Source organism: Lycium barbarum, chromosome 8 (assembly GCF_019175385.1).
Source record: "Lycium barbarum isolate Lr01 chromosome 8, ASM1917538v2, whole genome shotgun sequence".
Taxonomy (NCBI): domain Eukaryota; kingdom Viridiplantae; phylum Streptophyta; class Magnoliopsida; order Solanales; family Solanaceae; genus Lycium; species Lycium barbarum.
In genome coordinates, this window is record NC_083344.1 from 113,699,503 (window position 1) to 113,771,591 (window position 72,089).

General features: G+C 36.2%; 3 protein-coding genes, 1 non-coding gene and 1 pseudogene across 4 annotated transcripts; 2 read left to right on the forward strand and 3 right to left on the reverse strand.

The window, feature by feature from the left end:
* The first annotated feature begins 4,210 nt into the window (after positions 1-4,210).
* LOC132608399 (U6 spliceosomal RNA) lies at positions 4,211-4,313 on the forward strand. The gene has a single exon (XR_009570325.1). It is a non-coding gene; the product is annotated as a U6 spliceosomal RNA (small nuclear RNA).
* A 14,702-nt stretch (positions 4,314-19,015) lies between these two features.
* Positions 19,016-20,440, reverse strand: LOC132608153 (receptor like protein 22-like). The gene has a single exon (XM_060322232.1). The coding sequence runs from the start codon at positions 20,438-20,440 to the stop codon at positions 19,016-19,018; it is 1,425 nt and encodes a 474-aa protein (XP_060178215.1).
* Positions 20,441-20,553: 113 nt separating this feature from the next.
* Positions 20,554-21,144, reverse strand: LOC132608154 (receptor-like protein 7). Its single transcript, XM_060322233.1, has one exon. It carries the CDS (start codon positions 21,142-21,144, stop codon positions 20,554-20,556), a length of 591 nt encoding a protein of 196 aa, XP_060178216.1.
* A 12,099-nt stretch (positions 21,145-33,243) lies between these two features.
* LOC132608155 (pyruvate decarboxylase 1-like) lies at positions 33,244-37,035 on the reverse strand (annotated as a pseudogene).
* Positions 37,036-62,796: 25,761 nt separating this feature from the next.
* Positions 62,797-67,342, forward strand: LOC132606777 (disease resistance protein RUN1-like). Its single transcript, XM_060320412.1, has 5 exons — positions 62,797-63,524; positions 63,670-64,771; positions 65,392-65,667; positions 65,766-66,617; positions 66,720-67,342. Exons 1-5 carry the CDS (start codon positions 63,010-63,012, stop codon positions 67,164-67,166), a joined length of 3,192 nt encoding a protein of 1,063 aa, XP_060176395.1. The 5' UTR covers positions 62,797-63,009; the 3' UTR covers positions 67,167-67,342.
* Positions 67,343-72,089: the final 4,747 nt, after the last annotated feature.

Genomic DNA, 72,089 nt, shown 5'->3' on the forward strand with positions numbered 1-72,089 from the left:
TTTACCATTATTATAAAAGTTAGAAAATATTTATATTATTTTGGTGCTATTTTACCATTTCATTTGACAAAATACCTTAAAACATATTATGTATATATTTTATATAATTTAAGTATCAATTTTGATTATGTAAATTAATTACATGTTAATTCCTAAAGTACAAAATGCATTTGATGTTTTGAAAATTACAAATCATTTCAAAATATAGAATTGTTAATTACAAACATATTTAAAATTACTACTAACTTATAACTATTTACGGCTTATTACTATATATTTATTCTATTTATGGTATTTATTTATCTTTGTTTAGTCGAGAAGTTTGATTAATTTGATACGTAACTCAATCTCAAGTTTACTCCAATCTAGTCATTTTTAAAAATTATACTTGAATTTAGTTTAATTGTGCAAGAAATGGATTTTAATTTCAAACGAATTGACTATTATGGCAACTAATGGCTATGATCGAAATAATTTTGACTACTAGTTAAATAGATCTTGATTACAATTGCAAGGTTTACATAAACGAAATCGAAAATGATTGAGATAAATTATGTCTTGCAGTTATTCTTACTGATATAGTGACAAAATCATGGCCAAATTATTTGAAAAATAATAATGATGCAAAATTATGTGATAGAGCTACAACAAAAAACCTATCGTAGAAACTTTTCATATATTAAAATATACCGTAATGGATTAGCGATAGATTTACTATCCCAATTTTAATATAACTGGTCATTAGAGATATGCAGTACGCCAATCATTACAAAAATTTTGTGTGTGTGTGTGTATAAAAATCTACGACGTAAATTATTTTCAAAATATTTTATTGAACATAAAATTAATTATGCATATCCCTGTTGACATCCAATTTTAGCTCTCCACATTTTAAGCTAGTTTATTAAGCTTCATGAATTTTAAACAGAGTAGACATATCTATTTATTATTATAAAAGTCAAAAAAAAAAATTCATACTATTTTGGTGTTATTTAACCATTTCATTTGACAAAGTGCCTTAACATATACTCTTATGTATATATTTTATATAAGTTGAGTATTAATTATGTTTATGTAAATTAATTACCTATTATTTACTAAAGTACAAAATGTAATTGATGTTTTGAGAATTACAAATCATTTCAAAATAAGAATTTTCTAAATACATATATATTTGAAATTACGAACTTATAACTATTTATGGCTTATTACTGCATATTTAGTCTATTTACGGTATTTATTTTTATACTTGTTTAGTCCAAGAAGTTTGATTAATTAATTTGATACATTAATGAATCTCAATTTTACTCCAATTTGGTGAATTTTTAAATCTATATTCGAATTTTTTGTGTAAGAAATTGATATCTTAAAACAAATTGACTATTTTGGCAACTAATGGCTATGATTGAAATAATTTTTGCTACGAGTCAAATAGAATTTGCTACAATTGCAAGGTTCAAATAAATGAAATAAAAAATGGTTGAGATAAATTGTTTCTCGCAATAATTCTTACCAATACATTGGCAAAATCATGGCCAAATAATTTGAAAAATAATAATAATGCAAAATTATGTGATAGAGCTACAACACATAAAAAAAATTATCGTAAAACTTTTCATATAATAAATATATTATCTATTGTAATTCATTAGCGATAGATTTACTATCACGATTTTAATATAACTTGTAATTAGAGATGTGCAGTGCACTAATCATTACAATATATATATATATATATATATATATATATATATATATATATATTGTAAAAATCATTCTATATATATATTAGAATGATTTTTTGAGATATGAAGTAGAAATTAGAACATATAAAACATCTATGTAACGTAAGAAAAATTCAAAATATTTTTATTGAACAAAAACTTAATTATGCATATATGTTTTGACATCCAATTTTGGCGCTCCACATTTTAAGTTAATTTATTAAGTTTCGTGAATTTTAAACGGAGTTGAAATATCTATTTATTATTAGTAGTATAAAAGTCCAAAATATTTTTTCATATTATTTTGTGCTATTTTTCCATTTCACACTGCAAAATACCCTAGTATATATTATGTATATAATTTAAGTACTAATTTTATTTATGTAAATTAATTACATATCGTTTCCTCAAGTACAAAATGTATTTGATGTTTTAGAAATTACAAATCAGTTCAAAAAATAGTTGTCTAATTACATACATATTTAAAATTACTCACTTATAACTATTTACGGTTTATTACTATAGATTTAGTCTATTTACAGTACTTATTTTTATCTTTGTTTAGTCCAAAAGGTTTAATGAACTAATTAATTTAATACATGATTTTATCCCAATTTTACTCCAATTTGGTCAATTTTCAAAATTATATTTGAATTATGTTTAATTGTGCAAGAAATTGATTTTAATTTAAAACAAATTAACAATTCTGGCAACTAATTGCTATGATTGAAATAATTTTGGTTTGTGAGTTAAATAGACTTTGGCTACAATTGCAAGTTTCAAAATTCGGCCTAAGTGTCCAACATTTGGCAATATAGACCCTATCCAGTGGATCAATCCGCTTGTGTGTTGCATGTTTATTAACAGATAAAACTCTAATTTTTATTATATCAGATCAAAGATATGTCTATCATTGATGTCTTTTAATTTATAACTACGAATGTTTTCGTAGCCAATAATTTCACTATTTAACTAAGAAATTTAAGTCGTAGCCGTTTGAAGATTGTATTTTCTGTGAGAAAAATTAGTTGTGACTAAATTATAGATTAAATAGAGACAATAACACAATCGTCACTAATTGTTTCAACTATTAGTGACAAAAATGTAGGTCACAATTAAATATAAAATTTTGTGGCTAAAGTTTACAATGATTAACTACAAATACTATTTCGTCACTATTGTATCAATATATATTTTGTGACGAAAGTTTTTCGTGTCCAAAATTTAACTAATTTTAGGACAAAAAATGATTTGTCATGAATTAGGTACATCATCAGTGACAAAATAATGTGCCATTGATAAATTTAAATTTGTGGCTAATAGTACTCAATAAATGGCGCCAACTCATTATTTAATAGGAAATTTTAATGGATAAAACTTTGCTACGACTTTTTGTATTTCGTCACTAAAAGTATGTGCCTCATGTATTTAAAGACGAAATATAATTTTCGTCACGAAAAATGGACAATTGGTGACGAATTTCATGTCGTAGCTAGTAATTTCGTAGCTAAAAATCACATTTGTTGTAGTGAGTCTTTGTACCGCTTTGAATGATAAGTAAATCGGATATAACATGGCGTTAGTGTGTAAATTGATCATTCAAAAAAAAAAAAAAAATACTCCCTCGATCCGTCCCATAATAAGTGTCACCTTCGGAAAAAAAACACGCATGTTAAAATTAATAATGCAACGTGAAGTTTACTAAATTACCCCTACATAGTAAAAATTAATTATTTTTTCCTCTTGATTAGAGCATGCACAAGTAGTAAACCTTTTGACATTGAGAATCCAACAATACCAAGTTACTATGTAGCTTTCCAATCATCATTTAGATGTTACTTTAACTTGTCACTTTTTATCTAAGGGTAGAGTTGGAAAAACAAACTAATTTATGCTTTGGTTTCCTATGGTGACACTTATTATGAAATAAATTTTTTCTCTAAGGTATCACTTATTATGGGACGAAGGGAGTAGTATGTGAATAGAGTATCGTGCGTTATTAATAGTCCCCCACAGTCAGCATACTCTCTTTATACTTTAAATCGTGTTTTTATTAGATATTAGTTACCTTTTCAATCATTATTATTTTATTTTTTTGTTTATTATAGTATGATTTTTTTTCTCCTTTAAATGTCTTTTGCATTAGCATTTTTATGTTTTTTTCCTTTGGAAAAATGATTACTTCAAAACAACATACCATTGTATTAGTTTTGATCTAACATAATGTTAATTTAATTTTTATTGATAGCTTAATTTACATTTAGATTTAAAAAAATTTATCAGCCCGTTTGACGAAATGTTTTATCATTAACTTCTGTAAAATGTTAAATCCCGTTGGTAAAAATTTTGGATCGCCCAATGCAGGCGAACTGAGTTAGTGCTGGCAATGAGTGTCGTATCTTATTCTGCAATTGATTTATGCTATATTTTTAGTGACAAGAAGAGGGTTAGTACACACAAGGTCTATTTTCTGCTACCTTTTTTGGGTCCCTTTGGGGACATCCGATAAAATTGGTACTACACTGAGAAGATTAGTATGACTCTTGCGCAAAGATGACACACACAAAACGAGAACGCTCTACGTTTTTTGGAACTAAAATGGAAAAATGCGCAACCCTCTCATACTAGTTATGGAGTTATGCTCCTACATTCATTGTACGACAATGAAATGATATACTGAAAGTTCATCTAAAATTAGGATGATTTTAATGGATTTCTTTATGTTACAGTCATTTCAGAGTTTACCTATAAATTTATTTTAATAAGATCATTATTATTTATAAAATCATGTATTACATGATTTGGCATACACGTGCAATGCACATGCCACGAGGCTAGTGTATATATATATATTATACTAAAAGTAAGAAACTACTACCTTCAAAGTTAGTTTACCATTTTGCCCATTCACTAAATAAAAATCTAATTAAATATCTAATGAAATGGTAATATTTTAATCACATAAATGTGGGATTAGAAGTTCCTATCATTAATTCAAATCAATTTTTGTTTAGTCTAATAAATTAGCTGAAATGTCACTGATTTATCAATTTTTATTCTATAGATTATGTGGAAAATTTGAGGAGTTGCATTGGAGAATTTAATGTAGACTTGATTAGTTCCATCAATAACCATGTGAATGAAAGCCCAAGGAACAACAACGGAAAAGAACCATACTCTGTATATCCCTTCAACCTTAATGTACAAAAACATAAAAGCATTTCATAATAAATACTGTAAAAATTAATAACCATGATACTGTTTGAGCAAATGAAGAGCCTGTTGTTACAATTTTGTCATTTATATTTTAGAATCAGTAGAAATTTGTTGAATCAATAGCAATTATGAGTCTGAACAATTTATTTTTTTTTACCACGCACATATTTCATCAAGAAACAGCAGCCCTTTGATTCCTATGAGAAATGAGAAACGAGATACTTATTTGCAAGTACCCATATTCTTGATATCAAATTCCACGTAATCTCTCACCAAATCATATGTAGAATTCCAATTTTTGAGGTAAAACAATGGCTTCTTTCTATTCTTGATGATAGTTATCTGTAAGTTCGATAATTCTTTTTTGTATTCTTGTAATTACGTACAAGTGCAGACGGTACTTTGGATTAAACAGGGGGAAGGATGGGGTGGGGTGAGAGAATGGAACAGATTTGTCCATGGAATTAAGTGGCGTACCCCATCTAAATATTCATCTTATAACATTTGATTCCAACTGTTATTAAATTCTAAGCATATATTTTTGTTCCTTGATCAGTATATAGTTATCTAACCTATTTTGCTTTCTAATTTTTCTATTTGAAGATGCAATTTATGCACTAAAGGTTGATGTGATTCATGACATAATTGACGCTAACAAGTTAAGAGTGGTGCTCACATAATTCTGAGAACTGGTTAACATTGGCGGAGGAAGATCAAAAAATTCAAGAGGAGCAAAATGAATTGAGATTAATAGAGCTTCACTCCCTATTCGGGTAAGTATCTTTTTGATATCTTGTAAATTATCTTTCCTAAATTGTTCATGGTTTTCAATTCCTACTGAGATTTGGAATTTTTATTATATATCCATCATGAATTCAACGATCTTGATTTATTGTCATCAAAGTCACTATTTTTTCTTGTAGGTTGAAATTTATGTGCATTCACAACATATGCAATAACCATGATAATTGTTCTTCCTATAACTATAACAAACTCACTCCAACAAAAGAAGCTAGCCTATGACTTCAGTATCTTCTCACAGAGAGAGCAGGAGAATTATATATCCCTCAAAATGTAATGCACAATTAGCATCAAGGACTTCTATGGGATAACACATACTCATTTATTAAGTAAGCTACAACATTCTCAATTTCTGGAACTTACAGTTCTTTCTTTAATTTTTGTTTATAATTCAAACACATCGTGCTCATTTATGGGGGCACGCGCAACGCGCGTTCTCAGACTATATATATATATATATATATATATATATATATATATATATATATATATATATATATATATAATGCATTGGAGCCAATGAACTAACATCAGGCCTTTTGGAGTGATGTAAGGTCGGTAACCTCTGAATGAATTATGAAATTCGTATCGAAGTCAAAGAAATAACTTAATGATGATAAACATAACAATATTTCACGAATCATTCAGATAATTAAGGCATTAAAATTTGAAATACAAAGCACAGGAATGGAGTGAATTGTTATGGAACGCTCGGGTTCATGTTCTAGTTGGATTCGTTCCAAAGAAAGAGGAAAACGAACACCTGACATACCTTACTTGTTGAGCCGTCACCTTGGACGAATCCTTATCCAGATGCTCGCTCCTCGCTCCTTCCCTGAAGGTATATTGAAAGATATGTCCTTAGTTATAACCTATCATGTTTGTACATCAACGTATGTGAGTTGCATATCGAAGGGTGATTCGGGTTACGGAAATTTGGACAGCATATCCTCTGTTTCTACTACGTTCCCAAGGTTATAAGAACAACCAACTCAACACATGCAACATCAAGCTCAATCCCATATCTATATTACCCAATCAATAACATTCAATTTAGGGTTGATCCGTCTTTTACTCAATTCGACCATATAGGTCATAATTCAGAAGATATAACCTTGAATCAACTTAATTTCATAGGCGTAAAGTGTCACGCCCCGAACCATGGCCTGGACGTAACACGACACTCGGTGCCTGACTGCATGTGACCGAGCGAACCACATGACTTGCTGAATCATCATGATGCATAACATAAGCGGAATATAACGTGAATGCATGATGAGCCTTTATAAAACATGGTAAGTCATAATACTTAATAAAATACTTGTTTAAACATAAGTGAGCCAAAATGGCTATACGACTCCAAATGTCTGACATGACATAACTGACTTGTCTAGTCTATGAAACCTCTATCATGAGTCTGACTGGAAAACATACTTACTGGGACAAGGCCCCCAGCATACCTTTAGATGCATAATTAATCATAAAATAAAAGTTGACTAAACCCCGAATGAGATGGGGCTCACCAATAAGCCGATACGAATGTTGTCCTACTGAGCAGATGTGTCGTCCTGTATATCAGTACCTGCATCGTGAAATGCAGGCCCCCGGGCAATAAAAAGGGGACGTCAGCACATTGAATGTACTGGTATGTAAAGCAACCGAGAGAAACAACATGGGACATAGAACAACATGATAAGAACTGAAACTGAAAACTTGGACATGAACATGTGCATGATCATGAGTATATATATATATTTATAACATGAGTAAAACATGATAAGTAGGGAGAGCATTTCATAAACCGACACATGATATCACCACGTGGATACATGGAGTCTGGTACCTCGCCGGACCAGCAGAGCCCCTATACCTTGCCAGGGTATAAGGTAGTAATTTACCACGTGGGTACGTGGAGTCAGGTACCTCGCCGGACCAACAGAGCCCTCATACCTTGCCTGAGTATAAGGTAGTAAGGTACCTGATGGATCCATTCAGTGTAAAATTAAGGTATCGTCCTATCTGGGCGGAGCGATCCTTGTCCTACGGTGGCTCCGTAGTTTCAGGCTATCTGAGCCTTCTCGGTAATTTGTGCAACTCCCAAAAACATTAACATAATATATTTGGCTAAGAAGCCCATGACTTTCGTGAATTTACTTGTACTTGTCTTGAAATCATGATTTCACGAAATAACTTGTAAACATGGTTTCATGAAATAGCTTGTAAACATGGTTTCATGAAATAATCTTGTAAACATGGTTTCATGAAATAATCTTGTAAACATGGTTTCATGAAATAACTTGTAAAATAGTTTCATAAGATGACTTGTCATAGTCTTGCAAACATGTTCTTGATTCATGAGTAATACAATAGTTCATAATCATATATTTGTAGTTGACTTGAAAACATGTTTATAAGTTGCAAAATAACTCATGCAGTTTCATATGAACATAATGAGAACACATGAGGAAGAATTAATGATTCATGGATTAAGCTAGGATCCCTAATGTCCGTAATGGAAGATTAGGAATACAATAACGAACATAGATACGGAATTCATGTACATACATACATAATTACGGGCTACCAATATGTTGTGTTTAATGCCCTAGGATTTGAACTTCATAGATTTTACGAAACGGATCATGGGGAAGAACGTAGAGATTCCCACATGTGGATGGAAGTTCTACACACCTTAACTTCCCGCTTTTGAGCGTATCATAATGTCCTTCAATCCCTTCAACTTCAATCTATAGCAATACAAGCCATAGGGATTCTATATTAGCAACAATATCCATGTTTTGTTCATCTAAGCATTTTATCAAACACGTTTATCAAACACGTAGTGGGCATGAAGCTCTATAACCCTCATTAATGGTGTTTTCTTCACCCAATCCCCATTCTATTACTTCTAGCTAATTCTACAATCTCAATTAGATGTAATTAACATCATTCTTCATCAACCATATGAATACAACAATCCCAAGTCAACAATCCGACAACTCTAGCATAGTTCATATAATTCTCTTCTTCAAACCCAATTATTATTCTCCCAAGAATTCATCAATTCACAACCATAAATGATTAGGGAGTATAAACATTACCTTTCAAGAGTAGTCACCACGAAATCAACACCCCCAAGTTCGATCCTTAGCTTAGAATGACGGCAACAACATGTACTACACTTTATCCTTCACGAGCTTCGGGATTCGGGGCCTTAAACTTGGTTGATTTTCTACTTTCTCTCTCTAATTTCCTTTCTCTCTCACTTCCTCTCTCTAAAATCTAAAGTTGTGAGAAAAAATGGGGCTGCTAGGGTTACATTTCCCTTATATACTAAGGGGAAATGGGTTGACCCAACTTGAAAATGGGTTGGGACCTTTCTGTATTAAAACGTCCATATCTCCCTATCCCGATGTCTCCTGTGAACCCACAAACTATGGTTGGAAAGGTATTTCAATTATCTACAACTTTCGTTATTTGAGTTTTCCCAAATTCCCAAGTTATGATAAGGTTATGGCCTCCCGAATTCAGGTGACCCGAAACGTACATACGGACCAAGATACGATCACTGTTACGGTCCCGTAACACGAGGTACGGACCGTAACTTGGTACCGTACCTTGGTGAAAATTTCCAGTGAGGTTCTGGAAATTTTCGGGATGTTATGGTCCACTGTTACAGCCCGTAACACGTGTTACGGTTCGTAACGTCACCGTTACGCTGGCAGAATTTCCAGCGAACAGGCTTCAGTAAAATGAGCATAACTCTTTGCACATATGTCCGTTTGACCCCCGTAAGATACCGTTGGAAATATATTTCAAAGGGATAAAACTTTCATCAAGGAAGTTTTCTCAAATTCCCAACGGATTTTCATGAAATTTGACTGGAAGGCAGACGTATCAAAAACTTAGCCGATTCTATAGGATTTCAAGTGTCTTACTATTAGCCATATTGAGACGATCATATCTCCTTGCTCCGACCTCTGATTGGCTTGGTCCTTATATCGTTAGAAAGGTATTTCTATGTACTAAAACTTCATTGATAGTACCTTCCAAAATTCCAAACCAATCAAGGAGTTATTGCTGCCCGAACTAGGCCTATCAACCATTTTCGCAAAACGTTCAAACCTTCAATGTTTCCACTAGAACTCTAATAATATGAGCTTAAACTCAGTTCCAAGATGCGGGGTGTTACAATATCTCCCCCTTGGGATCATTCGACCTCGAATGATGGGTCATGGTTAAGAATACTCAATTGGTAAGAGGCGTCTCCTTAGGGAGGACAAAAGTGACTGCAAGGTCGCGGGTTCGAAGCTCTGCAGAGTGTGCGAACTGGCTAAGCACCCTTTCACATACAATGGCTGAGTGTTACATGCAAGTCATGGAGGGCAACCCGCAGCATGCATGGGTAACACCTGCGGATCCTCAAACATAAGTCGCATTTTTTGTGAGGACCCACAGCTGGGTGCTGACCATGCTGTGAACCTCGGGCCTTGGCCCCATGCATGACATGACATACTCAGGTATTGTGCGTGAGAGGGTGCTTAGCCAGTTCGATATACGCTGCAGCGGCTGGTATCGAACCCGCGACCTTGCAGTCACCTTTACATTCCCCTGAGGGAATCGACTCTTACCAATTGAGCGCATGGTCAGCGCCCAGCTGTGGGTCCTCACATAAAGGGAAGATCTTACCTTACTAAGCTTGGATTGATCCTTTCTAGCTTCGAACTCGTGATCTGGCCTCCCTTGTTTCATTCCAAAACTAATTACAATACTTACAATGTTGCCAGAGGCTTCCCGAGTTAATTGTTGTATAAATTTGGAGTGACTAATAACCAAGTGAGTAAAATATCTTGAAAGAAGTATATGAAGGTATACAGAGGTGTTGGAAGGTTGGAGAATGATGGAGAAGGGGCGAAGTGGGGTTTTTATACCCCCCCCCCCCAAAGGTCAGTTCCACCACCTCAACTCGACGTGCATGTTGATGGTTCGTCCATGTGCAATTGTCGAGTTGCATTGGAGAAATCGTACAATTTTGAATGAGCCGCATATTCCACCGTACATCTCACATTTGTAATCTTTCAGTTGCATTGGAAATAAAACTCTCTGAACCTCAATTTACATAGGTTGTGCGTTCCATTACTCCTCAGATTCTAAGAGATACACCTCCCTAAAGTTGACCAAAAATCCTATCTAGAATTCTGCCAAGTTTTCCCAAAGTTTCGATAAACTTAATTCCTTCGACTCGCTTGATCGCAGAACCTTAAACACTTGCTTAGCACTTGTTAAAAGTCTTCCTTAACTTTGTAAGGGTTCCATGACCTCTCCGGCTTACATTACTTTACTTACGACTCAAACAACGCGAAAATTTTCGAGGTGTAATAGTGAGATACTGACCATATCGTGGATTTCTTGATTAAAAGAGAATAGGTGAACTTTTTCACTGACTAGAAAGAAAAATTACCAAGATAAATTTTTCAGCCATGCTTAAATGCCATATTCATGGCCTAGACCAGAAAAATGGGGAACACTGGAAAACATACACGGTGTATAATTGGAATAATTTCGGAAACCTCCCTTTAAATTTGTCTTCGTAACACACATCTCTATTGTGGTTTGAAATATTACGTTTACCTCCATTGTTTTTTGTAACGAAAGTTGAATTAAATGGTAAAATTATGTAATGTTCCAAAATTACTCCTTGGTGACATTAATTGTTAAATACTACTTCCTACGTCTCGATTATATGACACTCTTTTCTTTTTAGTAATTTCCTTAAAGAATGACACCATTCGATAATTAAAAACAACTTAACTTTAAAATATTCCTTTTACCCTTAATGAAATGGTTTCTAGTCACAAATTTTTGTTTGGCTTGTTTTAGACCACAAGATTAAAAATCTTCCTTTTTTCCTTAAACTTCGTGCCAAATCAAACACCCTCATATAAATTGGGACGGACGGAGTAGTAAGTTCTATAACACATAATTCTTTCTGCTACAAAATGGAACTAATATCTATGAGCTACACATCTTGGTTATAAGAAATGGAACTATTTTCAGTTTTAAAGTTAAACAAAAAGTTGGGGTTTTCAACCTCAGATTTTCTTGGATTTTTTGGTTTTCTCGGGTCTTTCGGTAAAGTCTTCATACAAGACATATAACTTTTGCTTCAAATATTTCTTTAGTGCTAGTAAGATACAATTATCTAATTAAGGTAAAAAAAAATTAAAGAGAATAACAAAAAATGTGAGATGAATAATGACATTGTACTAAAATTTTCAACAACAAAAAATAATGAAATCGCATAAAACAGATATTGCTAATTAGTAAGTCATAATGAAAATGATCATAATCTAAAAGTGCTACGTCATGATAAAATAAGTACGACTAATAAGTATTAATTACATGACTGACTAAATATTAAAGAAAAAATAAAACTAAGTTTTGTATTTTTATTGTTAAACCAATGAAAAACTAAAGAATAGATATCCAAGATTACTATCATTCCTAATGTTAGAATTGAATTTATTTTGTTACCATTAATATTGATTTGGTTTTGATGTTGGACTTTATTTGAGTTACAAATATATATGAGCTATAAACTTATTGGACCATTCAGAATTGCAAGTTCAAGCTTGAAATAATATGTTTGTCACATCCCTACCAGGAGTATGACGGGCTCCGACCCGTAGGCCGGAAACCATCTGACTCATCCGTGACTTTGAACATTATAAACCGTAACTCAAAGAATATCTACACGCAGAAAAGGCCCAACATAGGAATATCTGCTCATTCAGCACATATGTACATATGCAGACCGACAAGGTCGCCACAACATAATGTATTTCATAAAGCCGGCAAAGCTAACAGTAAAGTATCAAGAGCTCAAAATAAGGCCGACAAGGCCACCAAAATATTATACAACAATATGAACCGGTGGAGCTATAAAACATCTAACTGTACACACACGTCTACGAGCCTCTACATGGAATACAAATTATCATAAGGACAATACCAAATAGACTGCAGCTCCGAAAAAAGTGGAGCACTCCTGAGAATCCGCTGATAGAAGACCTATGGGTCTGATCCGTCTCCCTGCCTACCTGCGGACATGAGCGCAACGTCCACAAGAAGGGACGTCAGTACGAATAATGTAAGGCATGAATAACAACATAATATAGATATGAAATGGTAACATGGAATATGAGAGATAACCTGTACATCTGGATGCCTCATAAGGCGGACGCTATGCATGCTTAGCCTTAAAAAAACATTTTATGCATATACATAGTACCATGCCCGGCCATTAAGGCTCGGTGTCATATATAGTATCATGCCCGACCATTAAGGCTCGGTGTCATATATATAGTATCATGCCCGGCCATTGAGGCTCGGTGTTATCATCATTAGCCCGCGTCCGGGGCAATATCATAACATGCCCACTGCAATGGTGTGCACATCTACGTGCCATGCCCGGCCGACTATAGCGCGGCGCGGTGTGAAAGAATACATACATATATATATATATATATAGCATGCATGAGAGCCAAATAAAAGCTATAAATACATCAGAGTGACGTAAGGTCGGTAACCTCCGATTATATTATGGAATAATCATCATCGCTCTATCTCACCTTGAAGGAACAATTATTATAAGGTGAGATCAACAACAATGAATAAAAATCAAGAAAATCACGAAAATAACTCAACATTCTCATATTCACATTGAAATCATAAGCTTGGGACTTTTAAACATGAAATCATCATCATCGTCCTAATCATCATAGAAACATTCTCATCTTTAGCATCATCATTAACATTATAAAAACATGTCCGTTGTTATTGTCATAAAAGCTTATAGAATCATAAATCTTTAACTCAGAAAATAGGGACATTTTGGAAAACATTTATGGATTATCAAGAAAGAAGTCATACCTTTGAATCATGAACTCTTAACTTTTGGAAGCAAGAAGGTTATAAAACATATGTAGGGAATTATAACATAGGAGTTTCTAGAAATAGGACCATCGTCATCACAAAACATGTTTATCTTTAGCATCATAAGAACTCCATGAATCATGAATCTGTAGCTTTGAGAATAAAAATATTCTTAGAAAACATTTATGGATTCACATAGAGGGATCATGAAACATTCGGAAAACACCTATTGGATTCATAAGAAAGGAATCATGCCTTTAGAAGAAACAAGAATAGCCTTAACATACCTGTTCAGCCTCCAATTATCTACACTTATTCGTCTGAGCTCACAAGTCTACATTTAAGAGGATTCACACAATCGTTAGACTTATCGTTATACGCTTGTCTTAGTCCTTCAAATATATCCATTTATAATTTGCCGAAATTTGGGCAGCACCTCCCCTGTTTATATGCCTAGCCCGAAATCACAATACCAACAAAACAACAACTACAACAGCACCAACATCATCATCAATACCAAAACATCCCACGCGATGTTTTTCCAATTTCTCAACCAACAACTTTATTATACAACCATTTTATCACTCTATCTTCGTAAATAAACCAAAAGTAATATAAATAAGGAGAGATTCATACCTTATTTTTTTCTAGAGCAGCAATATCTTCAATATTTACTTTGAATCCAAGCCAATTCCAATAGCAAGACAAACTATAATCGTGACTACACGTTATCCGGACCTCGATTAATACTCCAAAACTTGAAATCTCTCAAAATCCTTGCTTTTATGTGATATATAAGCTCTCTTGCTTGGCTGAATTTTCTGGAATGTTTTGGGACATTTTTGTGCTGAAAAATGAGGTTTTTGCCCCATATATAGGTGCTAAAGCCGGTTCACTGTAGCAGCACTGTAGCAGCGCTGTTTCTGCTCTGTCAGCTGAATTTGTGATGTCTATAATTCTCTACTCCGACGTCGTATCGATGAGCGGTTTATTGCGTTGGAAACTAGACTCAACGAACTTCATTTTAAGATTTTGAAACACATTAAAACTCCTAATATAGTATGAGATATGCCCCTCCAAAGTTGACTAAAAATCTACCCAACATTTCTCAAATTTTCGTCAAACTTATTTTCTTCAATTTGCTTGATCTCGAAATCTTCCGAAACTCTCCATACATGATATTTATCATTTATTATACTTGATAATGTCCATGTTCTTGTGTTTCAAAATAGTCTTTCCCGATTACGACTTACGAGAACGTAATTCATCCTTTACTTCATTGTTACATACTTCCCATGGCTTGTACCTTCCAAAACATCATGGGACGTCTCCGATACTCCATTACTACGGTGATGTATGTGGCATGCTCATGCTCTGAAAGTGCGGGGTGTAACAATGTTAATAGACAAAAACTATAAACAAGTTTGAGAAATATTTTATAAATTACATTACAAATAAATATATACCTTTATGTATAATTTTTTTTATAAATTGTATACATGTAATGTCGGATTGGTTTGGTTCGATTTGACTTTGACTTTTTTTAGTTTAAATCAAACCAAACCAATTATGGTCGGGTTTGTTTTCAAACATCAAACTAAATCACTAGTCGGGTTCTCTTTTGGTCTGACTCGGATTGTCGGTTTGGTGCGGTTTGTCGGTTTTCTTTATACACACCAACTTTAGGGATCATTTGGTTGGGGAACAAGTTATCCAAGATTAATTTATTCGGGGATTAGTTATCCCGGAATTAGTATCCCATCCCCCACAGGGATAAACATAACACTACAATCTCATGATAACTAATTCAAGAATTAATAATACCGGATTTTATGCCAACCAAACGTGGAATAAACTCATTTCAAATTTAATTCCGAAGTTATTTATCTCTTATCCGTCGTGCAAGACAAGGATTTATAATTCATCTTGAATATTGCGTTTCCAATTCCTAATCCAGCAAGTGGAGAAAAAAAGAAAAAAAATACTACTCCACTAAGAGCACAAGCAAATCCCACACGTAACAAGCTACAGTGAATTCGGACAAAGTAAATTTTTGAGAAAGATAGTATCATTTGGATTCAAGAAAACTATCAGTCCAACTTGCTCAGCCCCACCAAAGAGAAAAATGAAAAGTAGAAAAACTAAGTGTCCTGCATGACCCTAGGCACTTTAGGTTGCTTTGCACAATATGCAGGACTCAAGTCAACAGAAAACTAGTACAGAGAGAATATTTAACCAAGAAATTAATGCAGTCCTTTTAACCAAGAAATTAATGCAGTCCTTATAACCCACCTCACACGTAAAAGATTAATCTTGGACTGAAATGTCTGAAGTAGGACCTCACTAAAAAACATTGGTGGTGCTGTCTCGATCTTTTTAAAAATCAAGTGGATCACGATATAGTCCTTGGTGGGTTCCAATTCCTAACCACCATTGTTTATCACGATAGTCCTCTGCACGCATCCTAGCATCGTTGATATATCCTGAGCAGTCACCTGCGAGTATTTTGCCATACAGAATGATTACACCACGATGGAATTGATAAGCACAACCAATTCATTGTGTTGAATTCAGTTCACAGCACAATCCTTTTTGGGATCTTTTCATTTTGGCCCATCGGCCCAAATAATTTACGGCTCGTTAGCTAGATATATAAAACATATACATTGATTATGTATGTTATATATATGGCGGATGCAGGATTTTATGCAAGCTGGTTCATTTTGAGACTAAGACTGAACCACAACGATGACCATTCGTAAGAGCGCTAGTCAGAGACGAATCTAGGATTTGGAGGTTCCGGTGCCACGTACTAGGGTAAACGGGCCAGGATGTTGAATTTGTGGTCTAAAATAAACCTTAAATATTTGTGTGACTATAAATTATTTTATTAAGGGTAAAAAGGGAATTAAAGTTAAGTTGTTTCTAATTATAAAAACGTGACATATTTTTGGAACAAACTAAAAAGAAAAGTGTGTAACATCAATTGGGACAGAGAGTAATTGCTAATGAAAAAGGGGAGGCAAATGTTCAAGAAAAAAAGATGTAAACAGTGAAGACAAAAGTCCACCAAGAAATGGAATTATGAAACTATGCCTGAGTAATGTAGAAGCCTTTTTTTTTTTTCTATAACTCGTACAAAGAGTTATAGAAAGCAAAATGATGGAATCCGGTTTCGAACCCCAAACGTCAACTAAATTGAACCCGCTTGAACCACTGTGCCACAATCCTCAGTTTGGCGAGAGGGTTCAATCTTTATTTAGTTATGTATTTTTTGTTTTCCAGAGGTATTCACACATACAAAAATGTAAAATATTTCGATAAAGCGGGTTCAATTGAATCTGCTTGCAATCACGTAGGTCCACCCCTGTTATATGTATACAACAAAGAGTCCAATGAAAGGCACCACAAAGAAATGGAATAAGCAACTAATAAAATTCATGGCAGCTCCACTTTTGATTTTTCAAAAGAACAAGACAGCACCACCAACTTTTTCTTGTGAGGTCCTACTTAAGACATTTCAGTCCAAAAAATTGATTAATCTTTTACGCGAGGGGTGGGTTAGGAGTAAGGACAGGATATTAATTTCTTGGTTAAATTTCCCCTGTGTACTAGTTCCTCCACCTCAAATTATTTGTCGTGTTTTTTAAAAATAGTTATATCAAATTATTTATCGTTATAAACATTCTCGATTATCACAATTTGAAGAAGCTGATCTGTTGAGACAATTCAGCCCATCCTATGCACTCAAGGTAGAGGGTCAGGGTGAACTTAGGCTGAATAATGATTTGATCAATTAAATTACCTGAATTTAGCACGTAGACGTCTCCACAAAATTGTGAAAGTGCTTAAAGACTAAACAGATTCAACAAAGAAATATTTAAATTTTCAATTCTCGGCGAAAGAAATAGTGATAACTATCTGAGGTATACAAGGGATATGTTTATAAACACTAACTGGAAATAGATGAAGTGGTATGAAAGTGTCTTTTTCATCAAAATTATTAAATAAACATCCAAAAGGCTTCTGAATTGCAGATTGAGTACAAATTTAAGTGTTCTTCTTCTCTGAAATGTTGGTCGTAATTCCTAACTCCAAATTCTGGAAATCCGAGTTAAAAGCATTCAATAACATACTGACACCGATGCCAGCATGCTTCCCTTGCTGGATTGCAGTAACAAGTGCAAAGACGAGCAATCTTTCATCAAAATAACAATCGCACAAAATAATTTTTCTCAACAATAATTCAGGTATTTTGGATTAAGTTCTAAGTTATAATGAATAACCAGAGGTTCTATGACGGGATCCGGTTACTGCAATCTGTTTACCTTAAGGAAAATCCACAACTGAAATAACATGTGAGCTGGATCTGCTGGAATATAAAACTAGATACAAAAGACATCACCAAATGTGAAAAATATATATAGTGTTTGTTGCAAAGGCACTAGGCATTTTCACTTCATGTTTGGGTACAATGATTGTGCTTTAAAATATTTGCAGTTGCTCTGTTCTTTGCTTAATACTCTGTTATCTATCACGTGCCAATAGTAATAATTTTATCCTATATAAATATGTTCATTGTCGTAACTAGTCCAAAGTTCTACATAATTGTGGCTTATGTCTAATAAATGCATCATAAGATATTGGACAACTCGCCATGCACCAACGAACTTGATTGCTTGAAACAGAATTTGTTGAGAAAACATAGAATTTGTTGTAAGATCACATAAATTCTCAGTGATACTGATTAGATGAGCTGATAGCGCATAGATATCTGATATTTTGATCTGAGTATAGCTTTGCTACTGCATTTCCTCAATAACAAAAGTTTCAGCAAGTATTAGTATTTGTTAATCATTCTTTCTGAACAAAATCAGAATAAAGGAAAAGAGCTAGCTTGTCTAGAAGAAGCCTTTCTTCTTCTTTTTAGAAAGAGCCGCATAAAAACTGGACAAGAAATTAAGCTTTGGCAGCTGCTAGAACAATAAAGACAAGTGATGTGGGATAATGGTAGAAATCGCTTGTATATTATTCCACACCGAGAAGAGGGATGTGTACCTCCCGCAACAACTTTACTTATTTTCTTTATTGAAGGATTGACTCAATCGCTTTCTTCCTTCAATTAAAAAGGGGCTAATGGAAACTCAGGAGTTTCACTCAGAGCTATTAAGCTCTTTGGGGTGACAGCTAAAAAAACATGATAAACATATCATTTTCAATAGGCACTAAGTCCATGTAGAGGAACATACATAAAGCAAAGAAAAAACAAAGTGAACAGAATATTATGAACTCCTTCAAACAGAATGTAAAAGATCAAACATCAAAGTTTCTGGCCATACTTATCTTGACCTCCTTGGGATTTTATTCCGGCCACTCTTTTGGTGCTGACCCAAAATTCTGAAAAGAAGTCTATCAACGAGCTCATTGTATCTTCGGCAATGCAAAAACAGCCAGATCACGATGCCAAAACCCACAGAAGATCCCAAGGCAAAACCTATATATTTCCCGTCAATTTCATCGTGTTCGGAATGGCTGTTAGGTTGTGACGATCCAGTCAATTTGGTTTCACTGCATGTTTTCTTTAAAGGAAAATCGCACAACCCTATGTTCCCTTCAAAGGAATCTGCTGAGAATGTCTGAAGTTGGTTGCCACTTGGAATCCTACCAGAAAGTTGATTAAAAGATAGGTTCAAGACAGAAAGGAATGTGAGACTCGCAAGCTCGTCTGGAATTCTCCCACTTAACTGGTTTACTGAGAAATCTAAGGATTCAAGCTGAGTCAACTTTCCAAGGGCCTTTGGTATGTTTCCTGTCAAAGCATTGTGTGAGAAGTTAAGAAGGTAAAGCAATTTGAGATCTCCCAATACCTCTGGTATCTCTCCTTGGAAGTTGTTGCACGAGAAATCAATGGATGTAAAAGCTTCAACAATATTCACAATCTCCACTAGCTGACCTTTGAGATTTAAAGTCACTGTATTATGATTGTAAAATGTCATGATGAAATCAACTTGCAAATGTTGGTGCCCCCACTTTGAATTGCTGCTCAAGATCATTCCTTTCCAGTTGGAGAAGTATTGTGGTAGCAGATCTCCACTAAAATTGTTGGAAGAAAGATCCACAATTTGAAGCTTTGACCATGTTTGATTATTAACTATAGGACACTGAAGATTCCCATGGAACCTGTTCAACCTCAAGACTATGACATGCAAACTGGATATTTTCTTCAACGTGCATGGGAATGTATCTCTAATCTTGTTGTTTCCAATATCAAAAACCTCCAGAAATGCACATCTTTCCAAGGATGTTGGAACTTTTCCTTCTAAGTCATTGTTGCTGACGTCTAAAGTTTTCAAATTGCAATTCAGAGCAAATGTATCAGCAAGGAAGCCACTTAGTTTGTTTCTCCCTAATTTCAACACTACGAGAAGGTCAGTCTTTTGGAGTAGACATGGAGGTATTTTGTTGTTCAAGGAGTTGTTTGACATATCAAGAAATTGAAGCTGATCTAGATTGCATATGGAAGATGGTATTGATCCCGTAAACATATTATTGCCAAGTGATAAGTAGATGAGAGAAGTAGGTAGGATGGGAAGATTGTCGTTGATCATGTTGGAATTCAAGTCCATAAACTGAAGAGTGGTAGACACGTTAGGATTTTCTAGAGACTCCAGGAGATTGCAAGAAAGATTCAGATAATAAACACTCCAAACCCAGCTGGGTATTTGTCCTTTAATGTTGTTAAGTGAAAGGTCTAAGTCCAACATACTAGAGTGGTTTGTAAGATCTGGAAACTTTTGCAACTCACATGAGGCCAACCTTATTACAGACAACTGGGGAAAGGGAAATGAGGTCGAATTACTACCTTGTACATCAATTCTCAAGTTGTTGTAAGAAAGGTCAAGCCAGTATAGTATGCATCAAATTCATGGACTTCTCCACTGAAGTGATTTTTCCGAAGATAAAGGATCTGCAATGAAGGGAGGGAAAGGAGAACTGACGGAACTGTCCCAGTGATGGAATTTTCGCATAAGTATAGAGACACAAGGTCTGAAAGGCTTCCAAAATGAGCAGAAGTAAGTGGACCTGTTAGATTATTAGTACAGAGGTCAATGCTATAGAGTTTCTTTGCCTTGTGAAAGAGTGGGATTGAGCCACTAAAGCTGTTGGATGACAAGTCAAGACCAACTAGGTCCGTGAGATTTCCCAGAGTCAATGGAATGGGCCCACTGAAATTGCATGAACTTAGAGCAAGCCGGGTCAAATTACTAAGATTACCAATTGAATCTGGAAGCCAACTGGTGAAACCCGTGAGGCTAAGAACTACTTCCCTTAATGCACTTCCCTGTGGAAATTCAGGTAAAGTGCCAGTAAGGTTTTCATTGTGTGATAAATCAAGCTCCTGTAGAGTTGGTAATTGAATGAGTTTACTGGGAAATGAACCGCGCAAGTTGCAACTCCGGAGACTCATGGTAGTTAATTTTGTAAAATTTACTAGAGATTCTGGAATATGGGACATATCACATATCCACCTAGAAATTTGAGGGAATTGAAAGAGTCCAATGAAGGCACCACAAAGACATGGAATACGTAACTAATTAAATTCATGGCTGCTCTACTTTTGATTTTTCAAAAGATCAAGACAGCACCACCAATTTTTTTCTAGTCATGTGGTCCTATTTCAGACGTTTCAGTCCAAAATTTGATTAATCTTTTGTGAGGCGGGTTATCAGGACTGGATATTTAATTTCTTGGTTAAATATCCTCTCTGTACTAGTTTTCAGTTGACTTGAGTCCTGCATATTGCGCTAAGTCAACCTAAAGTAGTGTCATGCAGGACACTTAGTTTTCTTACTTTTCCTTTTTCTCCTTGGTGGGGCGGCATGAGCAAGTTGAACTGATGGTTTTCTTGAATCCAAATGACACTAATTACAACTATCTTTCTCATAATTTATTTTCTCTGGGATTTGAGCTTGTAATTCACAACGATACGAAGGGATTTACTAACTGTTTGAATGGTAAATTGAATTAAAATTCGAAACAGAGAAACTAATGAACTGAATTTCCTTTTTCATCTATTGAATTGAATCCCTAAACAAAACGAAACCCAGCGATGGCATAACGCCAAACTTGATATAGAGGGACACTAGCATGGAAAAAACTAAGATGCCCGATGTTTAAGACAAACTAAAGTTTGGTATGATTAACAATTGTTCTAGACGAGAATGTGGATTAATTTAACTGTGGTTACGTTATGTTGTACTTACTCAGTTGATGTAAACATTGGATGTAGATAAGATTTGGGGAAAGATCACGGATGCCCCCTCAAACCAAAATAATTACCCGCTCATACTCTCATGACTTTCGTACCCTCATAAAAAATTAAAAATATTTACCCGAAATGCACCCCTAGTTATGATATGGTATATAAATATACTGAGATGGTATCATGAAAGATGCTTCAGTCCTTCTCTTAGTCCTCCATGATATCATCATGGTATATAAATATATTGAGATGGTATCATGGAAGATGCTTCAGTCTTTTTCTTAGTCCTCCATGATACTATCATGGTATATAAATATACTGAGATGGTATTATGGATGATTATGTTCATTTATTCAAAAAGACACACTTTTCTCGGGAAAAACCTCTATGATACCATCATCTTATATACATATACCATGATGGTATCATGAAGGATTGCTTTAGTCCTTCAATGAAACACTCCTCAAGACCATGGTACCACCATGATATACAAATATATTGACATGGTATCATGGAGGATTGTTTCAGTCCTTCTCTTAGTCCTCCATGATACCATCGTGATATATAAATATACTGTGATGGTATCGCAAAGGAAGGGATTTGGCTGAGGGGTATGTCGAGTAAATATTTCCAGTCGATGGGGGTAGAAGCGAAAATAGTTTAGGAGGGGGTATGAACGGGCAAATATTTAATTTTTCAGGGGTGTTTAGTGATGTTTTCCCGTAAGTTTTTCTGACTGCATAGGTTAAGGAGCAGGCAGAAGCGCAGAGGTAGCCTGAGCCTAAGTGGGTATTTCCCCGATAATTTTGTTGTCTGAAAGGCCTAATTCCGATATCCAACAACAACGTACCCAATGTAATCTCCCGAAGTGAGATCTTGGAAGGGTAAGATATATGCCTTACCCCTACCTTTGTGGGGTAGAGAGCTTATTTTCGGTAGACCCTCCGCTTGAAAGAAAATAAAAGAATTTGAAGTAAAATATTGATAACACAAAAATATGACAGCACAAATGGAAACTTTTGCAAATTGCATGAAACCAACTTCAGGCTTTCCAACTGGGAAGTTGGGGTGTTCACGGAAAACCGAAAAATCAAATCAAATCGAAAATTGAATCAAAATGAAGAAAAAAATCAACACTTTTCGGTTTGATTTAAATTTTGTTGTCATTTGATAAACCGACAAAATTTGATTTGAAGTAATAGATTTGAAGTAATCAAATTTGAAGTAATCAAATCAATTTTTGTATTTACTTTATAGTTTGATCTGTTATTTTTATTTTGATAATTCTAAGAATATATTTCTTGTTCAAAATAATTTGTTTTTGAGTCCTTTAATTATTCATCAAGATATCTTGGTATATCACAACTAGATCTTTAATTTATTGCACAAAAATAAATTCATTGTAAGAACTTAATATGTTCCTTGAAAATGACTAAATTTTTAGATGATGCATACAAAATTTTGGAGAAAGTACTTATATAATTTGATTAGGAGTAATCGATTTAGTGGTGTTGTGCTAAAAAATAGTCCATGTAATATGCGCTTCGACGTATATTGTCATATATTTAAATAAAAACCGTCAAAACCCGAAAAAACTAAAAAACCCGACAAAACCGACAAAAATCGAAGCAATGAAAAACCTATTTAATTGATTTGATTTGATTCTAACATTTGAAAAACCGACTAAGTTGATTTGATCATCTTTTTGAAGATAACCGACTCAAATCAAACCATGAGCACCCCTATTGGGAAGGAAATAAGGTCGAATTACTACCCTGTACATCAATTCTCAACTTGTTGTAAGGAAGGTCAAGGGTGATTAGCTTAGGAAGTCCCTTGATTGCTTCGACATTAATGGTCCCACTGAAGGAGTTGGAAGAAAGTACTATTTCCGAAAGCCTATTGAGTTCAAAGACAGACTGCGAGATCTGCTCAAATCAAGTGTTTCCAGAACGGAGGAGGATGCATTCAGAATTTCATGGACTACTCCACTTAAATGACTATTCTGAAGATAAAGGAACTGCGATGACCGGAGGGAAAGGAGAACTGCTAATTGAGTTTGGCAGAAGAAAGTGAATTGTTGTTATTAGAAATGTCAATGTAATTGAGCTTTCTTAGCCTCATGGAATAAAATATGGGGCATCTTTAATCTTGGGATTCTCACAATTCTCAATTTGATGTTCACTTTATAAAGTGTTTTTTCAAGAATCAAAATCATTCAATATATAGATGGCGTCTTTGGTTATAAACATGTCCAACATGTTAGCATAATGGACAGATTGTAGAATATCTACATTAAGATATTCTCGATATGGTGAATATGAAGAGATACTATGAATATATGAAATATTATTAAGAATATTCTACATTTAGTGTAAAATATTATATAACATTAGTGGTAGAATATTATGAAGAATATTTTGTAGGATTTACATTTAGTGTAGGATATTTTGCTTCCTTTCCTCTCTTGTTTCTCTTGTATATAAATACCAATATATTCTGATGTATGAGAATCAAGTAATTGAGATAGTCATTCTTCAATTTCTCTCGTGTTTTCTCTGTTCTTGACATGGTATTAGAGCTTTTTTTTTTTTTTTTTGAAAGTTTAGTTCTCTTGACTGTTCGTCAACAAGCAGTCCTAAGAATCTAGGGCTTTTGGTTTTGGTTTTGGTTTCGGTTTCGGTTATTCTAACTATTTTTTTCGTGTCATTGTGTTTTTTATTTTCTCTATTCATAAACATGACTTCACATCAATTTGAGTCTTTCAGTATTCGTTTCACTGGAAAAAATTATTCAGCTTGGGAATTTCAGTTTCAACTTTTTGTCACGGGAAAAGAATTATGGGGCCATATAGATGTAAGTGATCCTGCTCCTACTGATCGTACAAAGTTAGGTCAGTGGAAGGTCAAGGATGCTCGGGTGATGACATAGATTTTAGGGTCAGCCCTCTTATTATTCTTAATCTCAGGTCGTACAAGACTGCAAAGGCCATGTGAGATTATTTACAAAAGGTTTACAATCAAGACAATAGCGCTAGAAGATTTAGCTAGAGCATGAAATTGCTAATTACTCTCAAGGAGGTCTCTCTGTTTAGGATTATTATTCTGGATTTCAGAATTTATGGGCTGAATTTACTGATATTGTTTATGCTAAAATACCTGCTGAATCTCTCTCTATAATTCAAGCAGTTCATGAGCAAAGCAAGTGAGACCAATTTTTGATGAAATTGCAATACGATTTTGAGGATGTTCGCTCTAACTTGATGAATCGTGACCCGTCTCCCTCTTTGGATGTTTGTTTTAGGGAATTACTCCGTGAAGAGCAGCGTCTTGTCATACAAAATGCTTTCAAGCAAGCAAATGATGTCACTATTACATTTGCTGCTCAAGGAAAAGGAAAGGGCAGGGATATGACTAGAACTCAATGCTATAGCTGCGAGCAATATGGTCATATTGCTAGCAATTGTGGCAAGAAGTTTTGTAACTATTGTAAACAACATGGACATATTATCAAAGAGTGTCCCACACGCCCTCAAAATCGTAGGGTCAATGCTTTTCAAGCTGAGGTAAATGGTTCCACTACTGATAACTCATCTTCTGCAGGACAAATTCTTACTCCTGAAATGGTCCAACAAATGATCGTGTCAGCCTTTTCGACTTTGGGATTACAAGGTAATGATGCTGCATCTAATCTTTGGCTTGTTGATTCTTGTGCTTCCAATCATATGACCAACTCAACAAGTATACTAAAAAATGTTCGTAAGTATCATGGTCCATCATAAATTCAGGTTGCCAATGGTAGTAATTTACCCATTACCAAGGTTGGGGACATTACTCCAACTTTCAAGAATGTTTTTGTTTCACCAAAACTCTCAACTACTCTTGTTTCAGTTGGACAATTGGTAGAAAATAATTGTGATGTGAATTCTTCGCGTAATGGTTGTCTTGTGCAGGATCAGGTGTCGGGGACAGTAATCGCGAAGGGGCCTAAACTTGGAAGATTGTTTCTTATACTTTTTTCCATTCCTCCTATTCTATCTTTTGCTTGTACTTCTACTGCTAGTAAGGTTGAGGTTTGGCATAAGCGTCTAGGACATCCAAATTCTATTGTGTTGTCTCATTTATCGAATCCTGGTTCATTGGGAAATAAAAATCAATTTTCAGCTGCTTCTTTTGATTGTTCAACTTGTAAATTAGACAAAAGTAAAACTCTTCCTTTTCCTAATTTTGGTAGAGTCGTGCTACAAATTGTTTTGATGTCATTCATAGTGATGTTTGGGGCATTGCACCAATTACTTCTCATGCTCATTTCAAATACTTTATGACATTTATAGATGATTATAGTCGGTTTACATGGGTATATTTTCTCCGTTTCAAATCTGAGGTATTTTCATACTCAAGACATTTTTGGCTTACATTGAGAATTAATTTTCTACATGCATCAAAATATTAAGATCTGATTCTGGTGGAGAATATATTTCTCATGAATTCAATAATTTCTTGTTTGAGAAAGGAATTTTCTCACAACACTCTTGCCCATATACGCCACAGCAAAATGGGGTTGCTGAGCGTAAAAATCGTCATCTCTTAGATGTCACTCGTACTTTATTGATTGAGTCCTCTGTCCCATCCAAATACTGGGTGGAAGCTTTGTCTACTGCTGTCTATTTAATTAATAGGCTGCCATCTAAAGTGTTAAATCTTAAGTCTCCATATTATCGCCTTTATCATTATAATCCTAGCTATCATAATTTTCATACATTTGGTTGTGTTTGTTTTGTACATCTGCCTCTTTCTCAATGTTGACACCCAATTTTGTCTCTCCTTTATTTGAATTTTATTTACTCAGGTTTCTAAATTTATTGACGAGCTAAATACTTTATTTTCACTATTTTTTTTATTTTTTACTGCTACTACTATTAATATCGCTACTTTTATTTTCAACATTACGAGTATTACTTTATCACAAATTTCAAAAGGGTTCGTCATCACTTTATTTTCATTAAATTAATTATACTTTATCAAGTCCTTTATTTTTTACATATAAATCACTAATTATCATAGTATACATTGTACTTGTTATTTAATTAAAAGCCCAAGAACAATTAAAATAAAGATGGAAGGACACATATTTTCGGACCAATCTTTAAGCCCAAATCAGTTCATTACCCATTAACTCAGCCAACCCAACGACCAGACCAGACCAGCCCATACCCATTACCCGACCCGGCCCACTACCTAAATTAAAACCCTAAACTCTTTAATCCCTAACCCTTTTCAGCCGCCTCTCTCACTCTCTCTCTCTCTCTCTTCTCCACCGCCGCACCCCCTACCCTTCCTCTCTCCCACACTCCTTCCACTTCCCTCTGTCCCCCACACGCCTCTGTCTCCTCCACTTCCCTCTGTCCCCCACTCTTTCTCTCATACGCTCCTCTCTTTCTTCAATATAAATGAAACCCTATAAATACAAAAAAGGGGGAATCGTTTTGAGGGGACGAATCATTGTTTTAAAAGGGATTATTCAGTGTCTGAGGGGGGGTGAAAAATTCAAAACCTTATTTCTGTTTGCTCTTTTTACGATTTCGAAGTCGAGTATGTAAAAAATTGGGGGGATCGATTTTCATTTTTTTGGGGGAGGATTCAGTGTTTTTGAAGAACACAAACAATCTTAAAAACTTGATTTCTCCTTTCCGGTGAACTTTGGCCGGAGATTACTCAACGTTTTCAGAGATCTTTTGGGAAATCAGTAGCTTACCTTAAAGTTTCGTACCATTTGACAATTGTTTATATGTTCTTAAACATTTCTCACACGAAAACTTTCGGGTCTATTTCGATATGGGGTTTGAATCTGTTCGGGTGTAGATTTGACGACTTCGACACCCCAATTCATTGCACACACAAAAGGATATCTCGCATACGAGTCCAAGGGACTCGTCATTTCCCGCATTTGGTGTTGGGCTAAAAAGCCTAACGTGAGCTACTCTCCCTCGAGTCAGTTGCAGCAGCCTATATAAAGAAATTACTAGGCTAAAAGCCCGACAGCAGCAGATGATAGCAGCCTTAAAATGGGTCGAATCCATTCAAACATATGTGTTTTCCGTTACTTTATTTTTGCACATCTATCTGCTTGCTTTCACTTTACTTGCATTGGAATGATTTTATCTTTAATTATGTGTGTTATGTTGGAAGAAACTAGCAATACAAGGAAGAATAAGAATCCCTTTGTTCTTTGTTATATCTGAAAATGTAGGATCAACAACAGCAATAACAGCCACGGTTTTTAAACACTTATGCAAAAAGGGACAAATATCCGGAGCTTGAATTATAAAGGAACATAGGTAAAGAAAATGATGGCATATCAAACAAACGCTGTCCAGTTTTAAAAAAATAAAGAAGAGAGTTTAGAAAAGAAACTGGGAGTTAAATTCGGTTAGGACACATTAAAGAAGCAACTTTATGTTTAGCTACCATTTATGAAGAATCAGAAGGATTATTAGGTCCAAGGAAGAAATAGGTCATGTTAACAAGGGATTAAATTCCGTAACACATTTTTTAGTTTAAATCAACCATCTTATAGATTAATTTCTACAACTTACACTTAGCCTAATTAAATTTTAGTCCGGTCGGTTAACCATTGTTAATGGGTCTTAAAGGATGCCTAATACCTTCCCTTTAGACTAATTGAACCCTTACCTAGAATAATTTGGTTTCGCAGAACTTTAAAACAGAGTTAACTTTAAAATAACTTTAATAAACTTTAGGTGTCCTAATTCACCATAAATAATTAGGTGGCGACTCCTTAACATAAACAAAAAATAGGAATCACCAATATGTCGTACTTCTAATTTAACCCGGTTAAAATGGGGTATGACACTCAACGCAATAAACTTTCTGCTCAGTCTACTAAATGTGTTTTTATGGGTTATAGTACTTCTCAGAAAGGGTTTATTTGCTATGATCTAAGTTCTAACAAATGTCGTATTTCTAGAAATGTTGTTTTCTTTGAGAATCAGTATTTCTTTCCTACTCATGTTGAGTCATCTTCTGTTTCTCCTATTCTTCTCACTTTTGAGGATTTATCATCTTCTTCTGAGAGGTTCAAACCTGGATTTGTGTATGAACGACGTCGACCAGCTTTACCCCCTCCCGAAAGTGATCCGCCACCTGAGACTGCTCCACAACCAGAATCTTAGATTTCTTCAAGGCCTGCTTCTCTTGAGCCTACTCGACGGTCTACTAGACTGCGAAGTACTCCTAATTGGTATGATTTTTCCTCTACTTTATCCACCATTTCTGTTCCAACTGGTTACTCACAAGCTTCCAAGCATGAATGTTGGCAGAAAGCAATGGAGGAAGAACTTTTGGCTCTTAAAGAAAATGACACATGGGACATTGTTTCATGTCCTTCAAATGTCTGGCCAATTGGATGTAAATGGGTTTATTCAATTAAACTTCATTCTGATGGAACTCTTGATAGGTACAAAGCTCGCTTGGTTGTCCTTAGTAACAAACAAGAGTATGGTGTGGATTATGAGAAGACTTTTGCACCAGTAGCAAAAATGACTACGGTGCGAACTATTATTGCCATTGCTGTATCACAGAACTGGCCTCTTCATCAAATGGACGTAAAAAATGCTTTTCTCCATGGTGATCTGAAAGAAGATATTTATATGAAACCTCCACCTGGTTTGTTTTCATCACCCACATCAGATGTTTGCAAGTTGAAGCGATCTTTGTATGGATTAAAACAAGCTCCCAGAGCTTGGTTTGACAAGTTTCAATCTACTTTGCTTCAATTCTCTTTTGAACAAAGTAATTATGACTCATCTTTGTTTCTTCGGAAAACATCTACAGGTTGTGTCCTTCTTTTGGTATATGTAGATGACATCATTATCACAGGAACTGATTCTTCATTAATCACTAGTCTCCAGCAGCAACTTAAGGATTTTTTTCATATGAAAGATCTTGGTACTCTTACATATTTCTTGGGGTTGGAAGTTCATTATAATTCTTTAGGTGTTTTCTTAAACCAGCACAAATATACTCAGGATTTGATTGCTTTGGTTGGTCTTCAAGAATCACCCTCTGTTGATATTCCATTGGAATTGAATGTAAAGTATCGTCGTGATGAAGGAGATCTTATTCCTGATCCAACTTTGTTTCGACAATTAGTTGGGAGCCTAAATTATCTTATTATTACTAGGCCTGATATCTCTTTTGCAGTTCAACAAGTCAGTCAATTTATGCAGACTCCACGTCATCTACACTTAGTGGCTGTTCGTCACATCATTCGATATCTCTCAGGAACATCTACTCGTGGATTATTTTTTCCTAATGGCTCTCCAATTCAGCTTAAAGCGTTTAGTGATTCTGATTGGGCTGGATGCATAGATACTCGTCGCTCCGTCACGGGATGGTGCATGTTTCTCGGAGATTCTTTGATATCTTGGAAGAGCAAGAAGCAAGATCGCGTTTCAAAATCTTCAACGGAAGCTGAATATCGAGAAATGTCTACTGCTTGTTCCGAGATTATTTGGCTTCGTGGTTTACTTGCAGAAATAGGATTTCCTCAATCTAGTCCTACTCCTCTCCATGCTAACAACAAAAGTGTCATTCAGATTGCAACCAATCTAGTTTATCACGAAAGAACCAAGCATATTGAAGTGGACTGTCATTTTATCAGAGAAGCTGTAGATCATGTATCAAGTGATCTTCAAATAGCTGATGTGTTTACAAAATCAATGGCACGACAACGTCATCGGTTTCTAGTAGGCAAATTGATGCTTGTTCATCCACCGGCATCAATTTGAGGGGGGATGTTAGCATAATGGACAGATTGTAGAATATCTACATTAAGATATTCTCGATATGGTGAATATGAAGAGATACTATGAATATATGAAATATTATTAAGGATATTCTACATTTAGTGTAAAATATTATATAACATTAGTGGTAGAATATTATGAAGAATATTTTGTAGGATTTACATTTAGTGTAGGATATTTTACTTCCTTTCCTCTCTTATTTCTCTTGTATATAAATACCAATGTATTCTGATGTATGAGAATCAAGTAATTGAGATAGTCATTCTTTAATTTCTCTCGTGTTTTCTCTGTTCTTGACACAGCAATTATAAATTTACTTCTGGATATATATCTAATGGTTACATCAACAGTTTATGTAAAACTAAAAGCATCGGAACCAAGGCGAACTATATAACTAAACTAGCATTGTTAGCGATTGGAAAATATTTGTGTCAAACGATAAACAATTAGGAGTAGTAACTTCAATAGTTAAGGTTGATTACAGTTTGGTTTGAGTTCTGCAAATGATTAAATTATGATCTCGGTTTGTTTCAGGTCATAATAAATGAACTAAATGATGTTTAATTGAATATAATTTAACATATCAACATAATAAGATAGGATTTTTTTTTTTATTAAAGAAGTGTCAATCCGTTGGCAGGAACAGTCGATCATGCAAAAATTGATGACTGATGATCCATACAAAGATCAAGGAACAGGCTCTCAGACTATCCAAGTTGCATTATCAATGAAAACAATGTCTTAGACAGTGTCAAAAGATTGACCATATAATGAAATATTAATCCTACTTCCTGTGGGAACACTCCCACAAAATAGAGCTCATATAGTCAATAGTCATATTGTTGTGTTTACTGTTTACCCATATTATTATCACATAACAAGGTCGCAAAGCTTCACAGAAGGCATCATGTCAAACAAGAACTTTGTTAAAAGAAAGAGACAACGTTACAAAATTGACAATCCTATGAACAAGCAACACTAGCAGAATAGCCTCATGTGATACAAAACTAGAAACTAAAAATGAGAAATAACGTGGGAACTTGCCAACTTGCAGATTAGTAACGCAGTGATCTGAAATTTCCTATGAACATTCAGGAATTTTACTGAGGATTTGGTGGACGACTATTTTCTTTATTGGTTAATACTTTTTATTTTTCGAAATAAATAAATGAATTTTCTCTTTTGGTATCACTTTATGGAACCTTGGAAAATGGAAGGAAGGAGAAATAGAGAGAAAGTACACCAAATTGGAACAATTGGGAAAATGAAAAAGGAGATCAAATATTGCAATTGATTGTTTTAAATAGAGGCAATTTAGTAAATTATATTTTGTATTTATTATTTTTCTTAAATAAGTGAAAAGTGCTAAAAGTGACAGTTAAAGTAGGATGGACGGAGTAGTTACTTTAGTTTATATAAATTGTTGGATCCTCTTGATAGCCAAATTTACATATTCACTTTACTGTATGTATTCGTTCTTTGAGCAATTTTATATTTCTCGAATTTTCTTATTAAAATTACTGATTTCGTCACTGATTGCATCAAGAGGCTTCCATATGCACGACTTTACATTAGAGGTAATGAATGCCCCCGCTATGATGTATTCTCATAAGCTTTTTCTGTGGGGTTTCTTTAAACTGAGATTCTCTCAATTCTCAATTTGTCATCCATCCATTTGATGTACATGCAATTTTGAAGTGAAATCATTCAATATATACATGGCCTCTTTGGTTATAAAACATGTCCAGCAATTATAAATTTGCTTCTGGATATATATATTTGGTTACATGTTCAGTTTACGTGAAACCAAAGCAATCGGAAGCAAGGTGAAATATAATTAAACTAACATCGTTAGGGATAGGAAAATATAGTTTCAAACCATAAACAAATGCGAGTAGTAACTTTAATACTCCCTCTGTCCTACTAATTTATGTAGCGTTTTTCGTTCTTGAGATTCAAAACCTGATCAACATATTAATAATCTAATCAATTTTAGCTTTAAGTCTCAATCGTTTTACTCTCGAGAAACGTAAAACGTCATATAAACTGGAACAAAGGAGCAATTAAGATCGATTACAATTTGGTTTGAATTCTGCATGAGATTAAAAATATGATTTCGGTTCGTTTCAAATCCTAATAAATCAATGAAATGTAGTTTAATTGAATATATGGTAACACAGCAACATAACAAAGTAGAACTCATATAGTCATACTTTGTGTTCACCCAGATGGCCAGATCATTATCACATAACAAGGTCGCAAAGCTTCATAGAAGGCATCATGTTAAACAAAAACTTTGTTAAAAGAAAAGAGACAGCATTCCCAAAATTGGCAATCTTATGAACAAGCAACACTAGCAGAATACCCTCTCATGTGATGCGAACTAGAAACTAAAAATGAGAGATAACGTGGGAACTTGTCAACTTGCAGAACCGTTAATGTGGTGATCTGATATTTGCTATGAACATTCAGAAATTTTACTGAGAATTTGGTGGACGACTATTAGCCGCTGAGACTCTGGAACCCCATTCAAGCAGGTCTTTGCTGGTGTCATCCTTGTGGACAATCACTTCAATGAAGCACAAGCAGTCTTTCTTCACTCCAGTTGCAGTTTCAATTGCTTCCACAAGCTCCTCTTCACATTGAATCTAGTACAAGAATGCAAACGACTATGAAATAATATTACTTTTGTTGAATAAATCTTATAAGTCGAACCAATGACCATTCTTGGACAGCAAAACTCCTCACCTTTGTTGTCCAACATTTTCCTTCCCCATTGTGGATTGCATCGACTAGTCCAGTGTAATTCCAGTTCTTGATCACATTGTAATGTTCGTCGTGGATCTCAACTTCAATTGTATAACCCCCATTGTTTATCAAGAAGATGATAGTCCTCTGTCCGCATCCTAGCGTCGTTGATATATCCTGAGCAGTCACCTGTGAGTATTTTGCCATACAGAATGATTAGAGCAGATGGAATCGATAAACACAAACCAATTCATTGTGTTAAATTCAGTTCACAGCACAATCTTTTTTGGGATTTTTTCATTTTGGCCCGTCGGCCGAAATTATTTACAGCTGGCTAGCCAAATATACAAAAATACATACACTGATTATGTATATTAACATATATTATATGTTTATTTATGCTTAATGCAAAACCTATACATTAGCTGACTAATAATTTTTTGAACAGTCCAAAAGTGTAATTATCCCATCTTTTTACGTGAAAGTAGGACTGACAATTTTAGCTCAAGCCCAATTGACCCGCCCAGGTTTTCAGGGGTCTGAGCTAGCCCAACTTAACTCATTTATCCCGAGCAGCCCAAATCAGCCCATACTTTAGCCCAAATTGACCCATCTATTATTCTGATGTTTAGCCCTGGTCCGATACTTGTAAATTTTCATTCTTTCAGTCCCTTCCTCCGTGTAATTACTAGTAACTACTAAGTAATAAGTATATGTTTTTTTTTAATTATTATTATTATTAACTTTCCATGGCATTTCTCTGTATTGGTTGATGAATACATTTGGAAAAACTTTGAACAAAGTATATGAAAGCAACTACTCCAGCTTTTCTAAATTTCTGTAGTCTAATGTGTAATACTCCAACATTAAGGTTTTTTTAAAAAAAAATTATTTTGCTGCTACATAATATTTGATTTTACTCACTGTTCTTGTCGAAATCCAACTCACTTTTTTTCTTTTCTGTTTTCTTGTTAGTGATAGTATTTAGTATTTCATTTTGTTCCTCTTTTTGGTTTGAAGAACTCACTCTGCTACTTGGGGATTTACTTTATTTTGGAAAACCATTATTGCTTCATGCACTGTCTCAAGACAAACATTCAGTCTTCAAAGTCTTGATTTTGCTGCTATTGTTTGATCTCTTAGTACTGCTTTTTTAAATGCATATCAGGTGCATTAACGGACCCCGCCATCATTTGATGTGTTAGTATTTAAGAAAATTGTCGATATAGTGTAATGAGGAATTAATTAGTTAAATGTATTGTGTAACCAAAAAAAGGAAACGTGAAATTTCAAATAAATTTATAATTTTTTTTTTTTAAAATATTGATTTTTTTGTTTAAAAGTTGATCATATTGTAAAGAATTGGGTCGAGTTGAGCAAGTTAGGTTACAATCCATTGTTTAGCCCAACTTAATTCAGGCCATCCTGACCCAAATGCATTTTGGGTAAGGTTGGACATTAGCCCATCTTGATTAGCTTAACTTAACCCAAACCGCTCATTTGTCACCCCTAGCTTGAAAGTTACCATCACCAATGAAAGCAATCACCCTCGTTTCTTGTGCTGCATGTGCATAACCCAGAGTTGCCCCAACAGACAAACCAATAGATTCATACTGCATTTGGAACTCATACCTGAAAGAAAGCCAAAGAATAACAAAAGTCAATATGACGAACACAAAAGGCAAATACACACGAAATACTTGGCATTTCACATTCTTATCTTTTAGCTTACCCGCATCCCTGGGGCACTTTAAGATTCTGAAAATTGAACCAAGAATCCCCTGTCTCAGCAATGTCACCAGACAACCAATTAATTGCAAAACACAACAACCCTAATGAAGTTACTCATGTCACAAAAATTTAAACAACTTACATGATACTCGCCTTATTTCAAGATATTCAAATGCTTGATGACATCCCATTTTTGTACAACTTTTTCAAGAATACAAATTGGTTAAACCTTTACAAAATCTGGCCAATATGACATTTTTCATTATTTTAATATTTTCCTCCCATACAACATACAAATCAAGTTAATATGTTTATCCTACCAATAAAAACTTAAATTAACATCCCTAAACATTTTGCGGAGTCAAATGTTTTAATACAAAAAATCCTACATACGTGAGCAAACAGAGCATATTAAGTAAATATAATGACTTTCTCAAAACTATATACCTGGGAGAGATGCAAAATGGAACTGGTTCACGGTTAAAAGTTGGGTGGGAATCCCCGGCAAGTTACAGCTTATGCTTATATAAACTGGCTTACTCTCTTTCAACGATGTAGATATCGCTGTATCGATCATTTCATGTGCATCCTCTAAGTTATTCACCACAGCCTAAAGACCCAAAACACAAAAAATAATAAATGAAAAGATGGGAAACTTAATGTACCCTTAAGGTATCTATTTTACCAACAAGGTCGAAGTATACAATACCTATACACTTTGACCGTATATGTTGTGTATAGGTATGTATATTATGTGTATACGTATGTATATTTAGTACTCCCTGAGTCCCAATTTATGTGGCAGTATTTGAATTTCAAGAATCAAACTTCTTTATTTTGACCGTGAATTCAGACATATAATTTTTAAGTTTTTTGAAAGATAATTTACATATCTAAAAACTACATAAAAAGTAATAAGTCACAATAATTAAACATTTAAAGGTCATACGAACAAAATCACGGTAAAAAAATTTCTTGTTTGACTCTTGAAATCCGAACTACACCACATAAATTGGGACAGAGGATTATAATATATACACTATCTATACATTGTGTACATATTTTGTAAACTAAGCTGTGTGCATATCTAGTAAACTAGACTGTGTACATATTTGGTATGCAAGATGGCTGAATGGCCTTTGGCTGTAATTTCCCTAAAAATATTATACTCATCAATCAATCGACAAGTCTTCAATACCGAACATTTATATCAATTTTGCTCTATTACGACCTAAAGTGGAGTCCGCAGAGGTGAAGGGGATGGTTGGGGTGTGGATTGTAACGGCGTTAGGTGTTGCTAAACAGCCCACGTCTTTGGCGTCTGTGGCGATTCACAAGAAGTTGTAGAATATTAATTTATGCAGATGCCCAGCCAATAGACCTAGCTTGTGATTTAGAACAGAAATTAACAGAAACAAGTTAGACAAGATAACTCAACTAATAGTAGTAAATCATGTTTAGTCTAGTATACTAAGAACTAACATGTTCGCCATTTTTCTATATCTATTTTAAAACAGATCCCGAAACTGTAAAATTGATTCAAGTGCTTTCTTGATTAAGAGATCGACTTAGTCTAGCAAACTGCAAATAGCTGTCAGTTATATGGCGTCAAATTGCCAAATTGGCAGGCTGAATATTTGCCTCCTCTTATCTTGCACTGGCTGGTTGCCAATATTCAACCAATACGACATTTATTTTTCGAAATCTACATCACATTCAAAGCAAGACTATTTTAGCTCAAGGCCAACAGTGAAAAATATTACCGTGCTTATTGCAAAAGCTCTAGGCATTTTTCATGCAACATTCATGTTTATGCACAATATGATTGTGCTCTAGTTAAATTCCCATGCATTGTTCTTAACTCCCAAGCTCAGCAGAGTGTCGCTTATATGTCTAATATATGCACCGTAAGATATAGGAAAAATCGTTTTGCACCAACGAACTTTTAGCGTATGAACTGAAATGAACCAAATCTATGATATAAAATTAATTTTTAGAGAATTTATGGTACTAATCTGATACGATACCTGAACAATTAATCATTAATTAAATCTCAGAAAATTTCAGTAATTTTGATTAGGTGTACTACTATTTCATATATATAGGTTGGCACTGTACCTATTTTTTGTTTCTCTTAAATACCCTCAATGATATATTTCCAACAGAGAGTAAAATGGGTATATTTGTTTTTTTATCCAAGAACTAAACCTAACTTGTCTGAGAAAAGGACATAAATGGCCCCTTAACTATGAGAGTAGGTTCAAAATAGTCCCTTAACTATGCACTTAACGGTTTTGGTCCTTTAAGTTTACCACAAGTTAACAAAAATAGTCCCTTAACTATGAGGGTTGGTTAAAAATAGTCCCTTAAGTATGCACTCAACTGTTTTGGTCCTTTAAGTTCGCCAAAAGTTAACACTTTTAGTCTCTGACAAAATATTCATCGAACTCTATTTGTTAGATTTGACGAAATCTATGAAAAAAGAAAAAAATTAGCGAGAACTCACATTTAAAGGTACACATCACTAAAGAAAAAAACAAATACCTCGGGACAAAACCGACGAACGTCAGTTCGTTATAGGAAAAACCCAAGGAAAAAACCAAACAAACTTGATAATGCCAAAAAAATAGTGTCTCGGAACACAAAGACCGACAGACTTTGTCGTCTAAAATTGAGGGAGTCCATCAGCTAAGTTAAATACACTAGACTTAAGAAATAAATTAGAAATAGTAGAACTACAATAGTTGTCACTACTAAAAATAAGCGAAAAAATGATGGACGGGACACTATTTTTTTATTTTCTTTTAATTTTGATTGTTTTTTACGAAAACCAATGGACGTGGGTCGATTATTTTTGAGGAAAAATGTGCGGATTTTTTTAAGGGACTATTTTTAACCAACCCTCACAGTTAAGGGACCATTTTTGTTAACTTATGGCAAACTTAAAAGACCAAAACCGTTAAGTGCATAGTTAAGGGACTATTTTGAACCTACTCTCATAGTTAAGAGACCATTTATATCCTTTTCTCCATTTTACTATAATGAAATGATTTGTATCTACTTAAATTTATTTGGCTTGCTTTTAGACCATAATATTTTTTTTTAAATGCCGTGCCTAGTTAAGCATCCTATATACGGAGAGAGTAATTACACTAAGAAACATAGGGACCACAATAGTACTGTACTAATCAAGAATTTTGTGGTTGGTGTTGTGGTGGCCGTAAAGTTGTGGAAATTGGGTAACTTGTCTCTTGTCTCAATTTTGCAGCAAAGGCTTTAACTCACAGTAACTATTAAGTTCTGAATTATTACTTCCGTCTCAATTTACATACGAGGGGGTTTGGAATAGAGGTGGGCGTTTGGTTATTCGGTTCAGTTTTTTCAAATTTCAGTTTGATTTTTGATTTTTTAAAAGTGGGTACCGAACACCTAACCGAATTAGTTCGATTTGGTTTTTCTAATTCGGTTTTTTCCGGTATGGGCCTGGTTAATGGGCATTTTTCTGCTTTTAAAATGAGCTACCTTTTTATTCATTTTTGTTTATGCAGAATGCCCCTCAAAGGTGCTGATTTTTAATTTTTGCCCTTTGCTAAAAACTCTTTGGTTCCGGATTTGAATTCCCGCTTAGTCAAAAATTAAAAAAAAAAAACATAAGTAGAGTTGGGATTCGCAAGACATAGTTTTGCCTCAAACTCTACCTGATCAGGCAGAGTTTACTGCCAACTCTACTTGATCAGGCAGAGTTGCAAAACTCTACCTTAAGGTAGATGTTTGTATTAAGGCCCTTTTTTTTTTATTCAGTTGAATCTTTTTACAAAACTCTGCCTTAAAGTCTAACTTTGGCCCGAATAGGCCTAACTTTGCTATGAAACTCTGTCTTGCGATTTTTTATTTTTTTTACTGAGCCGGGGTTCGAACCTCAAATCTCATGGTATTAGGCGAAGGAAAATATTATAGACCACCAATTTGAGGGGCAAAAATTAAAGCCCAGTGCCTTTGAAGGGCTACTCCCTCCGTTTCAATTTATGTGAATTTTTTCGAAGTATGAGGGTCAAACTTTATAATTTTGACCGTAAATTTTGACATACATTATTCAAGTTTATAAAAGTAAAATTTATATATTTAGAAACTACATAAAAAGTACTATAAGTCATGATAACTCATAATTCAAATAATTTATAAAAAATGTAAGGAAAACGTGGTCAAAAAAACACTTCGTAAACTCCTCAAATAATAATAGGTTCACATAAATTTAATTCAAAAGGGCTTCATTCAGTTCTCATTTTCATTTCTTGTTTAACATAGTTTCAGCACAGGCTTAAAATTTGTGGTATGTAATCTTATTGCACCACGAGTTACACTACGATTTTGGAACAATTTAAAAGAAAACAAATAATTTCAACTAAAAGAAAAACTAACAAAGCTAACTAATGAGCTTCTTTTTATTCTACTACTCCGTTCCATTTCATTGTTCATGATAGCACTAATTCTGCAGCCTTATAGTCATATTCAAACTTGGAAAAAATGACAAAAGTTATGTGCTATATATATGTATATATTCCAAATTGCAAGATGATGACAAACAGTTGTGATCCTATTCGACTGTTCATATTGTAAAAGTTCGGTTAGACCGAAATATCGAAAAACCGAAACCCCATAACCGAACACCGAATCGAACACCGAATTTTTAGAAAAAAAGAACCATAACCGAATCAAAGAACCGAAACCGAAGAACTGAATTAATTCGGTTTGGTCCGATTTTTTAGTTTTCGGTATTTATGTCAGCCCTAGTTTGATATACGAGGATGGTTTGGAGTACGAGGGTACAACAATTAATTTTTTACCTGAATTCAAACATAGATTTTTAGAGTACTTTATAACAAAATTTACATGTTTGAAAACTACGTGAAAAATATTACTCATAGGTCAACATAATTAATAGTAATTCACGATATAGGAAAGAATTTAAGAAGATTACGGTTAGGGCCGTCTTCACAATATTGGGGCCTAAAGTCAAACTTCAGAGACATGCCCTATTCTTTTTCAAAGGAAAGATCGTCATTTATAATTTGATTTGCTGAGAAAAGAACATAAATAGTCCCTTAATTATGATAGTAGATTCAAAATAGTCCCTTAACTATGCACTTAATAATTTTGGTCCTTTAAGTTTGTCACAAGTTAACAAAAATGATCCCTTAACTATAAGGGTTGGTTAAAAATAGTCTCTTAAGTATGCGCTTAACATTTTTGGTCCTTTACGTTCGCCAAAAGTTAACACTTTTAGTCTCCGACAAAATATTCATCGAACTCTGTTTGTTAGATTTGACGAGAACTATAAAAAAAAAATATATTAGCGAGAACTCACATTTAGAGGTACATATCACTAAAGAAAAGACCAAATACCTCGAGACAAAATCGACGGATGTTAGTCCGTTATAGGGAAAATCCAAGGAAAAAACTAACAGACTTGATAATGTCAAAGAATAGTGTGTCAGAATACAAAAACCGACAGACTTTGTCGATTAAAACCGAGGGAGTCCATCAGCTAAGTAAAATACACTAGACTTAAGAAATCAATTAGAAATATTAGAACTACAAAAGTTGTTACTACTAAAAACAAGCGAAAAAAATGATGGACGGAAACCGAAGGATAAAATCGAGGGACACTATTTTTAAATTTTCTTTTAATTTTGATTGTTTTTTACGAAAAACAACGGACGTCGGTTGGTCATTTTGAGGAAAAATGCGCGATTTTTTTTAAAAAACAAAAGAATCACTACAATGGAAGTATTTATTTTTATAACGGGTTTTTCAGTAAAAACAAGTCTAGTGTATTTTACTTAGCTGATGGACTCCCTCGGTTTTAATAGATAGAGTTCGTCGGTCTTTATGTTCCGAGACCATATTTTTTGACATTATCAAGTCTGTAGGTTTTTCCTCGATTTTTCCCTATAACCGACTGATGCCCGTCGGTTTTGTCCCGAGGTATTTGGCCGTTTATTTAATAATGTGTACCTCTAAATGTGAGTTCTCGCTATTTTTTTTTCCTATTTTTTTTATAGTTCTCGTCAAATCTAGCAAATAGAATTCGATGAATATTTTATCGGAGACTAAAAATGTTAACTTTTGGCGAACTTAAAGGACCAAAATTGTTGAGTGCATACTTAAGGGACTATTTTTAACCAACTCTCATAGTTAAGGGATCATTTTTGTTAACTTATGGCAAACTTAAGGACCAAAACCGTTAAAGTTAAGGGACTATTTTGAACCTACTCTCATAGTTAAGGGACCATTTATGTCCTTTTCTCCATTTTACTACAATAAAATGATTTGTAACTACGTAAATTTATTTGGCTTGCTCTATACCATAATATTTTTTTAGATACCGTGCCTAGTTAAACACCCTTATATATGGAGAGAGTAATTACACTTAGAAACATAGGCACCACAATAGTACTGTACTAATCAAGAATTTTGTGGTTGGTGTTGTGGCGGCTATAAAGTTGTGGAAATTGGGTAACTTGTCTCTTGTCTCTTGTCTCTTATTTCATTTTTCCAGCAAAGACTTTGACTCACTGTAACTGTTAAATTCTGAATTACTACTTCCGTCTCAATTTACATATGAGGAGGTTTGGAATAGGGGTTGACTTTTGGTTCTTCGGCTCGGTTTTTTTTCAGTATGAGCCTGGTTAATGGGCATTTTTCTGCTTGTAAAATGAGCTACTTTTTTATGCATTTTTTTTTATGCAGAATGCCTCTCAAAGGCACTGATCTTTAATTTTTGCCCCACAAATTGGCGGTCTTTAATTTTTGCCTTTCGCTAAAAATTCCTTAGTTCATGGTTCAAACCCCCGCATAGTCAAAAATTAAAAAAAAAAATCACAAGGTAGAGTTTGGATTCGCAAGGCAGAGTTTTGCCTCAAACTCTACCTTAAGGTAGAGGTTTGCATTAAAGCCAATTTTTTTTTTTATTCAGTTGAAATTTTACAAAACTCTACCTTAAGGTCTAACTTTGGCCCGAATAGGCTTAATTTTGCTATGAAACTCTTGTTTGCAATTTTGTTTTTTACTGAGCCGGGGTTCGAGCCTCAAATCTCATGGTATTAGTCGAACGACAAAAATTAAAGACTAGTGTCTTTGAGGGGCAATCGCCCAAATGACCCTTTTTAAATTAAAAATAGGCTACTCAGTGTTTTTAGTCCAAAAAAAGTTATTCTCTCCGTTTCAATTTATGTGAACTTTTTCGGAGTACGACGGTCAAACTTTATAACTTTGACCGTGAATTTTGACATAATTTTTTAAGTTTATAAAAATAAAATTTATATATTGAGAAATTACATAAAAAGTACAATAAGTCATGATAATTCATAATTCAAATAACTTAGAAAAAATATAAGAAAAACGTAGTCAAAGAAGTACATTGTAGGCTTTCCAAATAGTAATAGGTTCACATAAATTTAATTCAAAAGGCTTCATTCACTTCTCATTTTCATTTCTTGTCTAACATAGTTTCAGCACAGGCTTACAATTTGTAGTATGTAATCTTATTGCACCACGAGTTAATACTACGATTTCGGAACAATTTAAAAGAAAACAAATAATTTCAACTAAAAGAAAAACTAAGAAAGCTAACTAATGGGCTTCTTTTTATTCTACTACTCTGTTCCATTTCATTGTTCATGATAGCACTACTCTATTCCATTTCATTGTTCATGATAGCAATAATTTTTTAATTCCGCAGCCTCATAGTCATATTCAAACTTGGTAAAAATGACAAAAGCTATGAGCTATCTATATGTACATATTCCAAATTGCAAGATGATGACAAACACCCGTGATCCTATTCAACTGTTCATTTTGTAAAAGTTCAGTTAAATCGAAATATCAAAAATCGGAACCCCATAATCGAACACCGAACTTCTAGAAAAAAGAACAGTAACCGAACCGAAGAACCGAATTAATTCGGTTCAGTCCCGTTTTTCAATTTTCGATATTTATGCCATCCCTAGTTTGGAATACGAGGATTGTTTGGAGTACGAGGGTAAAACAATTAATTTTTTACTTGAATTCAGACATAGATTTTTAGAGTACTTTATGACAAAATTTACATATTTGAAAACTACATGAAAATTACTACTCATGTCACACCCCGACTTTACTAGGGTGTGATGGGCACCCGACCCCATATTCGGAGCCGAGCGAACCCGCTGACTCTTATTACATAGATAACCTTTTGAACCCCTAAATCAAGTACACATAATAAAATTTACTGAAATATTCTTTTTGTTGCTTTCAAATCAATAAAATCTGTAGCTCAGTAAAACTTGTATCATAATACAAACTGACTCCCGAAACCCACGACTCTGTCTGCAAAGTCTCTAACTTCGAACAAAGTGTCATAGTACATATACTCTGACTCGGCAGCACTCCAGGATAGAGCCTACTAACTCCGCTGGAACATCTGCTATGCTAACTTCGCATCATCTGGGTGTACCTGCGCGGCATGAAACGCAGCCCCCCGAAGAAGAGGGGGATGTTATATCCCGTATTTTTGAACCTCAGAGCATCTGCTGGGGTGGGGCCCACATACCGAGATTTTTTTTGGAACATCTGAAAAGTCATATGAATCACATATGTAAAGTTAAACACAACTCATGAAGTACCTTTGGACCAAATCAAAGTGGAAACCCTCCAAACGAATATTTTTAAGAAAACGTTTTCGGGTGACCTGACTTTGGGGGGCAAAAATTGTATTGTATGTTTGGAATTTCGAAAATACCTTGAAATAGAAGTTGTAGATAATTGAATTAGCTTTCCATCCATAGGTCGTGGGTTCCCAGGTGACGTCGGTACAAGGAGATATGAACGTTTTAAGGTCGAAAGGTCAGTGGGCTAGGCCCAACTCGGGACCAACCGAGTTGGCCCAAAAAAATGAAAAAAAATTCAGGCCCAAGTGAGGAGCCATTTGGCCATGGTCCATAAAAAGGATCCAAGCCCATGGAATTAAGTCATGTGGTCAATGAATAAAAGACCACTTAATCATCCAAATTCCATAGAACTTTCAAGAGAAATAATAGGAGGAAAAACAAGAGAAAAACAAGAACAAAAAGAGGGCATTTCGGGTTTGGCCATAGAAAAATCACCCCTCAAAATCTTGTCTCTAAAATTATTTTCTTGTTGAATTCCTACTAAATTAAGTGTCCTCTACAACTTGGTGTAATTGTTTTGGAAGAAGGAGCACTTATTTCTTCAAGTTGACAACTTGTTCAAGTGAAGAAGTTTGTAGAAAAAGGTAAGAATCAATTCCTTTTTCTTATGTTATGAAGGTTTGTTTATGTTGTGGTATGTGGAAATGAGTAGAAATTATGGAAATAAGGAAGTTTGCAAAGTGGGTATGTATATATATATGTAGCCATGGGTGTATATATGTTGTATACATATATGAGTTGAATTTTATGTTGCATTCTAGTTGTGGTTATGATGGAAATTATATTGGGAATGAAAGTTGAATGAATTTTGGTTGAAGTTGGAATGTAGATGATTATGTCACTTTAGAATAATTTTGTGATATTATGGAAATGAAGTTGTTAAGATGTGAATTATGATTATGGTTGATGAATTTGGAAGTTGGAAACTTGTTATGAAGTTGTATGCCAAAGATTTGATGTTTTGCATAAGTTATGATTTTGGCGGAAGATTGTATATCATGTATATCGAGTGTATATCTTAAGGAAAACGATATGAAATGTTTCTAGAACTATATGGTGATGATCATGATGGTTGTTGAATATGAAATTATTGATCTTAGTTGAAAGTTGGGTTGAATTGAAGATTATGTCAACTTGTGAGAAAAATGACTAGTTGAAGGATATTTGTGTTTTTAATGTTCATTGTTGATATTGTTGTTGTCGTTTGGGTTGTTGTTGATGATTTATAGCCGAGTTGAATTCTCGGGGTGTCATATGTATAGGGGAAGTGCTGCCGAAATTTCGGTAGCCAAATATGCTTAAAGTTGAAATAATGGCATTAATAATTCACAATTGGTAAACTTGACCAATTGCAGTTTTTCGACGAAACGGGAAGTGAGTTTGGAAAGGCTTAAGGAGCGCGAAAGGTATGTAAAGCAACCCCAATTCTTCCCTTGGCATGCCCCTAGTGTGTTAGGGTCGGATCCGGGCCTCGAAGGACCTCTTGGCCCTCGGAATCCGCAAGACAAAATTTCAGTTTTTCCTTCAGTAGAATTGAACCATTTTGATACGCTTTTTTCTGAAATTATGCAATTTTGCTCTAAATTATTCAGAAAATCATAGAATGTTTGTATAACCTTTTTAGGTGATACTATATGCTTAGAGGGCACAATTTGAGCCCGCCGCCTTGTTTGTCCCAAGGCGGGCCCGCTATTTACGATTTTGCCCCTAATGTGTTAAAGCTTCCTTTTTAAGCGATTTTTGAAAGAAATGTTTTAATTACCCTACTAATCGCTTAACGAATGTTATTTTAAATATTCTGTTAAATATTATAAATTATTTTGACACTCGGAATGACTTCGGGAAAGTTATACTTCTGTAATTTATTATGATATCCGAAATACATTTATTATGATTCCGTCCGACCCCATTGGATTTGTTTGTCTTCGATACGCTTCATCGAGTCTTTGAAAACATTTATTATATTTTTAAATTGCATTAGTCTCTCACTACTCCACTCGTGGATGTCCCAATGTTTCCCACACTGAGCCCGGGCCAGGATATGTTATCAAGCGTAATTCTCTGCATTGTTCGCCGCGTCCCGGTGTGAGGGGGCAGGTATACGCGTACATGGGTCTGTGGAGTATGATGTGCCATGTCCGCCTATTCTGATCTGATCTGTATGGCCATTTTGATATGACATTATATGATACGGGGCCACGCCCCTTTTTCTGATTCCTCTGTATAGTGGCACCAGCGTCGGGAGGGTGGCCACATTCTGTCTGCCGAGTCCCGTGTCAGGGACCGGATATGATATGATATGACATATGTTTCTGTACGCATTCTGTCTGTTTTGGAAATATGCATTTGACACTCTGGATTCTGTACTCATTTTCTGTAACCATTATGATTTGACTTCTGTGATTCCGCTTTACATATTCAGTACATATTTCGTACTGACCCCCTTTCTTCGGGGGCTGCGTTTTCATGCCGCGCAGGTACTGACGACACGTTCGCTGATCCACACGTTTAGGATCCTATTTCTGCTATTTGGGGCGCTCTCTTCTACAGAGCCCATCTTTTGGTACAGTCTGTCACTGCTATCTGGATATGTACTTTGTTCAGGGTATGACGGGGCCCTGTCCCGTCTTATGATTATGATATGTTCTGTAGAGGTTTGTGGATACATCTGTGTGGGTTCTGTACATATGTTTGGGATATTCTGTTCTGTGATGGCCTTATCGGCCTATGTGTGCCAAGTCTGCTTTTCTGCTAAGTTCTGTAGCGACCACTAATATTATTATTATATTATTATTCTGTTAATATGCTAATTTGGGGTATCGGGTACGTATAGGTGCCCATCTCGGGCACTGGTCGCGGCCCACGGGGTTGGGTCGTGACAAAAGTGGTATCAGAGCGGTTCGTCCTCGGAATGTCCACAGACCGTGTCTAGTAGAGTCTTGTTTATCGGTGTGTTGTGCACCACACCTATAAACAGGAGGCTACAGGGCATTTAGGATACTACCCTTCTTTCTGTCTTAGATCGTGCGATAGAGCTGTGTTATCAGGATGACCCCTTCCTAACGAGTGGCTATATTTGCAGATATGCCTCCAAAAAAGGCGACAACGGCCCAAAAAGCCAAGTCAGTTGCCGTAGGAGAGACTAGCCGGGTCCAGAGGACTACCAGGGCCCAGGTATATATTGCTCCGGAGACTTTGCCCCAGACAGAGGGTTCTTCTACACCGCCACTCGTGGAGGAGATTGGGGCAGCCGTAGCTGCAGATCGGGGGACGGCTCCACTGCCAGCTCCCGCAGTTCCAGTACCTGAGCCTCCAGCTCCACGGCTAGGCACTGAGGATCAGTCTATGAGGGAGGCAGTCCAGTTGCTGACTAGACTTGTGGCAGGGCAGGTTCAGGGGCATGGACTGGGAGGTGACCGGGCAGTCAGGCGTGATAGTTCGAGAGCCCGTGAGTTTTTGACTTGTAACCCTCCAGAGTTCTTCGGGACAAAGCCCGAGGAGGATCCTGAGGAGTTTATTAGGAAGATGCGACGCACTCTAGATTTGATTAATGCTTCCGAGACAGAGTCAGTCGCGTTAACTTCGTACCGGTTATATGATGTGGCGGCAAACTGGTACGAGTCATGGGGGCTATCCAGGGGGGATGGCGCTCCTCCAGCAGTTTGGGGCGATTTTTCTCAGGCATTTCTTGGACACTTTCTGCCCCCAGAGTTGCGACGAGCCAAATCTGATAGATTCTTATTATTGAGGCAGAAGGGCCGCAGTATTCGGGACTATAGTTTGGAGTTTGATTCCTTGGCCCGATATGCACCTACTGTGGTGGCTACTATGGCGGACCGGATGCATAGATATATTATGGGGCTGGATCGGTATTTTGTTGATAGCTGCTTAGTATTGGCTGCTCAGCCCGGTATGGACATTGCCCGTATCCAGGCCCATGCCCAGGGCATGGAGGATCGGGGCAGAGGAGGACACCAGCCTGACAGGGGCCAGGATCGGAGACAGCCCAAGAGGGCCAGGTCATCTGGAGACTTTCGGGGCAGACAGCCCCAACAGCCGCAGCAGCCTAGCAGATTTTCATCTCAGCCGGCGCAGAGCGCGCCTCCCCAGCCTGCAGGTCGCAGATTCGATAGCCCAGGGTATTCAGGAGCAGGCCAGAGCTCCAAGGCTTCAGGTTCGCGGACAGATAGGGGTTCTGGTCAGATGAGGCCACCCAGGGTTCAGTGTTCTTTTTGCGGCAGATACCATACGGGAGAGTGCTACAGAGCCACCGGTGCATGCTTTTCTTGTGGCCGTCAGGGCCATTCTGTGAGAGATTGCCCGTATAAGGGTAGTTCGGGTGGTGCAGCGCAGCCTACCGGATCAGCCGTTGGGTCTTCATCTTCGTCAGTGGCTATGCGCCCTACGGGGCAGGGTATTTCGGCACCAGCGGGTCGCGGCAGAGGCCGTGGTGGAGCTTCTGGTATTAGCGGTCCTTCGAACCGTATTTATGCTTTGGCCAGCCGCCAGGATCAGGAGGCATCTCCTAATGTCGTTACAGGTACTTTATTGGTCTTCTCTCGGTCTGTGTATGCATTAATTGATCCAGGTTCAACTTTATCATATATTTCACCTCTTGTTGCCGGTAAAATTGGTATTATGTCTGAACCTATAGAGCCATTTGAGGTAGCCACACCGATAGGGGACTTTATTGTAGCGAAACAGGTTTATAAAGACTGTTCTGTGATTGTATGTGGCCGTGATACTAAGGCAGATCTGGTAGAGTTAGATATGACTGAATTTGATGTTATTATGGGTATTGACTGGCTAGCTTCCTGTTATGCTAATGTTGACTGCCAGAATAAGGTGGTTCGCTTCCAGTTTCCCGGGGAGCCAGTTTTAGATTGGGCTGGAAATACAGCATCGCCGAAAGGTAAGTTTATTTCATACCTTAAGGCAAAGAAAATGATTAGAAAGGGTTATATCTATCATCTGGTACGGGTGCAAGACTTGGACGCAGAGACGCCGACACTTCAGTCAGTCCCCGTGGTTAATGAGTTTCCAGATGTTTTCCCCGACGAGCTTCCAGGTCTTCCTCCAGAGCGGGAGATAGATTTCTCTATTGATTTACTCCCAGACACTCAGCCTATCTCTATTCCTCCGTATAGAATGGCGCCTGCAGAATTAAAGGAGTTGAAGGAGCAGCTGAAAGATTTGTTGGATAAGGGCTTCATCAGACCCAGTACTTCGCCTTGGGGAGCCCCGGTATTATTTGTGCGTAAGAAGGACGGGTCGCTGCGTATGTGTATTGATTATCGGCAGCTGAATAAGGTAACTATAAAGAATAAATACCCCCTCCCCAGGATTGATGATTTGTTTGATCAGCTGCAGGGCGCTAAGTGTTTTTTCGAAGATAGATCTTCGATCCGGTTACCACCAGGTGCGAGTACGAGAGGCCGATATCCCTAAGACAGCTTTCCGGACCCGATATGGGCATTACGAGTTCAGGGTTATGTCTTTTGGGCTTACTAATGCCCCCGCAGTATTCATGGATTTGATGAACCGGGTATTCAGGCCATTCTTGGATATGTTTTTAATTGTATTCATTGATGATATCCTGGTTTATTCCCGGTCTGAGGCGGAGCACGCAGATCATCTGAGATCGGTATTAGGGGTACTCCGGCATCAGAAATTATATGCGAAATTTTCTAAGTGTGAATTCTGGCTGTCTTCAGTGGCTTTCTTGGGGCATGTTATTGCAGCTGATAGTGTCCGGGTGGACACACAGAAGATTGTGGCCGTGAAGAATTGGCCCAGACCTACGACGCCCACAGAGGTACGCAGTTTCCTGGGGTTAGCAGGCTATTACAGGAGATTTGTGGAGAAGTTTGCTTCGATTTCAGCGCCTTTGACAAGGCTGACTCAGAAGGGAGCTAAGTTCCTATGGTCTGACGCTTGTGAACGGAGCTTCCAGTTGCTGAAGGAGAAGCTGACTACAGCCCCAGTTTTGACTCTTCCAGAGGGACCGGACGGGTATGTTATTTATTGTGACGCTTCTGGCATGGGGTTGGGCTGTGTATTGATGCAGCATGGCAGAGTTATAGCGTATGCTTCCCGGCAGCTCAAGCAGCATGAGAAGAATTATCCTACCCACGATCTGGAGCTCGCAGCGGTAATTCATGCTCTGAAGATATGGAGACACTATTTATATGGCGTTCATGTAGATATCTATACTGATCATAAGAGTCTCCAGTATATTTTCAGGCAGAGAGAGCTTAATTTGCGACAGCGGAGGTGGCTGGAGCTTCTGAAAGATTATGACGTGGATATTCTGTATCATCCGGGTAAGGCTAACGTTGTTGCCGATGCGCTCAGTCGGAAGTCTATGGGCAGTTTGGCCGATTTACAGCCAGACAGGAGAGAGATAGCCCGTGATATTCAGCAGTTGGCTAGTCTCGGGGTTCGTCTGGCCGATTCTGGAGATACACGATTTCTGTTCGAGGGGTTTCTGAGTCATCCCTCAGGGACGATATTAAGCGGCGTCAATACGAAGATCCTGTCTTAGCTCAGTACAGGGACACATCCTATGATAAGGAGAGGACTCCGTTCGAGTTTTCACCGGACGGTACTTTGTTATACAGAGGCAGGTTGTGTGTACCTGATATTGCAGGCCTTCGGCAGCAGGTTATGAGCGAGGCACATTATGCTCGCTATTCGGTCCATCCTGGGTCAACGAAGATGTACCATGATCTCCGATGCTTATACTGGTGGGACGGCATGAAGCGGGATATTGCAGAGTTCGTCGCCCAGTGCCCTAATTGTCAGCAGGTCAAGATTGAGCATCAGAAGCCGGGTGGACTGTTGCAGGAGATGGAAATCCCGACTTGGAAGTGGGAGGTTATTAATATGGACTTCATTACAGGTTTGCCTCGCACTCCACGGAAATATGATTCCATCTGGGTCGTTGTTGATAGGCTGACGAAATCAGCCCATTTTCTTCCCGTCAGGACTACTTATTCCGCCGAGGATTATGCCAGGCTCTATATTAGAGAGATTGTGAAGCTTCACGGAGTTCCTATATCTATTATTTCTGACAGAGGCGCCCAGTTTACGGCGCGTTTCTGGAGGTCGTTTCAGGAGGGTCTAGGGACTCAGGTGAGTCTGAGCACAGCCTTTCATCCTCAGAGCGACGGACAGGCCGAGCGCACTATACAGACGCTGGGGGATATGTTGCGGGCCTGCGTTATTGATTTCAGAGGCAGCTGGGATAATCACTTGCCATTGATTGAGTTTGCATATAATAACAGTTACCATTCCAGCATCCATATGGCTCCGTACGAGGCTCTATATGGCAGGAAATGCAGATCGCCGATTGGCTGGTTTGATATTGGCGAGTCAGAGTTTATTGGCCCAGATATGGTCCAGCAGGCCGTGGACAAGGTAAAACTTATTCGGGAGCGACTGTTGGCAGCCCAGAGCCGACAGAAGTCATACGCGGATAAACGGCGTCGACCGTTGGAGTTTCAGGTAGGCGATTGGGTATTCCTGAAGGTATCGCCTATGAAAGGCGTGATGCGGTTCGGCAGAAAGGTTAAGCTCAGTCCGCGTTATATTGGGCATTATCAGATTGTTCGAAAAACTGGAAATGTCGCCTATGAGCTAGATTTGCCATCTGATTTGGAAGCGGTACATCCGGTATTTCATGTCTCTATGCTTCGTAAATGCGTCGGTGACCCTTCTAGAATATTTTCTGCTGATGATATTCAGGTGACGGAGCAACTATCGTACGAGGAGCAGCCCGTATCTATTTTGGATCGTCAGGTAAGGAGGCTTCGGAATAAAGATGTAGCCTCTGTTAAGGTACTGTGGCGGAACGATAATAGGGAGGAAATGACATGGGAGGCCGGAGAGGAAATGAAGAAGAAATATCCTCATTTGTTCTCTATACCCACAGGTAACCTTAAATCCCTACTTTAATTTATTCCAATATCAATCGTGTGTCATATGTGATGTCTGTAAACATGAACTCCCCCAAAGTATTTTCAAACCCTATGAGATTAATTTAACATTCGAGGACGAATGTTCTAAAGGGGGGGAGGATGTTATATCCCGTATTTTGAACCTCGGAGCATCTGCTGGGGTGGGGCCCACATACCGAGATTTTTTTTGGAACATCTGAAAAGTCATATGAATCACATATGTAAAGTTAAACACAACTCATGAAGTACCTTTGGACCAAATCAAAGTGGAAACCCTCCAAACGAATATTTTTAAGAAAACGTTTTCGGGTGACCTGACTTTGGGGGGCAAAAACTGTATTGTATGTTTGGAATTTCGAAAATACCTGGAAATAGAAGTTGTAGATAATTGAATTAGCTTTCCATCCATAGGTCGTGGGTTCCCAGGTGACGTCGGTACAAGGAGATATGAACGTTTTAAGGTCGAAAGGTCAGTGGGCTAGGCCCAACTCGGGACCAACCGAGTTGGCCCAAAAAAATGAAAAAAAAATTCAGGCCCAAGTGAGGAGCCATTCGGCCATGGTCCATAAAAAGGATCCAAGCCCATGGAATTAAGTCATGTGGTCAATGAATAAAAGACCACTTAATCATCCAAATTCCATAGAACTTTCAAGAGAAAGAATAGGAGGAAAAACAAGAGAAAAACAAGAACAAAAAGAGGGCATTTCGGGTTTGGCCATAGAAAAATCACCCCTCAAAATCTTGCCTCTAAAATTATTTTCTTGTTGAATTCCTACTAAATTAAGTGTCCTCTACAACTTGGTGTAATTGTTTTGGAAGAAGGAGCACTTATTTCTTCAAGTTGACAACTTGTTCAAGTGAAGAAGTTTGTAGAAAAAGGTAAGAATCAATTCTTTTTTCTTATGTTATGAAGGTTTGTTTATGTTGTGGTATGTGGAAATGAGTAGAAATTATGGAAATAAGGAAGTTTGCAAAGTGGGTATGTATATATATATATGTAGCCATGGGTGTATATATGTTGTATACATATATGAGTTGAATTTTATGTTGCATTCTAGTTGTGGTTATGATGGAAATTATATTGGGAATGAAAGTTGAATGAATTTTGGTTGAAGTTGGAATGTAGATGATTATGTCACTTTAGAATAATTTTGTGATATTATGGAAATGAAGTTGTTAAGATGTGAATTATGATTATGGTTGATGAATTTGGAAGTTGGAAACTTGTTATGAAGTTGTATGCCAAAGATTTGATGTTTTGCATAAGTTATGATTTTGGCGGAAGATTGTATATCATGTATATCGAGTGTATATCTTAAGGAAAACGATATGAAATGTTTCTAGAACTATATGGTGATGATCATGATGGTTGTTGAATATGAAATTATTGATCTTAGTTGAAAGTTGGGTTGAATTGAAGATTATGTCAACTTGTGAGAAAAATGACTAGTTGAAGGATATTTGTGTTTTTAATGTTCATTGTTGATATTGTTGTTGTCGTTTGGGTTGTTGTTGATGATTTATAGCCGAGTTGAATTCTCGGGGTGTCATATGTATAGGGGATGTGCTGCCGAAATTTCGGTAGCCAAATATGCTTAAAGTTGAAATAATGGCATTAATAATTCACAATTGGTAAACTTGACCAATTGCAGTTTTTCGACGAAACGGGAAGTGAGTTTGGAAAGGCTTAAGGAGCGCGAAAGGTATGTAAAGCAACCCCAATTCTTCCCTTGGCATGCCCCTAGTGTGTTAGGGTCGGATCCGGGCCTCGAAGGACCTTTTGGCCCTCGGAATCCGCAAGACAAAATTTCAGTTTTTCCTTCAGTAGAATTGAACCATTTTGATACGCTTTTTTTTGAAATTATGCAATTTTGCTCTAAATTATTCAGAAAATCATAGAATGTTTGTATAACCTTTTTAGGTGATACTATATGCTTAGAGGGCACAATTTGAGCCCGCCGCCTTGTTTGTCCCAAGGCGGGCCCGCTATTTACGGTTTTGCCCCTAATGTGTTAAAGCTTCCTTTTTAAGCGATTTTTGAAAGAAATGTTTTAATTACCCTACTAATCGCTTAACGAATATTATTTTAAATATTCTGTTAAATATTATAAATTATTTTGACACTCGGAATGACTTCGGGAAAGTTATACTTCTGTAATTTATTATGATATCCGAAATACATTTATTATGATTCCGTCCGACCCCATTGGATTTGTTTGTCTTCGATACGCTTCATCGAGTCTTTGAAAACATTTATTATATTTTTAAATTGCATTAGTCTCTCACTACTCCACTCGTGGATGTCCCAATGTTTCCCACACTGAGCCCGGGCCAGGATATGTTGTCAAGCGTAATTCTCTGCATTGTTCGCCGCGTCCCAGTGTGAGGGGGCAGGTATACGCGTACATGGGTCTGTGGAGTATGATGTGCCATGTCCGCCTATTCTGATCTGATCTGTATGGCCATTTTGATATGACATTATATGATACGGGGCCACACCCCTTTTTCTGATTCCTCTGTATAGTGGCACCAGCGTCGGGAGGGTGGCCACATTCTGTCTGCCGAGTCCCGTGTCAGGGACCGGATATGATATGATATGACATATGTTTCTGTACGCATTCTGTCTGTTTTGGAAATATGCATTTGACACTCTGGATTCTGTACTCATTTTCTGTAACCATTATGATTTGACTTCTGTGATTCCGCTTTACATATTCAGTACATATTTCGTACTGACCCCCTTTCTTCGGGGGCTGCGTTTTCATGCCGCGCAGGTACTGACGACAGGTTCGCTGATCCACACGTTTAGGATCCTATTTCTGCTATTTGGGGCGCTCTCTTTTACAGAGCCCATCTTTTGGTACAGTCTGTCACTGCTATCTGGATATGTACTTTGTTCAGGGTATGACGGGGCCCTGTCCCATCTTATGATTATGATATGTTCTGTAGAGGTCTGTGGATACATCTGTGTGGGTTCTGTACATATGTTTGGGATATTCTGTTCTGTGATGGCCTTATCGGCCTATGTGTGCCAAGTCTGCTTTTCTGCTAAGTTTTCTAGCGACCACTAATATTATTATTATATTATTATTCTGTTAATATGCTAATTTGGGGTATCGGGTACGTATAGGTGCCCAGCTCGGGCACTGGTCGCGGCCCACGGGGTTGGGTCGTGACAGGGTCAGTACGAGCAATGTACTGAGTATGTAAGGCAGGAATAGTAACATAATAAGAAATATGTGTATGAACAATAACTGCATGGAAACATAGAACATGTTAAAGGATAAAAGAGTAACCTGTACATATGAGTGCCCCTGTGGGCGAATGCCATGCATACTTAGCGCTGCGGAACGTGCAACCCGATCCATACGTGCATATACTATATCATATTGCTGCGGAACGTGCAGCCCGATCCATATGTGCATATATTACTCTACTTTCTTGGAAAACTTTTCTTTTCATATATATAGAAAATAAAATACATCATATTGCCGAGGCGTCGGCTTCGATCCATTTAACCATATATCCCGCGTCCGGGCATCCCGCGTCCGGGACGATATCATGTATCATACTCAAACTGATCAGGTGGCTATGCGTCTATAGCGCCTTCCCTCTTTCCCAACTTTCCTATATACATATACTTATACTTATAACATATAAATAGCATGCATGAGAGCCCAAAGAAAAACTACAACTCTATCGGAGTGATGTAAGGTCGATAACCTCCTATTATATTATGGAATCATCATGGTCGTCACGTCTCACCTTGAAGGAACAATTATATAAGATGAGGCTAATAGCAAATAACATAGGATAAGATCATAAATTTCATAAGACGTTGAATCATATGCTTTAATGTTTTTGAAAGAAAATAGAATTGTTATCAAGGAGTAAAGTTGAGAATCAAGAAATAACTCAATATTCCCATATTCGTATCGAACCCATAACTTAGGATTTTCCAACGTGAAACCATTCTTAACATACTCATCATAGACGTTTTCTCATATCTGGCATTATCATTGTCATTATAAGACTCATATTCGTCGTTCTAATCATAAAAGCTTTCGACTTCTTAAAACTTGGTTTTTGGAAAAATATGGGTATTTTGGAAAACAGTTTGTAAACTATTAGGGAAAGACTTATACCTTAGTGTTATAGGCTTATAACTTTTGAAGATAAGGAAACTATGTAAACATTCGTAAACTTGCGACATAGAGATCATGCCAAAGAAGAAAAGGGTCGAGCCTTAACATACCTGTGCCGCGCCTTACTAGCTACGCCTATTCGTCCAACTTGTTTGTCTACATTCAAGAAGATTGACATAATCATTAGACTCATCATCATACACTTGTCTTAACCCTTCAAATGAATTCATTTATAATCTGCCGAAATTTCGGCAACATCTCCCCTATAAATACACCATCCCCGAGATTCTAGCTCGGCTAATTTTAATCAACAACAATCCGGGAATTCAACCCGGCCAAACCAACAACAATACCAACAATTATTACAACAATATCAACATCACAACACTATTATTCATACCAATATATTTCATAAACATCCCACACGATGTTGTTCAACATACAACAACAATATGCACTTCCTTTCGTCCCAATCGAGTAGTATAATCTCGTCAACAAACTAAAAACATTATATACCATCTGTACATATATAAATCAGTCCATACACACGGCCACAACATGTTCAAACAGCCCATAAACACAATAGCTTCAACACAACACTTTATGACCCTTCTCCATAACTATTTTCGTTTTTAAAGCTTGCTAGACCTTATAATAAACTAAACACAAAAGATGGGATGAATAGAATACCTTATACTTGAAGAAACTCAGCCACATAAATTTTCTCCAACGCCACACTTGAGTAGAAGGAAGAACAATCACCTTTCATGGACTAGTTTGGCGTAATCTTGCCAAATTCTTGATTTATTGGATAATAATATTTGGGAGAGGTTTTGAGAGGATTCTTGGACTTTTGGAAGGTTAATTTGCTGAAAATAACAGATTTATGGGGTATTTATAGGCCCCCTAGGTCGGTTTCACCGACCTCCCCACGTGGGGCCCGCGGTTTCTTTTTTTTTTTTGGCAGCTTAAGGTCTCTCTCTTAAAATGGCCATAAATTTTGATTCCGACATCGTGTGAGGGTCCACAACGTACCATTGGAAAGCTAATTCAATTATCTACAACTTTTATTTCTGGGGGTTTTTCCAAATTCCAAACGTATAATGCCCTTTTTTCCCCTCCAAGTCAGGTCATCCGAAAACGTTTTCTTAAATCGTCCTTTTGGAGGGCTTACACTCATTTTTGGCTTATGGGTCCTTCTTAGGACTTGCTCAACTTCACATGTACTACCCATATATCTCTTTATATGTCTTTAATAAAATCTCGATGGGTGGGCCCCACCTTGGCTTATGGTTACGAGGGCTGTCCTCGAGTGATCACGTTAACCGATTTACTTCCTACGCTCTCCAAATGCCATATATATATATACATTCTCATACTCAGATAATATAATCTTTATCCCTGATCCTTGTGCGAAATTCCCGTTTTGCCCCTGGCCTTTCGCATTGTTTCCATGAACCATTTTGCGAATTCCTCTTTTTACCCTTAACCTTTCCCGATATTTCCATACTACTCATATTCATAACCAACTTATACATTAAAATAATTTTGGGAGATGGTCATTCCCTTAGCTTTGCCACGACTACCTTGAAATATCCGAACGTATAAAATACGGGATATAACATCCTCCCCCCCTTTAAAACATTCGTCTTCGAATGTTCAATTGATCTTATGGGGTGTCATAATACTTCGGGAGGGTCCCTCTTTCTAGTTGTCCTTTCCTTTATGCCCGTTCCTTATTGTTTCCCTTACTTTCTTTATCATCGAACTCCTGGGTCTTTACACAAGTCCTCATTTCCTGTCGTAGGTTTTCTAATCTACTACTCCCCCTATTCTTGCTCGTCGAACCTTTAGCTATATTAATATAGCCACATATCTATTCCTTTATAGGTCTCTCACCTCAACATCATTTCAAGCGTAAGCATTCTCCCTCTTACTTCACCTCCCCCTATCCTAGTCACTATTCCTTCCGACACTTTGTTCTCCTCGTCTCCATCTACTCACTCCCTTTATTTTCCAAATATTGTTATACTAGAATTTCCAAGCTTAACCTATAGTAAAAATAATAGTAGTTTACCTGGTAACACTTGTACCATTTATTTTTGCCGTCCCTCGAACTTTGGTACCCTTGCGTGGTCAATGCCTTCCTTACCGTAGCGCCGGTTGCTGGAACTGACATGTCCTCCGATACAATCACGTGTGGGATATCTTACGCCTTCATATATATATATATATATATATATATATATATATATATATATATATATATATATATATATATATATATATATATTTACTATCAACTAGTCCACAAAATACTTCCATACGCTTTTCAAGCCTATCCTAATTCCCGAGCTGTGACGCACTCTTTGTCCCTTCACCGAGCTAGTCTGCCTCGTCCTACGCGTCTTCTTGTGGTATCCAACCATTCCGTATATCCTAATTTTCCTTAGACTACCCTAGCTTTTCATTTGTCTCTTATGTCTCAATTTATAGAATTTCTTGCCAACTTCCCAGGGGGTCACTCATCATAGAATTGCTCCCACCTGAGCACGTTTAACCCAAAAACTTCACTGGAATTCGGTGTCTTAATGCTGATATTTTCACATCCGCTTCCTCACATGACCTTTATTACATGTTCTGGAGCAAGTCGAAGTCTTACAGGTTCTGAAAAATTTTCGCCCTTTCTTTGACAATTACTGTTTTACCCATTTCAATTCCCAATGTTCACCTTCCACCTGTGTGTATGACTACTTCCTGTCCTGGGTCTCCAGATTCTCGATGGTAGTGATCGCACCTTCGTTGCCGTACCAAATCCATAACTTTTCTGAAACGACGCACCTCACTTATTGCCTATTTACAGTATTTTCTGTCCCCGCTTCTTCCTGTCAGGCGTATCTATTCTAGCAGAATCTCCTTTACCATACCTACTATTCAAAATCTGTGCGTAGCAAATATCGACAACACTTCACAGAACATACGGCCATATGACACATTCCAGCCATCCAGTGCTTCCAGTTTCAGGTAACAGAACAAATACGTCAGGACTTACCTCTATGACCTTCCATAGCATCGATCGCCTTCTTCCGTCGTACGTATGGCTTATATAGGGAAATCTTATTTCTTATGACTTGGCTCTATCGCACAATCTAAGACAGAAAGAAGGTCAACAATCCCTAGATGCCCCGCAGCCTCCTATTTATAAATGTGGTCGGCTTCACACCCATAAACAGGACTCTACTGGACACGACTTTGCAGACACCCCTTAGACCGACCTGCTCTGATACCACTTTGTCACACCCCGACTTTACTAGGGTGTGATGGGCACCCGACCCCATATTCGGAGCCGAGCGAACCCGCTGACTCTTATTACATATATAACCTTTTGAACCCCTAAATCAAGTACACATAATAAAATTTACTGAAATATTCTTTTTGTTGCTTTCAAATCAATAAAATCTGTAGCTGAGTAAAACTTGTATCATAATACAAACTGACTCCCGAAACCCACGACTCTGTCTGCAAAGTCTCTAACTTCGAACAAAGTGTCATAGTACATATACTCTGACTCGGCAGCACTCCAGGATAGAGCCTACTAACTCCGCTGGAACATCTGCTATGCTAACTTCGCATCATCTGGGTGTACCTGCGCGGCATGAAAGGCAGCCCCCCGAAGAAGAGGGGTCAGTACGAGCAATGTACTGAGTATGTAAGGCAGGAATAGTAACATAGTAAGAAATGTGTGTATGAACAATAACTGCATGGAAACATAGAACATGTCATAGGATAAAAGAGTAACCTGTACATATGAGTGCCCCTGGGGGCGAATGCCATGCATACTTAGCGCTGCGGAACGTGCAGCCCGATCCATACGTGCATATACTAACTATATCATATTGCTGCGGAACGTGCAGCCCGATCCATATGTGCATATATTACTCTACTTTCTTGGAAAACTTTTCTTTTCATATATATAGAAAATAAAATACATCATATTGCCGAGGCGTCGGCTCCGATCCATTTAACCATATATCCCGTGTCCGGGACGATATCATGTATCATACTCAAACTGATCAGGTGGTTGTGCGTCTATAGCGCCTTCCCTCTTTCCCAACTTTCCCATATACATATACTTATACTTATAACATATAAACAGCATGCATGAGAGCCCAAAGAAAAACTACAACTCTATCGGAGTGACGTAAGGTCGATAACCTCCTATTATATTATGGAATCATCATGGTCGTCACGTCTCACCTTGAAGGAACAATTATATAAGATGAGGCTAATAGCAAATAACATAGGATAAGATCATAAATTTCATAAGACGTTGAATCATATGCTTTAATGTTTTTGAAAGAAAATAGAATTGTTATCAAGGAGTAAAGTTGAGAATCAAGAAATAACTCAATATTCCCATATTCGTATCGAACCCATAACTTAGGATTTTCCAACGTGAAACCATTCTTAACATACTCATCATAGACGTTTTCTCATATCTGGCATTGTCATTGTCATTATAAGACTCATATTCGTCGTTCTAATCATAAAAGCTTTCGACTTCTTAAAACTTGGTTTTTGGAAAAATATGGGTATTTTGGAAAACAGTTTGTAAACTATTAGGGAAAGACTTATACCTTAGTGTTATAGGCTTATAACTTTTGAAGATAAGGAAACTATGTAAACATTCGTAAACTTGCGACATAGAGATCATGCCAAAGAAGAAAAGGGTCGAGCCTTAACATACCTGTGCCGCGCCTTACTAGCTACGCCTATTCGTCCAACTTGTTTGTCTACATTCAAGAAGATTGACATAATCATTAGACTCATCATCATACACTTGTCTTAACCCTTCAAATGAATTCATTTATAATCTGCCAAAATTTCGGCAGCATCTCCCCTATAAATACACCATCCCCGAGATTCTAGCTCGGCTAATTTTAATCAACAACAATCCGGGAATTCAACCCGGCCAAACCAACAACAATACCAACAATTATTCCAACAATATCAACATCACAACACTATTATTCATACCAATATATTTCATAAACATCCCACACGATGTTGTTCAACATACAACAACAATATGCACTTCCTTTCGTCCCAATCGAGTAGTATAATCTCGTCAACAAACTAAAAACATTATATACCATCTGTACATATATAAATCAGTCCATACACACGGCCACAACATGTTCAAACAGCCCATAAACACAATAGCTTCAACACAACACTTTATGACCCTTCTCCATAACTATTTTCGTTTTTAAAGCTTGCTAGACCTTATAATAAACTAAACACAAAAGATGGGATGAATAGAATACCTTATACTTGAAGAAACTCAGCCACATAAATTTTCTCCAACGCCACACTTGAGTAGAAGGAAGAACAATCACCTTTCATAGACTAGTTTGGCGTAATCTTGCCAAATTCTTGATTTATTGGATAATAATATTTGGGAGAGGTTTTGAGAGGATTCTTGGACTTTTGGAAGGTTAATTTGCTGAAAATAATAGATTTATGGGGTATTTATAGGCCCCCTAGGTCGGTTTCACCGACCTCCCCACGTGGGGCCCGCGGTTTCTCTTTTTTTTTTTTGGCAGCTTAAGGTCTCTCTCTTAAAATGGCCATAAATTTTGATTCCGACATCGTGTGAGGGTCCACAACGTACCATTGGAAAGCTAATTCAATTATCTACAACTTTTATTTCTGGGGGTTTTTCCAAATTCCAAACGTATAATGCCCTTTTTTCCCCTCCAAGTCAGGTCATCCGAAAACGTTTTCTTAAATCGTCCTTTTGGAGGGCTTACACTCATTTTTGGCTTATGGGTCCTTCTTAGGACTTGCTCAACTTCACATGTACTACCCATATATCTCTTTATATGTCTTTAATAAAATCTCGATGGGTGGGCCCCACCTTGGCTTATGGTTACGAGGGCTGTCCTCGAGTGATCACGTTAACCGATTTACTTCCTACGCTCTCCAAATGCCATATATATATATACATTCTCATACTCAGATAATATAATCTTTATCCCTGATCCTTGTGCGAAATTCCCATTTTGCCCCTGGCCTTCCGCATTGTTTCCATGAACCATTTTGCGAATTCCTCTTTTTACCCTTAACCTTTCCCGATATTTCCATACTACTCATATTCATAACCAACTTATACATTAAAATAATTTTGGGAGATGGTCATTCCCTTAGCTTTGCCACGACTACCTTGAAATATCCGAACGTATAAAATACGGGATATAACAACTCATAAGTCAACATAATCACAATAGTAATTCACGATATAGGAAAGAATTTAAGAAGATTACAGTCAGGGCGTCTCAACAACATTGGGGGCCTAAAGCCAAACTTTAGAGAGATGCCCTATACTTTTTCAAAGGAAAGATCGTCATATATAATTTGATTTAAAGTCTACTTCTCTAGCTTTTTTAGATGCGAAGTCATTAATTACTATTTTATAATCGATTTGTTCTAGCAATTCATTTTCAATTTAATATAGCTAATTCATTCAATCTATCTCGAAACATTGCTGATCTTACGTAAGATTTTCTCAATTTTAATTTTTAAAAACTTATTTCTACTGAGACAACAATTATATATATAAAACACATCTTTAAGAAAAAATGAGGCCCAAAAAAAAAAAATTGGAGCCTCAAGCATTGCTTTATTAACCTTATAATCAAGCCACCCCCGATTATTGCAGCTTTGAAGCAAGTATTAGCACTCGACTCCAAACAAATTTTGTAGTTAAAGAAAGAACAGTGTTACTCCCCAAATAGTAAAACCGTCGTATAAAGGGAGTATTAACTATTGGGTTGAATGGGTCAATCTTTCCCTCCACGATGAAACCATAAGCTATGCAGCTATATATTTACCAGCTTCAGTGATCAGCTAAACATCCAACCATTCTTGCATCTCATCAAACATTTCATCCAATGGATACTCAATGTATTATTCAGGGAGATTCATCTGCTTCCCAGTTCTCTCACTCACCCCATTGGAACTATGATGTATTTTTGAGTTTCAGAGGTGAAGATACCCGAAAAACCTTCACTGGTCATCTTTATTCCAGATTGTGTCAAGTTGGAGTTAATACCTTCATAGATGATGAGGAGTTGAGAAAGGGCGAGGTGATTTCAAGGGAGCTAGAGAAATCAATTGAAGAGTCCAGGATTTCAATTGTTGTTTTCTCAAGAAATTATGCTTCCTCTAGTTGGTGTCTTGATGAACTTGTTAAGATTCTCGAATGCAAACATAAGTTAAAGGAGGTAGTTTTGCCTATTTTCTATGATGTTGATCCTTCTCAAGTGCGCAAGCAAACAGGGTGCTTTGGTGAAGCTTTGGCTAAACACAAGGAACGATTTGGGACTGAAAGAACGGAGAAGTGGACGGCTGCACTTACTGAAGCTGCAAATTTATCTGGATGGGATTTGCAAAATGTTGCTAACGGGTACGGTTTCTTGATCCTACTTTATACATTGTGAAGCAAACTCATAAAAACTCATATATATAATCTATGTTACGCGAAAGTTTTTTTTTTCCATTATTAGTTATTGTTGATATTATACTGTTTTCTTATTGCTAAAATTTTTTAGGTATGAATTTAAATTTATCGAGAATATTATTGAACAAGTCCTACAAGTGCTCAACCAGACACCTCTGGATATTGCTTGGCACGCAGTTGGACTAGATACTCGTGTCAAAGAGATAGATTTGTTGTTGCAAAATGAATGTGAAGATGAAGTTCACATGGTTGGTATGTATGGTGTTGGTGGTATAGGGAAAACAACTCTGGCAAAAGCTATCTACAATCGAATATTTCGACACTTCGATGGTAGTTGCTTCTTATCGAATGTTAGATCAGAAGCTGAAGCACCATCTAATGGTCTGGTCAAGCTGCAACAGAAACTTCTTCGTCAAATTCTCAAAAATAAGGATTTTGAAATTAACAATGTTGCTGAAGGTATCAAACTAATCAAAACAAGATTTGAGTCAAAAAAGGTTCTAATAGTTCTTGATGATTTGGACCACATGAGACAATTGCATGCCTTAGCAAGAGATCGAAGTTGGTTTGGTTCAGGTAGTCTCATAATTATTACAACCCGAGACAAGCATTTGCTATGTGGGCTTAGAGCAAATGAGAGATACGAGGCCAAACTATTAAATGACAATGAAGCTATGCAACTTTTTAGTTGGCATGCTTTTAACCATCTTTTTCCACCACAAGAATATGTTGAGCTGGCCCAAGACATAATCAAATATTCTAGTGGTCTACCATTAGCTCTTGCGACATTGGGTTCACATTTGCAAGGAAGATGCGCAGAAGAATGGAGATTTGAATTTGAAAAGCTAAAAGCAATTCCTCATAGTGATATCCATGAGATTCTCAAGATAAGCTTTGATGGACTTGATGATGATACTCAGAGTGTTTTCCTTGATATTGCGTGCATTTTTCATTGGTTTTACAAGGATGAAGTTACCAAAACATTAAATGCATGTGGTTTTCATTCTGAAAGTGCAATTTCAACTTTGGTCCGAAAATGCTTGCTCCAAAGGGATATGTATCAGTTAGTGATGCATGATCTGGTCCGAGATATGGGAAGAGAAATCGTTCGCATGGAATCACCCCGAGACCCTGGAAAACGAAGCAGATTGTTTAGCCCACAAGCAGTCCATGACGTTCTACAAGGAAATAAAGTTAGTAAAATCTTTATCTTTATCTTGGTTATACCTTCTTTGTTTCATTTTAATTTTCTATTACTCATAATTTCTGTTGTCACCACAAGAATTCAGTTCATTTGGTTAGTAAGTTATTTCTAGTTGTTTGCCAACCCATGTAAACTAGAGATGAGCATTTGCTAAGTCTAAATAACTCATGAAAAGGAAAAATTACCAAAGAAAATTCACCTATTTTATCTTCTGTTTATTTTGTATACGATATTATATTTAATGACGATCAGCGTTGATGTTATTACTTTTAGAACTATATAGGCAAATATTCTTTAAACATAGTCTAATTTATATCTAAATTGGTACCAGGTGTCTCATACTATACTATCAGGTGTCTTGATGTTAGTTGTCCTCTTTGTTAATCTTTTTATTTTTCTTACTTAATGCTGTTAGCTAATATTTGAAGAGTCTTATCTTGCTTTTTGAGCAATTTTACATTTTTTTACATCTTCTGATGCGTAAATTCATTTTCCATGAGGGAAAATGTATTCACTTTCTTTGCCCTTCAATTTGTATAAAGCATTTTTCTCTCTTAATTTCTGGGACATAACATGATCTTAAGGAGCTTTTCTTTTTTACCAAATCAGGGTTCTGAAAAGGTAGAAGTACTGAAGGTGGAAGGACTGGCATTAAGTGGAGTGAGCTTAAGCACCAAAGCATTTAAGAAAATGAAAAATCTTAGGGTGCTTATAATTGATGAATTACATATTAGTGGAGATTTTGAGCTGTTGTCCAAGGAGCTCAGATGGTTGTCGTGGCTAAAATGTCCTTTAAAGTGTATACCATCAAAATTTCCAGCTGAGAAACTAGTAGTTCTAGATATGAAAGAGAGTAATATCCAAGAATTTGGATTGAATTTGAAGGTTTGTTACTCAAATTTACAGTTTCATATGTATAATGTATTAGTATAGCAACTGGTGAAAGAAAATCTAACTTGAAAGTATATCTTGTTTGCTTGTAGCATTGTAAAAGTTTGAAGAATATGGATCTCTCTTATTGCAAGCGCCTTAAAAGAACACCAAACTTCAGTGGTTCACAAAGCCTTGAGACTTTGCGGCTTCGTGGTTGCTCAAGTCTGAAGGAGATCCATCAATCAATTGGAAATTTAGACAGACTAATTGATCTAGATTTGAATGGTTGCAAAAAGCTTACAGATCTTCCGCGCAACATATGTCAGCTAAAATCCCTTGAAAACTTAAACATTGGAAGCTGCTCATCTATACATGCACTGCCAGTTGACCTTGGAGATATGCAAAGTCTAAAAAAACTTTTGGCACTTTATACAGGTATAAAACAATTGCCCAGATCTATTGAACTGCTAAGAGATCTTGTAATTTTGGAAGTGGGAGGTCAAAATGAAGAGGCAAACAGGAGTTTTTTTCAAAGAAAAGTCCATCGCGTACAATCCTTGTCAACTTCTATTTCGCAGTTAAGCATTACATATTGTGGTTTGTCTGAGGAAGATATTCCTAGGGATATTGGGAGTTTATCCTCCTTACTTTCTTTAGATTTGAGTGGCAACAATTTCCAGTGTCTACCCTTTAACTTTTCTAAGTTAGGATGCTTGGAGTCCTTGAAATTGAGTGACTGTGAGAATCTTCAAACACTCCCATCAGTATCTAAGTTAGAAAATCTTAAGAAATTTGAACTTGTAAATTGCAAGAACTTGGTTAAGATTACAGAGTTGGACAATCTCCCAGTTTATATAGAGGAGCTCAACATGCTTAATTGTAGTTCTCTGCCGAATCCATTCAACGAAGGCTTCTTTAGTGCACGTGCTCTAGCATTTCCATGCAGAAAAGATCGAAATCGGGTTAGTCTCTCTCTCTCTCTCTCTCTCTCTCTCTCTCTCTCTCTCTCTCTCTTCATCTACTATCATATTAATAATCTTGTATCAATTCGTGTGATGAAGCAGGGGTTAAATATTTATCCCCAATGCAAAGAGGTTCCAGAATGGTGCCAAAATCAAGTAACAACTTCATCTATTTGCTTTACTATGCCACCCACACACAATAAGGAGTATCAGTTTTTAGGAATGATTGCCTGGTGTGCTCGCAAGTTTGTCAAAACAGTCTCTCCGGGCGGGTTTAGTTTTTCTAAAAACAAATCTTCAAGAAGCTACTACTGGCCTTATGATCGTGCAATACCTGGTGGAAATGTAGAGCTATCATGTGTACAATACATATCTTCCTTACAGACACCTTTTTATGGGCAGATCAAAGCTGGAGACAAGATACAAATTAGTGAGTGGGGTACAGAAATTACAGTAAAGAAGATAGGGGTTCATCTGTTATATTTAGACAAACAAGGTAAAGTTACATCCTTGCCGGCAGTGATGGATCATTCTGATTCGATTAAATGAAGATGGGAGATGACTGAAATTAGTTCCTAGGAATGTCTTGAATAAGTTTCACTTGAAAATTGCAAAAAATTAGTCAAGATTGCAGAGTTGGACAACCTCCCTTCTATACAGGAGATCAACATGATTATTTGTACTTCTTTGCAGAATCCATTCAATCAAGGCTTCTTTACACTTGCTCTAGCATTTTTTTTTATGTAGAAAATATCGAAAAGGGTTAATCTCTTTTATGATCCCCTCTTTCTTTTTTCTCTGCTATAGTATTATTACTCCATCCATTCCAATTTAAGTGTCCTATTTTCTATTTTAGTCCATTCCAAGATAAGTGCCACTTTCTAAAAGAAATGGTCTAATCTAGCGCTCACAAGATAGGCAATCCAACGACCATCCACGACAACTAAGAGAGATAACATGGAGAGATCGACTTTTATGTAAATATGGATGTTTTTATAAAAAAAAGTACTCACTTCTTTTAATAGAACACGTAAAGGATGCCAAGAGATATATAATAATTGCATTGGTCTCGTTAGCTACACCACTCCTGAATAAAGAACTTAAAGGAGAATGAATCATATATTCTGCAGAATGACGTTCCTAATAAGGTCGAACATCATTTTTCAATCTAGTTAAGTCTAAACAATTTGGAGCCTTTGGCGCAGATCCAAGAACGCATAGTTTCTCCAACAAAAATGATTTCTCCAAGAACACATTTAGATATTTACCTAAACCAGTAGGTTTTTGAGCTGATTGTAAAAGTTTCGAGATAGATTTATCAACTAATTAGTCACCTCCACAATGCTCAATGCATTCAATAGTCAAATTACAACTTAATAATCTCAAAATTTCAATAAACTCAATCACAGTACTCAATACAACCCAAATTCTAATAGTTCGACTAAAATAGACTATAACAACTACTAATTCAGCCCAATTAATCAACTCGGCCATTCCAGGTCCATTAGATAACATACCTGAAATGGAAAGCATATTGAAGCTTAAAACATGATCTGTAACTTGATAATGATTTCCAGTCACTTAGAGAAGATACAAAGTAACAAAATTGGTTGGGAAGAAGGGAATTCAGAAGAGAGAGAGAGAAAAAAGAATCTGGGGTCTTAGGAGAGAAGAAGAACACGAGATAAGGGTGAGAGATTTATCAAATTTTTACATTTTCCTCATCTGTATTTTGGGAGTACTTATACTTGGCTCCATCAAGCAATCTGCGCCCTCCATTCTCTTCTAGTCTGAGCCGCACGATCACTTAACTAACTTTTAAATGATGTCCCTAATTTCGTTAACGAACTGATTAATTAAAAGAACAAATGATGTCGTTTCTAGTCTAATTTATTATTAATGACTCAGAGGTCATTACACGGATCTTATGTTAGCCCTAAGATGTTGGTATGTAACTAGAAACTAAAGTGCTTAAGCTTGAGAAGCTTCTAGTCCAGCAGGTCCATTAAATTCACTAGGATTACATACCAAGCCGGCCCTAGGGTTTTGTTCTAGTGGTAAGAGCATAGTGCTTGATGTGTGAATTTGATGCATGTCACATGTCGAATTTAGCTACAGACGGAAGCCGGATATTTAGGTAGAGAAGGATATAGACAGACAAACCGATTTTTTATTGAGTTTTAGACCATGAGTTACTGACCATATCGTGGATTTCTTGATTAAAAGAGAATAAGTGGGATTTGGTCGCTGAATTGAAAGAAAAATTACCAAGATAAATTTTTCAGCCACTCTTAAATGTCGTATTCATGGCCTAGACGAGAAAAATGGGGAACACTGGAAAATATACAGAGTTTATAATTGGGAAAATTTTAGAGACCTCCCTCTAAATTTGTCTTCGTAACACACACTTCTATTGTGGTTTGAGATATTATGTTTACCTCCCTTCTTTTTGATTTTTTTTAACGAAAGTTGATTTAAATGGTAAAATTATGTATTGCTCCAAAATTGCCCCTCGGTGACATTAATTGTTAAATAATATTTCATCCATCTCAATTTATATGACATTCTTTCCTTTTTTGTCAGTCCAAAAAAGAATGACACCTTTCGATAATTATAAACAACTTGACTTTAAAATATTCCTTTTATCCTTAATGAAATGATTTCTGGCCACAAAAATTTCGTTGGCCTGTTTTAGACCACAAGATTAAAAACTATTCTTTTTTTCTTAAACTTTATGCCAAGTCAAATGCCCGTTATTTTCTTAAAAAATTACCTTACCTAAGAATCCATAATTAAAATGATCATAATCTAAAAGTGCTAAGTCATGATAAGATAAGTACGACTAATAAGTATTAATTACATGACTAACTAAATATTAAAGAAAAATAAAATTAAGTTATGCATTTTCATTGTTAAATGTATGCAAACTAAAGAATAGATATCCAAGATTATTGTCATTCCTAGTGTTAGAATTGATTTTCTTTTGTTAGCATTAGTATTGATTTGGTTTTGATATTGAACTTTATTTGAGTTACTAATATCTATGATCTATAAACTTATTAGACCATTTAGAATTTTAAGTTCAAGCTTGAAATAATATGTTAATAGACAAAAAACTATGAGCAAGTTTGAGAAATTATAAATTACATTATAAATAAATACCTTTATGAATAATTTTTTTTTAAATTGTATACATGTAATGTCGGGTTGGTTTTGTTCGGTTTGACTTTTTTTAGTTAAAACCAAACCAAACCAAACCAATTATGGCTTCAAATATCAAACCAAGTCAAACCAAACCACTAATCGGATTTATTTTCTGGTTTAACTCGGATTGTCGGATTGGTGAGGTCTGTCGGTTTTCTTGATACACACCTTTAGGGGTCATTTGGTTGGGGAACAAGTTATCCAAAATTAATTATTCGAGGATTAGTTATCCTGAAATTAGTATTCCATCCCCAACAGGGATAAAAATAACACTATAATCTTAGGATAACCAATTCAGGGATTAATAATACCTCAAGTTCATCCTAACTAAACGTGAAATAAATTCATCTCAAATTTAATCCCAATATTATTTATCTCTTATCCTAGTACAAAACAAGGGCTTATAATTCATCCTTTAATATTGCGTTCCAATTCCTAATCCAGCAAGTGGAAAAAAGAAGGAAAACAAAAAATACTACTCCACTAAGAGCACAGCAATTCCTAATCGGTTCAACTTTGCTTAGGCCCATCAAAGAGAAAAAGGAAAAGTAGAAAGACTAAGTGTCAACTCAACTCAACAGAAAACTGAGTACTATAGTACAGAGAGAATATTTAACCAAGAAATTAAATATGCAGTCCTAATCAAATTTTGGACTGAAATGTCTGAAGTAGGACCTCACTGGAAAAAAAGGTGGTGCTGTCTTTATCTTTTGAAAAGTCAAAAGTGGATCTTGATTGGACTCTTTCAATTAGTTGCGTATTCCATGTCTTTGTGGTGCCTTTCATTGGACTCTTTCAATTCCCTCAAATTTCTATGTGGATAATGTGATAATTACCTCGTTTAAATATCAAAGGTTGGGATAAATAATCCCAATATTATTTATCTCTTATCCTAGTACAAAACAAGGGCTTATAATTCATCCTTTAATATTGCGTTCCAATTCCTAATCCAGCAAGTGGAAAAAAGAAGGAAAACAAAAAATACTACTCCACTAAGAGCACAGCAATTCCTAATCGGTTCAACTTTGCTTAGGCCCATCAAAGAGAAAAAGGAAAAGTAGAAAGACTAAGTGTCAACTCAACTCAACAGAAAACTGAGTACTATAGTACAGAGAGAATATTTAACCAAGAAATTAAATATGCAGTCCTAATCAAATTTTGGACTGAAATGTCTGAAGTAGGACCTCACTGGAAAAAAAGGTGGTGCTGTCTTTATCTTTTGAAAAGTCAAAAGTGGATCTTGATTGGACTCTTTCAATTAGTTGCGTATTCCATGTCTTTGTGGTGCCTTTCATTGGACTCTTTCAATTCCCTCAAATTTCTATGTGGATAATGTGATAATTACCTCGTTTAAATATCAAAGGTTGGGATTTATTTAATTAAAAGTGTCCTAAATTATGGTCAAAACTCAAAATGATGAATATATGTTTCCACTGTAGCCAATCAGTCCTAAATATCGTCTCCTAAAATTTTGACACCAAATAAATTCCTTTAAATAAGGATTAGCCCTGATTTGGCAAAAATTCGAACTAATAATACAAAGAAGAAATCAAATGGACTAGGCTAGTTTTGCAGCCTTAAAATGAATATTCTAAATTCATTTTGTGATTAGTACTTTTATTTTTTGAAATAAATAAATGAATTTTATCTTTTGGTAACCATATATGGAACCATGGAAAATAGAAAGAACGAGAAATGGAGAGAACGTACACCAAATAGGAAAAGTACATCAAATTGGAACAATGGGGAAAATGAAAGACGAGACCAAAATATTGCAATTGATTGTTTTTAAATAGAGGCAATTTGGTAAATTGTATTTTCTATTTATTATTTTCTTCAAGAAATGAAAAGTGCTAAAACGACAATCTAAATAGGGGGGACGGAGTAGTTATTTTAATATATATAAATTGTTGAATCCTCTTTCAGCCAAATATACATATGCACTCTAGTATATGTATTCACTCATTGTGAAATTTTACATTTTTCGAATTTTCTTATTAAAATTACTATTAAGTCACTGATTATGACACTCCTTAAATTTCCACATAGATGTAGTAAAACTATTGAATCTACCAAAAAACCAAAGAGGAAAGAAGAATATTAATTAGATACAGACATCCACATGTACAACTCAAGTCAATAGAAAAAACTACAGAGAAATCAAATTGAGGGTTTATCTTGTTGGAGAATAATGAAAGGTACTTCAACTATCCCACGCATAAAAGAAATTTCAGAAACATCAAACATGACATCAATATTGATTGGACT

Bases quoted from the DNA above. Each gene is read 5' to 3' on its own strand.
- LOC132606777 (XM_060320412.1), top strand. From the start codon at position 63,010: ATGGATACTCAATGTATTATTCAGGGAGATTCATCTGCTTCCCAGTTC. The intron at 63,525-63,669 runs GTACGGTTTCTT...AAAATTTTTTAG, and splicing joins TTGCAAAATGTTGCTAACGG to GTATGAATTTAAATTTATCG. The intron at 64,772-65,391 runs GTTAGTAAAATC...TTACCAAATCAG, and splicing joins ACGTTCTACAAGGAAATAAA to GGTTCTGAAAAGGTAGAAGT.
- LOC132608153 (XM_060322232.1), bottom strand. From the start codon at position 20,440: ATGTTGGACTTAGACCTTTCACTTAACAACATTAAAGGACAAATACCC.
- LOC132608154 (XM_060322233.1), bottom strand. From the start codon at position 21,144: ATGAGTCTCCGGAGTTGCAACTTGCGCGGTTCATTTCCCAGTAAACTC.